This window comes from Eublepharis macularius, chromosome 3 (genome assembly GCF_028583425.1).
Source record: "Eublepharis macularius isolate TG4126 chromosome 3, MPM_Emac_v1.0, whole genome shotgun sequence".
NCBI lineage: Eukaryota > Metazoa > Chordata > Lepidosauria > Squamata > Eublepharidae > Eublepharis > Eublepharis macularius.
Window position 1 is genome coordinate 37,718,400 of NC_072792.1, and position 71,494 is coordinate 37,789,893.

The 71,494-nt window shown below is 45.8% G+C and overlaps 2 protein-coding genes across 2 annotated transcripts; both read left to right on the forward strand.

Moving 5' to 3' along the window:
• The first annotated feature begins 7,623 nt into the window (after nt 1-7,623).
• Nucleotides 7,624-36,479, forward strand: OBI1 (ORC ubiquitin ligase 1). The gene is made up of 6 exons (XM_054973932.1): nt 7,624-7,758; nt 19,209-19,344; nt 21,488-21,579; nt 22,724-22,972; nt 25,479-25,567; nt 34,070-36,479. The coding sequence occupies exons 1-6, from the start codon at nt 7,687-7,689 to the stop codon at nt 35,628-35,630; spliced, it is 2,199 nt and encodes a 732-aa protein (XP_054829907.1). The 5' UTR covers nt 7,624-7,686; the 3' UTR covers nt 35,631-36,479.
• A 22,083-nt stretch (nt 36,480-58,562) lies between these two features.
• POU4F1 (POU class 4 homeobox 1) lies at nt 58,563-60,814 on the forward strand. Its single transcript, XM_054974631.1, has 2 exons — nt 58,563-58,685; nt 59,771-60,814. The coding sequence occupies exons 1-2, from the start codon at nt 58,563-58,565 to the stop codon at nt 60,812-60,814; spliced, it is 1,167 nt and encodes a 388-aa protein (XP_054830606.1).
• Nucleotides 60,815-71,494: the final 10,680 nt, after the last annotated feature.

Consider the following 71,494-nt stretch of genomic DNA (forward strand, 5'->3'; position numbering starts at 1 on the left):
AGTGTCCATGCATCTATGTATCTCTCTGGCAGTGGCACCGGCTTTCACACTTTCTACCTTTAGGGAACCTTTGCATGCTGACTTGTCAGTTGAGGAACTCTTGTTCCTGAAGCATGTTCTAAGGATCCGTTCTCAATTCACATACTATGCCGGGTAGGGCTTTTGAGCCTTGTGTGAACTGACGTGCACCCACGAGCATGCCTAACATAATCTTTTACCTGAATAGCCTACACGTGTACTCCATGAAAGAAATAGCGAGAGGCACGCAAGAACTTAAACACACCTGTAATCGCACACACACACAACAGAGCAATAAACAGTTAACCCTAACACCTAGAGCCTAGTCAATACCTCCAAGCAACCAATGAGGGCAAAGGAAAGCATACAGCTTGTCTAGGCACCACAGGGGAGTCTGGAAGGGTCCAATGAGCTGGAGCAGAAGAGGCAGAGATCAGCTTGCGTCTCAGCAAGATCTGGGCTGATGAACACAGGGGCACTAGTGAAGAGTCCAGGGTGAAACTGCTGCTGCAATTCTTTGAGGAAGTAGGCCTGGGCCTAGGGCTACCAGGTCTCCTGGTGGGAGTGGGGAATCCCCGGCTCCCAGCCTCTGTCCCCCTCCACCACTCACCTGGTTGGTGGAGGGGGGAAGGCCCCTGGGAACAGGAAAGAGAGGCAAGAAACCCCCTGGGCCAACACACAGCGGGCATGCGCCCTGTGGGCATGATGATGTCACTGCTGGGGGAATCAGCAAGGTAAGTGCCAGCTACCCCCTCACTGGGTGGTTAAGGGGACCCGGCGACCCTACGAGTGCCAAGTCACACAGGGGCAATAGCTGGAAAATCAGGAAAAACTACTGCAAGTATTGGCGTTTGGGCGGGCTATATTTATACATGGAAAATGCTTGGATTAAAGGGATTGGGAGGCTTCTCAACCTGGACTAGATTGGCACCAAAAAGTTTGCATGCTATCAGGTAGGGCTTTTTTTCCGGGAAAAGAGGTGGTGGAACTCAGTGGGTTGCCCTCGGAGAAAATGGTCACATGGGTGGTGGCCCCGCCCCGATCTCCAGACAGAGGGGAGTTGAGATTGCCCTCTGCACCACTCCAGCGGCATGGAGGGCAATCTAAACTCCCCTCTGTCTAGAGATCAGGGGGCGGGGCCACCAGCCATGTGACCATTTTCAAGAGGTTCCGGTACTCCATTCCACCACGTTCCCACTGAAAAAAAGCCCTGCTATCAGGTGATTTAAAGTTGTCAGGTGGGGAAAATGTTGGATGTTGCTGTCAGTGTGATTCAAGTGTCTGGAATATCAGACTAGGCAGATGTCTCCAGGGATGACAATGGACCAGTAGGGCCTGACAGCTGTCTTCAGAACCAAAACTGGTAAGTTTTTTCCCAAGTAGAAAAAAATATTAATGATTGAGAAAGTTATGTCTGTAAGGAAATTAACCGGAGAAAGAAGCACTGGAGTTATACTTGATTTTTTTTTCTCCTTCCTTTCTTCCATGGAAATCTAGGCAGCCTATTTAAAGATGCCAAGCCGTCCCCTCCCCAGAACACAAAACCCAGATTTGTTTAAAAGGCCAAAGTTCATGTGTGCAGGGGGATCTGGAATTTGGTCGCCTGATGTGCAATCCTCTACAAAGTTACTCCAGTCTAAGCCCACTAAAATAAATAAGTTTAGATTGGAGTAACTCTGCGTAGGAATTCACAGCCTCAAAAAATAGCTGGGCTGTGGCACTGGAAGGAGGCGGTTGTCTCTCCCCCCTCTATGTTATTCCTCAGGTCCTCAGAAAGGCAGAACTATTCCTGGAGCAGCATATAACACACACTTCCACAGATGAGCAAGGGTGGAGTCCAGTAGCCCCTTTAAGACCAACAAGATTTCTAGGCATCTGGTGAAGGGAAGGTTATACCCTAGAAATCTTGTGAGTTGTTAAGATGCTACTGGACTCAAATCTTGCTCTTCTACTGCAGACCAACATGGCTCCCCACCTGAAACTACTTCCACAGATATTTTATTCAAAGGTTAATTTCTAGAAAGTATAACAATGAGGCTCAGGAGTTGGCAGCTACATCCTTATGCCTGGAAGTCTTACTGTGTTTCTCATTCCAGATGTGCTACAAAATAAGAGGGCCGTGTGTTCTACAGATGCTCAGACGTGTTCTGGACACAATCCAGGCTAAAAGTGGCCTAGTTCATGGGAGCACATACATCTCTTGAGAATTCCATCATCTTGACTTGTGGCTGAACATGAGGACTGAACTCCACTTGGAAGCGCACTACATTTGAGGCGATTATTAGTGCAATCCTAAACAGAATTACTCCAGTCTAAGCCTATTGAAATCAATGGCTTAGACTGGAGTAATTCTACTGAGGATTGCACTGACTGAGTAATTGTGTATCTGGTATGTCAGAACTGTGCAGGTTCATTCAGTCACACAAGCAAAATCATCCATGAAAGTTGTGGTCATCACATAAAGTGTGAACCAATCCCAAGTTAAACACTAGCACAGCCTACTGATTTTGCTGAAAAAATTAAGCATATACTTACATCTTTTTCACTGGGACTTAAAAACTGGTTGACTGGATTGTGTCCGCTGTCTTTTTGTGTTTTGGAGCCATGATCTAACAGAGTGTCAGCTCGTATTAAGCTCTGGCTCTCTCAACGAGGGGCTTTTCTGCATGGTTTTTTCCAGCCAGTTTTGACCCTATAATGCTTCAATTTATCCCGATTTCCACATACATATTTTGCCCTTAGTTTTCATGTTGTTTTTTTACAAAAATTTCCCCGGGTTTTTCTCCAGTTCTTTTGAGACCACTTTTACACTGATCTTTTTCTGGAAGCTGATTTTCGGTCAATGTGTTTCTCGTACATGAAGTTTCTTTGAGTTTTGTTTGTCCTGCCCATTCCCACCCACCACCAACCCACTTTTTGATGATTGGGCATTCATCATCATCGAACCACTCTCCCCCCCCCACACACCTTTCTTTCTACCCCCCTGATTTTGTTCGCTTTTTAAAATTGTGATATTGGCCTACCGATGTAACAATATATGCAGTAGATTGTGTGAATTCCCAGCTTTCATTGTAAAAAAGAAATAAATCTCTAGCCCATTCCATTATATAGAAATTTCTTTTTCCTTATATCTCTTCAAGAGAAGTGCCTAAGGAAGGAATATTCTTTACATGTTTTAAAGGCCTGCTTTTGAGTAACTTCAAGATTAAAATGATGAAATGTGGAGTGTATTTCAATAACATCTGGGACAATAAATATGGCGATGTTATCAATGTTGGTAGCACTATTTTTTTTTAAAAAAATAAGGGATTGTTCTTTTGGCATGCACAGTTAGTACATAAGGCTTTATGTTACATGTTTATAAGAATGGTTGTCCAAAAAAATAGATGATGCTGAGGAATAATCATATGTGTTCTGAAACATGCAGAAGTCCCCATTGGATTTCCGAAACTGCAACCCTGTACATAACACAGGGACTGACCAAGTCTAGATAGGGAAGTGTCCAATAGTACAGTTATAACAGTGCAATCCTATTAGGGATGCCAGACCCCCATTGGAGGGAAGAGGATCCCCCACCCCCTGCTGCCACCTCCTGCCACCACTCACCTGGCTGGGGAGCAGGTATGGGGAGGCTGGGTGAAGCATGTGACGAAATGACACACTCATGTTCTCCAGGTTCCCAATGATGCCACTTCCAGTTTAAATGGGAAATGACAGGGTCTCAGTGGGGCCAATTTTTTAGGAATCAGCCCAAACCATAGTGAAAAATGCAAATTCTTGTCATTTCTGGTTTAAACTGGAAGTGATGTCATTTGGAGCATAGGGAGTATGTGTGCAAAAGAAGAGAAGTGGTGCCTCCCCTCCAGGAGCCCTCCTGCCCACCCACCTCGTTTCAAGGTGGGGGAGCTGGCAACCCTGAATCCCATGCAGAGTCACTCTTCTCAACCCATTAATTTCAATGGACTTATTAGACTGGAGTAACTCTGCATAGGATTGCACTGTAAGTATGCTACGTATACATGTATTGTAAAATGCTTTTGTACATATATCAGTTCAGGACTTCCACAGACAATGTGGAAGGTAACATCCCCTCTGGGCAAAATCATACAGAACAAGAAACAAATGAGTGCACCATCTTACTAAGGGATGTGCCCATAATAATCCACACTGAAAGTTTTCACAACCTTGTCTCAAATAGTTTGGCCTACGTAGGGTTGCCAGCTCCAGGTTGGGAAATTTCTGGAGATTTTGGGGGGTAGAGCCTGGATAAGGTAGAGTTTGTAGATGGGAGGGTCCTCAAGGGGGTATAATGCCATAGAGTCCACTCTCCAAAGCAGCCATTTTCTCCAGGGGAGCTAGTCTCTGTTGACTGGAGATCAGTTGTAATTCCGAGTGATCTCCAGCCACCACCTGGAGGTTGGTTACCCTAATAATTGAACATATATAACCTTTTAGGTATAGAACTAGTTAGTTACATCCTGGATACCAGGGAGTTTATTAGGCAAATAGAGGTTGTCCCTTTAAATACAAATGCAGTAATGTGGACAATGGATGTTTTGTCTTTATATACCGCTATTCCACACAAGGAGGCTCGCATAGTGGTGGAACGAGCCTTAGAAGAAAATGCCCGTATTGGTCCTCCTATTTCATTTGTCTTTACTAGAAATTATATTGGAGAAAAAAAATTCTGCTTACGTCAAGATTTTTTCTATCAGATAAAAGGGGTGGCCATGGGGAGTGCGGCTGCCCCTAGTATTGCAAATTTGTATATAGCCAGATTAGAATTAAGTACCATCTTAAATTGTGCAGTTAACCCCTATTACTCTCATGTGATTTTTTCCCGACAATTTATTGATGACCTGTACTTCATACATAGTGATGTCTCCACAGTAGAAAATTTTGTTCGACAGGTCAGCACGATAGATAGCGATATACATTTCACCTGGAAATACCATAATGATTATATTAATTTTTTGGATGTAGTTATCTTCAGGACCCCAGAAAATACTATAGGTATACGTCCTTTTAGAAAACAAACCTATAGGAACTCCTATTTACATTTTTTGTCCCATCACCCACCCCACCTCCAATATATCTTACTTTATGGCCAATATTGGAGGTTACGCGACAATTCTACCAACTATATAGATTATGTGAAGGAGAGGGATCAGCTGAGTAAGGAGTTTCACGACCACGGGTATCCCAAATACAGTGATTAAACATGCGGTGGAAAGAGCTGCTAGAAAAAGATTGGATTTATTTGAAGCTAAGCACCATAACACCCAGGATAACAGTATTAGATGGGGGGGGGATTATAAACATCTGGCCAGGAGTATTAGAAAAATTATTAATTTACACTGGCGTTTGATTAATCATCTTCTGGGATGTACAAATCCACCTAGAGTAGGTTTCAGGTGTACCCATAACTTAAAGGATATTCTAGTCCATTTGGATTTTAGACAACTGGACAGTCTCCATTGCCATGTGGTAATTTTAAATATGGGAGGTGTAATACATGTGATCTGATGATAAGCGGAAAAGAATTTAAGATACCTAACACTGGAAGAGTGCTCAAGTTTAATCATTTTTCTAATTGCAATACTTCTTGGGTAATATATATAATAGAATGCACATGTCCCAAGATTTATATTGGCAGTACTCAGAGACCGATTAAGGTTTGAATCCAGGAGCATGTACTACATATAAAGAATAAGACCTTGGAGGCACCATTGACTCAGCATTTTTTAGAGATACATAGTGATGCAAGGCAATTTAGATATGTGGTTTTACAGTTCCTCGGGCAGGAAAGATCTAAAGATATGCCTAAAGAACTTCTTAGGAGGGGAGCTTTCTGGACTAATGAATTGGACACTTTAGCACCCCAAGGGTTGAATCAAACTATAGATTTTGATTATTTATGAAGAGGCATGTAGCTTTAATTAGTTATGAAGTCACAGAGTCTTTAAAAAGTTGCTAGTTGAGTAGGTGTCAGTGTGCCCCGGAAAATGGATGCGGGAGCCATTGACAGTGAATGAACAACCACAATATGTAAGTTTTTGTATATTTGTTTATTTTTCTAACTGGAGAGTCTTGTAAATTTCATGTAGAATGAGTATCAGCATTGTTTATGTGCTGCAGGGTATAAATTATTCCGTGAAAAAGTGTAGACAAAACAGGAACCAGCTAGCATCCTGTTGGAACGACCCATAGTCAGTTTGGAATGACCCACTGTCAGTTCGGGTCCGGTGGTGACCATCTACTGATATACTGTGGTCCTGGTGGAAATATTTCTTCTTATTGTTGCGAACATTTGGAAGAGAGATAAAGAAGACTTTGTAAGTAACTTTGTGACATTTTCAATTTACTTGAGAGAGTGCTGCACCTACAAGGACTTATAGGAGAGCTTGGACTTTTATTTCGTTTAATATTAGAGATATTAACAACTGCTGATAATATTTATGGTTAAACTTATGGAATAATTATTCAACTGTTTATTGGATCATTTATTGGTATTTATGAATATTGTAAGCTTAGTATCATAGCAGTTCCATGTAGGATATATGTTTTATATTGAGCACTTTGCACTTTAATATAAATACAATTTTTTTAAAAAATATTAAAAATAAGCTTAATGTGTACACGGGGGAATTTATAGTTCCTTTTTGGTGTGTTCTGATTCCCGTGTAGCCCTCTTTAATAGTTAGACCACCAGGAGGTTGGCAGGCCTAGGTCACACTGAGATGGTAAACTTGAGTCTCACCTGTGTCACTTTAGATCAGAGAGAAAGGACTTTCTTGCTAAGGTTTGTGTTGTGGTTTAAAGCAGGACTAGAAAAGACCCATGTTCAAATCCCAATTTGGCCAGAAAGCTTGCTGGGAACTCTCTGGGAACCCTACCTCACAGGGTGGTTGTTGAAATAAAATGACAGAATAACCACAAGCTCCTTAGAAGAAGTGTGGGATTTTAAAAAAATAGATTTTGGTTGCCAATCTCCAGGTGAGGCCTGCAGAGCTCACGAAATTACAACTGATCTCCAGACAACACATATCAGCTCTCCTCTGAGCTGTGGACTAGATGGCATTATACCCTGCTGAGGTCCCTCCCCTGCCAAGCCCCGCTCTTCCCCGGCTACACCCCCAAATCTCCGGGAATTTCCCAACCCAGAGCTTGCATATACAATATTTCCTGCACTAGGGTCCTTTTCTACCACATTAAGATTTATATCTGGCAGGAGAGGTTTTTTTAAATGGATGAGTATGCATAAACAAGACTAAATAGCTGCATAAGTCTGTTATAGCAAAATTTGAAAAAGGTTTAGTGGTATTTAAAAGAGTTAGAAAAATGGTGCAACGATCGTGTTAGCCTTTAAGGCGCCACTAGAATTCTGTTTGAAGGAAGAGTCATCTCAACGCTGCTCTCTTTTCAATCTTTCGATATGCGAGGACAAACCCAAAAACACCGATAGAGCGGCGCTGCTACTTTCTCAGCTCCTCCTCCTGAAAAGCAGCTTCGGTTCCTGCCAGGAAAATTGGCCTCGCTGGCTCGCCGTACGCGAAGCCTTAACAGCGTGAGAGTTGAAGAGCGAGTCTTCCGCCGCCGCGCCGCCGCCGCGGTAGTTGCAGCCTGTGGATTGGAACTTCCACGCTCGCGGGATTCTAAAACGTCACAATGGCTCAGAACGTTCAGAGTGTTACACTGTCTCTCACGCTGCCCATCACTTGCCACATTTGCCTGGGAAAGGTAACGACACCTGCGCTCGGGAGGCAAGCCCTAAACCACGGCGGGGAGTGGGAGCCTCCGGGCGCCCACGCCACTCCCTCCAAGTGTGGCTGGGGTTCAGAGATCTCTGCCTGGAAAGGGAGGAGAACCAGCTGGTTTGCACGGTGGATTTCCGCACCCCCCCCCCAAAAAGCTGCCACGTGTAGCCTTGACATGCACACGTTCTGCTTCTTTCGTCCCATACAACAGCGGGCGACCGGCTGAAATCTCGTGCTGTGCCTGCTTGCATTTCGAGATTGGAGGGAAAGGGAGGCCCCAAATAAGCTCTGTGCTGTTTGCTCGAGAGTTCCGTTTTTGGAAGGATTTGTTTCCGCTTTTCGGGTTATTGGCAGGCTTGTGCTCTACTAAGGTAGCTAAATATTGCTCTGGAGCTGTAAAATATAGCAAACGGGAAGGACATATACTCCCGTGGGCGAGGGTTAAAAGGAGGGCTTCCCCCGCTTTTATCCCTCTGGCTTGTTTTGAACGATGGGCAATTCATGCTGTTTACGTGGGTCAGTGCTTTCGGCTGTGGTCCAGTGTGATGGGTTTGGGATTTGTGTCTTAGGTGCTGGACGATTCTCTGCTAGTAACTGAGTAGGCCGGATAATATAGATTCCGCCTCTAATCTAAACATATTCAATTTTAATCGGAAGTCTCTCGTTTTCTTCTCTTCCCCACTTCTGAAGAGGAGTTTGATGACACTCAGTAGTTCCTTTTAGGTTTAAGTGTGGGGTAGCTCAGTTCTATGGTGACTTGTGGCCAATTTATGTGACTCCTTTTTCTATGATCAGTCTCCCCCTTCCTTGCTTGTAATGATACTTTTGAGTAACTGAATAAATGTTGCAATTCATTTTGCTACAAATTCATTTTGCAATTCAATTCACTGAATAAATGTTGCCATTTATTGTGCTGCAAATTCTGCCTGTGGGAGACTTGTGCTCCTGAGTACAACAATTCCCTAGTTTGTAGTGCGGTCCCAAACAGAGTTACTCCAGGCTAAGCCTATTGATTTCATTGGACTTAGATTGGAGTAACTCTGCAGAGGATTGCACGGTTAGATTTGCAGCACATCTTGTACCTGTTTGTTTGGAAGCCATTCGCACCAAGTGCAATGGGACTTGCACATGAGGAAGTGTGTGTGTTAGGAATGTGGCTTTACTGTTGTTCTGATGACAAAGTCCACCGGCAAGTTCCACCTCCACGTGACTCAAAGGCTGAGGTCTTTTGGAATGTTATTGACAGCTCACTTCAGTGGAGTTTTGATCTGCCGTTTGCTCGCTTATACAGAACAGCATGTTGGAGCTTTGGTAATCTTGAGGAGGGAAGTCCAAAGTAGCTGTGAATTTGTTGCGGGGGGGGGGGTCCTCCCACCCTTATTCAAAGTAGACTGATTTTGCTAACTGTTGTGAAATAGCTATGGTCTTCTGCGATTATCTAAAAACGAGTTCAGGCACTCATTGAATCCTTTTAAAACAGTTAGATTCGATTTAATGGGGTTTGCTTCCATGATGGTACGGAAAGGCCTGCTTTTCATTTGTGACACCAGTATTATGGAAGTATCTCCCAGTGCAAATAACATCTAACAAGATCTTCAGCTTTTGTTGTGTCAAAGAAAGTCTCTGTTGTACTGCTGTTATGTTCAGAACTTTGTGTTGGGCATGAGCTAACAGTGGACCTTCACCAGTAACTGACCTAAGATCGGATTTTATGTTATTCTGTAAATATATACTTGGCAGGACGAGCCCAGATACTTTTTGTTTTATTTGCTTCATTTATGCCGCACCTTTCTCCCCAGTGGGACACCAAAGCAGCTTATATCATTTTCGTCTCCTCCATTTTATCCTTACAACAGTCCTGTAAAGTAGGATAGGCTGAGAATGTGTGAATGGCCCAGAGTCACCCAGCAAGCTTCTATGGCAGAGTGCAGCGCAAACCTGGGTCTTCTAAGTTGTAATCTGACACAGTAACTGCTACAGCGCACACTTTTCGCATAGGTAGTGTGATAAGTTCCCTTTAGGTAGCAGGGCTTGAGGTATTAGTGAAAAGCAGCCAAGTGTCAACTTTGTATTTTTACTATAAGGAGATGCTCCACAAGTGTGTAGTTGCATGTATGTGTGCAGAGTGAGAGAAATTCTGTACAATAAATCAGTGTGTTTCAATGCAGAGGTGCGTATTGGACTGGAGACTAAAAGAAAATAACAAGTTGCACTATGGATTGTGTCTGTATTTTGCATGCATAGCATCCCCTTAGACTTATATTTACTGGAGACTGGTGCTTATTGGAGGCAGAAGGATGAACCGAGTTCTCTTTAGCATAAAGCATCAATATTCATAAATCCAGCAGAGGACATTGTATTGTGCGGAGACCAGCTACAGGGAAGCAAGAATGTTCATTTCGAACCAATGTTTGTATGCAGGTTATTTACAGGAATTATTTCCTGTTAGAGCAGTCAAAGGATTAAGACGGCAGCAGCGCCAATAGCTTAAATGTTATTTATTTAGAGAATGCATATGCTGCCTTTCCAAAGTTGCCTTTCTGCTTAAGGCAACTCACAAGGTAAAAACAGTGCCAAGGCATAAAAACAGCATAAAACACCACTTCGGTGGGAGATTGCCGGGTCGGAATTCACAGGCAGATTAATGTCTTTTTATTTATTTACATTATTTATAGTCCACCTTTCTCACTGAGATAGAAAGCAGGTTACACAGTGGAAGGCAATCGGATGGGACATCCAAAAAGCAGTGTTAATAGGATTAGGATGCAGAAATTAAAATGGAGAAAACAAAGTGGAACAAAGCCTAAGCATTAACACGGCATCTTAAACAAAGCAGAATTACATAATCAGGTAATAGATACAACAAGAGATAGAGACTATGAAGCTGGAACGCACTTAGGTCTTGGGTAGTTCCCTGTGCAAAGTAAATGCCCCTCCCTTGTCTTATTCTGCATGTTTGTCAGCGTGTGGCATTGAATCTCCTTGATGGAGTCATTTACTCTTTGTCTGTTCTCTACAATGTAATATGATGCGCATGTGTTCCGGAATGCTGGACCTTCTGGCCTCCAGGAAGGAGTACAACACCACAGGAATGTAACAATAAAGGAAGGTGCAAAATACCCAAAACTGACTACTTTCTCACAGGTGTGCTTAGTAGTAAAGTAGATGTGTGTGTAAAGTGCTGTCAAGGTGCAGTCAATTTATGGCAACCCAATAGGGTTTTCAAAGCAAGAGATACTCAGTGTTGGTTTGCCATTGCCTGCCTGTGCATAACAACCTAGATTTCATTAGTGGTTTCCCATCCAAGTATTTATTTTATTTTAAAATTTTACCTTGATGGACATTTAAGTGTCTCTGTTGCTATGGCTTTTTGCTAACATAATCAAGATTGATTACTAACCAGGGCCAGCCCTGCTTAGCTTCTAAGATCTGATGAGATTGGGCTAGCCTACACTATCTAAAGCCAATTTGGTGTAGTAGTTAAGAGCGGCGGGACTGTAATCTGGAGAACCAGGTTTGATTCTCAGCTCCTCCGCTTGAAGCCAGCTGGGTGACCTTGGGTCAGTCACAGCGTTCTCAGGGCTCTCTCAGCCCCACCCACCTTACAGGGTGATTGTTGTGGGGATAATAATAACATACTTTGTAAACTGCTCTGAATGGGTGTTGTCCTGCAGGGTGGTATATAAATTGAATGTTGTTGTTATGGCAATCACAAAAATAGCAAATCCAGACCATCCACAGAGATGAGCGGTGTGTTCTTGTGGTAGGGAGTCTCGGCAGGTACGCAGAAAAATTACTTTATAAATTGACCAAAAAGAAAAGTCTGGGGCCAAAGTTTGCTCCTAATGGGATGGGCTATTGAGAACAGCTGAATCAGTTAAAGGGAGGCAGAGGGGGCAGGAGGGGGGCAAATTAGCCTGCTCAACCCTTCCTGAGAGCTTAAAGTCCTATCACGAGAATCCTTGAGGGGAAGCAATGTCTGTATTGCATTGCTGAGCGTTATGAAGGAGACTGGTATCAGCTTGCTTGTAAGTTTTATATGTGTATTTATTTATTTATTTATTTATGTAATTTATAGTCCACCTTTCTCACTGAGACTCAAGGCGGATTACACAGTATGAGCTTAGTACAATCAGTATCAAGTACATTTCCATTCAGTATATCAAGTACATTTCCCTACAGTGTCAAGGACATTTCCATAAACAATGCCATAGGGTATTGTTTATGGTATGTTTACAAAGACATACCATTAGCAAGGATCCCATGCAGAGTAGAAGAAATGCTGAAACAGAACATAAGCAATTCTAGGACTAACATCTGGCAACATGAAGCAGGGTAGGGCATAGGACTACATATTTAAAGCAGCAGGTAGTATGTAAAGGCACCATGGTGAAGTCTCTGGTCCCTAACTCATTAGTGAAGCATCTGAGACTTCATCCCTACAATACCGCCCTCCTATCTGAGTAAAAATCCTTTTTGAATAATTCTGTTTTGCATCATTTGCGGAAAGCCAGGAGAGCAGGGGCTCTCCTGACTTCCTCAGGCAGGCCGTTCCACAGAGTAGGGGCCGCCATAGAGAGAGCCTGTGTACGGGCTGCTGTTGATTTCACCAATGTGCAGCATGGCACCTGTAGGAGACACTGATCAGATGAGCGAAGCTGCAGTGGAGGGACATAGGGAGGGAGGTGGTCCCATAGGTATGCTGGACCAAGGCCATGAAGAGCTTTGTATGTAATAACCAATACCTTGAACTGAACATGGTAGCTGATAGGTAGCCAATGGAGTGACTGTAGGATGGGAGTGATGTTCAAGCTCCTGCTCGTTCCTTATAATAGTCAAGCCGCACCTTTTTGCAGCAATTGGAATCTCCTAGTTAACTTAGATGGGAGACCTATGTATAGTGCATTACAATAGTCAAGCCATGATGTTACCGTAGCATGGATCCAGGTGGCCAGGTCAGCTGTGTCAAGGTAAGAAGCCATCTTCCAGGCTAGAGTGAAGTTGTAGAAAGCATTTTTTGGTGGCTACCTTGACTTGTTTTTCTAGTAGTAGTGCTGGATCCAGTATAACTTCTAGGCTCTTAACTGAGTCTGCAAGGGTCAGACAAACTCCATCAAAAGTGAGGAGTACAATATACTTCAAGATCTCTGCCTTCCCAACAAGCATCACTTCAGTCTTATCTGGGTTCAATTTCAATTTGTTGTTTTTCAGCCATTTTACTACTTCTGTCAGGCAGCAATCTAAGATTTCTACTGCATCCTGTGGGGATCTGCATAGTAAGATACAGAGTAGAGTGTCATCTGCATATTGATGACATTCAACTTCATAGCTGCAAATGAGTTCTCCTAACGACTTTATTTATTTATTTAGTATTTATTTATTATATTAGATTTTTAGTCCACCCTCCCCACCAGGCGGGCTCAGGGCAGAGTACAACATTCCAGTTTACATAAAATACAATTTAAAACAGATAAAACATTACAATAAAATTAAAACAGCTGTATACAATAAAACTTCTCCTCAAGATGGCAACGGTAAAATACTGCATTTCAGGCATGGCCAGTGAGGGCCCAGCCTAGCCTCTGCCATATGCCTGGTGGAACATCTCTGTTTTACAGGCCCGGTGGAAAGATAGTAAATCTCACCAGGCCCTGGTTTCATCAGACAGAGAGTTCCACCAGTCCGGTGCCAGGACTGAAAAGGCCCTGGTTCTGGTTGAGCCTAGGTGAGCCTCCCGCCAGGGACCACCAAAAGTTGTTTATTTGTAGAATGAAGTGTCCTGTGGGGTACATATAGGGAGAGGCAGTCTCGCAGATATGCTAGGCCCAGTCCGCATAGGGCTTTATAGGTCAACACCAAAACCTTGAACTGGACCCGGTACTCCACTGGTAACCAATGCAGCTGGCATAATATAGGTGTTATATGTTCCCCAGTCGGGACTCTTGCACTCACTCGCACAGCTGCATTTTGAACCTGCTATAGCCTCCGGATCAGGCCCAGGGGAAGCCCTGCGTAGAGTGAGTTGCAGTAGTCTAATCTAGAGGTGACCGTTGCTTGGATCACTGCCGTTAGGTCATGGGTCTATAGGTAGGGGACAAGCTGTAGAGGTTGAATAACATGGAACCCCACAAGATAGCTCCCATTCTGAAGATAGCTGATCTCTTAGGCCAACCCTTTGAGTTCATTCCATGAGAAATGATTTAAACCAGTCTAGGGCACATCCGTTGAGGCCCACTTCTGTTTCACAATGCCTCAACAGGATATGTCAAAGGCTGCAGATAGATTGAAGAGGAGCAATAAGGATGCATGACCTTTGTCCATATTCAAGTGGAGATCATCCACTAATTGTACTAGTGCTGTCTCTGTCCCATGCCCTGGTCTGAATCCTGACTGGAAAGAGTCCAGAGTGCTAGAGCTATCCAAGAAGATCTGGAGTTGGTCAGCTACTGCTCTCTCAATCACTTTGCCCAGAAAGGGCAGATTAGAGACTGGGCGATAATTGGCCACATCAGTTTTGTCTAGGAATGGTTTTTGAATTAGCGAACAGATAGCCCCCTGTTTGAGCTGCCGGGGGAAGGTACCCTGAATTAATGATTGATTTACAATATTCATTAGTGGTTCACTTACTTGATCCTTACTTGGTCCTTACTTGATGTTGATAGCCAGGATGGGCAAGGATCAAGTGCACAAGTAGTGGCTTTCGTAGACATCAAGATCCTGTTAAGATCTGTGATTGAAATTGGTTCAAGGTGGTCCAAATGTAAGCCAGATGGCATATTAAGCATTTCTTCCATCTTGTTTGCATTGCAGCTACCATCTAGATCAGAGCGTATTCGTGCTATTTTATCAGTGAAAAATTTAGCAAAGGCCTCACAGCTAACTGTCTGTTCTTGGGACTGTAAAGGTTCAGATTTAGGGGTTAGGAGGTGTCTGGATATCTTAAACTATTGGCATGGTTGTAAGCTAGCTGATGCAATGGTTGCTGAGGAATAACGTTTCTTCGCCGCTTTCATTTCTGCTTCACAGGTCCTCCAGTGGGTTCTGTAGCATGCTCTATGTGCTTCCGCATGAGTTTTTCGCCAGCATCTTTCTAGACATCTTCCAGCCCTTTTTAAGTCAGCCAGCTCCGTGGTAAACCATGGGGCTGGCTTCTGTCCCAAGGGCCGGAGGGGTCGACAAGGAGCAATGGTGACAGTAGCTTCAAGGAACTTCATGTTCCACACTCCTACAGCAGCTACCATGGGGCCTGTGTCTGGAATGCTAAAATCCCCCAAGGTGTTTCGGAATCTAGAAGGGTCCATGAGCCTTTGTGGCTGAATCATTTTAACTGGACCCCCCCCCCATTTTGTGGGGTGTTGGGGCTATATTCACTTTTGCCTCAATCAGGTTCTCTCTGGCAGTGACATTGGCACAGCTCCTCCCACAGAGTAGTGCACGCATCCCTAGCAGTGTTCGGGTTAACTGTCTAGCTCAGTGATCTCTAACACGGTGCCCGAGGGCACCTCTCCTGGCACCTGCCATGTGTTTTTTTTAAGTGGGTAGGGCCAGATGGACCTGAGGATCATTTTATCTTTTGCCCAACAGGGCTTCTGATTGGCCTTTGGATAGCTCATTGGCTATGCAGATTTTTTATGTTCAATGTGTGGCTGAAGCAAAGATTTGTGTATGCAAGAAAATATTTTAAAACAATATGTTCATTTTGAAAGGCATCCTGTTAGACGGAGCTTCTGCCTGAAATGTTGAATAATTGCTATTAGAGTTACACATAGCCTCCCCGCCGGACATTGTGTAGTTGGGTCCGCGTCCTGTGGCAGCCATTGTGCCCACTCAGCAAAGGGATGCAAGACCTCATAGAGGGTCACACATGTTTGTCATGGGAAGAATAATACATCCCCCACCTCCACCCCAAGAAGTTAATGTTTGTTTATCTTGTTTGTAGAAGTAGTGCAAAGTTTAGAAGTGGAACTATCACGGATTTCTGAGAAATTTAAGAACTTGTTTTTTACTGGGATTGGAACAAATGTTTTTTGGAGTGGGCCCTGCAATGTTGTGAAGGACAGAACTTCTGTTTAGTTCCTTATTGAATCCCAGTGCTTGTCTCTAAGCAGAATTTTAAATGAGAGAGAGAGATCTTATTAGTAATGCCTTTCAGAAACTTATTTCTATAAACTGTGTGCTCCTTCAGGAAAATACATAAACATCTTGTTAAAGACACAAACGCTTAAAGCCCAATTCTCTGTAGTACAACAGCTTTTATTTTCTCTTTTTGTCCTGCAGTATATTGTACTAGACAGTTACCAGTGCTTGGAACATCTCAGCGGGGCAGATAAAGTCTCTTTTCCTTCAGGGAGAACTTTTCTAATTTTATCTACAGCAAGGGGGGAGGAATCAACTGGCCGAGGTTTTGCCCTGTGAATTTTGCAGCCGGTATAAATTAAGCTTAAAAGCTATTGCCTGTAGATCGGCATCCAGAGTTCCTTTGCCTTGGGCTTTGTGCACCATAAATATGGCCCAGAATGTGGGTTTCAGGGACTTCTCAGTTCCCCCCTCAAGAAAGTTTCTAGCCCTTGTGCTGGTTTCATCACTGATAGTGTGCAGACTTCAGAAAGGAAGCTGGTGTTGAGCTGTTACATGAAAACAATCAAGTGTCTGGTGGCACCCTGAAGTCTAGATAACTTAATGTATGATTACTGTAAGCTTCTTTCACTGCCTGGATATTGGAGGATGTTACTAAATCCAAGGGACATTGCTAGAGATGGGTGTTGTTCTTCTTACAGACTTTTTTGATCTGTGGAGGCTAGCTATCTTCACCTGCCTACTCTACTTCTTCCTTGCCTGTGTAGTTTTTGCTACCATTTTTTTTTCTGTCAAGCATTCCCAGTTCTGCAATGTATATTAAAAAGATGGTTGTGTGAAGAATTTTAAAGCTCTGATAAATCAAGATGGGTAGCCGTGTTAGTCTGTCTGTAGCAGTAGAAAAGAGCAAGAGTCCAGTAGCACTGAAGAGACTAACAAAATGTATGGTAGGGTATGAGCTTTCATGTGTCACAGCTCACTTCTTCAGATACCGCTAGAATGTGAGTCCATCTGTCCTTATATCTTGGAGAGTTGAGTGATTGCAGAAGCCCAATGACGATAGCAGGTGTGATTGAATAGGGTGAGGTATGCAGAGGGGTAGTGGGTGTTGAGAAATCAGCATTAGTAATGAGACAGGAAGTCTTTGTCTTGATTCAGTCCAGAAGGATGCATTAGAAAGAGAGACTGCTGAATTGCAACTGATAACGAAGCTCAAGACCATGCATCCACCTGGACTGAATCGAGACAAAGACTTCCTGTCTCATTACCAATGCTGATTTCTCAGCACCCACTACCCCTCTGCATACCTCACCCTATTCAATCACGCCTGCCGTTGTCATTCACCGGCTGTTATCATTGGGGTGCCAAGCTCAAACATTCCTTTAGGTTAAGGGGGGGGGGGTCATCTTTTAAACGTGTTGTGGTCTGCTTCTGACCTGAGGATCATTTTATCTGCCTCGTTTTGCGTGGCTCAGTGCATATTTTATGCTGCTGTTTTAATGGCGTAGGTTTATTTTTTAGTGGCTTTTTAAATGGTTGCGTGTTAATGGTTTTGTTTTATGAATTAGTTATAAGCCCCTCAAGCAGGCCTTTGGAGAGCCGGCACTTTCTAAATAAAATAAGCAAATAGTGGAAATTGCCAGGGCATGTGCAAATGTGCGAGTTCCTTCCTTTTGAGGAAACTGACAAGCCAACCTTAAGAGTGCCACCAGATTCCTGAGCATACCTAAGCTTACAACCCTTAGGAGATGGAAACGCTGCCTCCCCCATAAGGCCCTTGAATGACAGCATCCCTGGCCAATGATACTGCCATCTTGCCTTGATTAAGCTTCAGCTTGTTTGCTTCCATCCACTGACTTTAAGTCAGTATTGCAACACCTCAGCCTTTTGTCTAGATTCAGATGGAAAAGAGCAGTGACAGTCCACTCTGTCTACATATAGATGCCCCCCCCGCCCCAAATTCTGGATCTGATCTCTTCCAGCAGTTTTGTGGTGATGTTAAATAGCACGAAGGGGCAAGGTGGAACCTAGTGGCATCCCCAAAAGCCAAAGGTTGCTGGATGGAATTGTGTAATGACAATGCAATCCTAAACCGAGTTGCACCCATTTAAACCCACTGACTTTAGTCACTGGACTTAGAAAGGTGTCACTCTGTTTAAGGTTGTACTGTGAAGGGTCGTAATTATCTACAAAGGAAGAGAGAAGGATTTGCAACCAGCATTAAACATGGATTATTTTGCTATGAATTTTGAATAGTTGATTAAGCCAAGTAGCTAACAACTGTAACAATGAATTAAAAATCACAAAAGAACCCCCAAGTCCCAAAATGTTCTTGTTCCCATTGTTGGCTATGGAATGATAGTCTTCAAACATTATTTTCAACCACAGTCAATGGGTTGGATCTCATCTACGATTTCCATTGAAGGAAGGATTTCCATCCGCAGAAATTAGACTTCCCACTATAGTCTCGGGAATTGGGGACCCCCAGGAATAGTTTTGGGGAGGATTTGCAAGTTTGCCAAAGTAGGTGGAATCATTGAAAACACTCCCTCTTGCGTGGATGGAAACTCTAGTTGGGATTCAACCCCATGAGTCTTTCCATTACGTAGGCTGGTGTTTGATCCGGTCTGGCATAAACCCTCAGTCATCACGGCTGTAGCCATTATCCCAACCACTTTGTTGTCCCCACCTCCTTGACGAGCCGGGAAGCTGGATCTGCACTGCTACTGGGAGAGGACATCTAGGGGCAATAATGTCAAGCTCCGGAGCCACTTCCCTCTTCCGGAGGTTGACCAGAGCTTCAATGGAACTACTGGCCCCACCAACTGGTTCAATTTTGTTTTCATGCTAATAGCCATTGCTGGATATATTCTCTATGAATATGTTGTGTTTGTGGAAGGAAACCAAACAACCTATCCCCTGGAGATATTTAGGAAAATGAGAATCTCTCCTGTCCTACCAGGCCTGTCAAACAATCCAGCATTTTAATTGTTGTTGTTGTTTTGCCTTTGACTGGGCTTGTGGGTATTTAGTTGTCAACAAAGGTTGTGTTGAATGGATAAAATGGAAGATAGCTAGCTTTGATTTCTAGTTTGAAAGGAGAAATTTTAATATCTTTATCTTAGTTTTTTTTTTAAAGGAGGAAATATCCTAGAGTAACAAGTATAAGCACAGAAGGATGTTTACCTACTTATATAGAGGTTGTGGGGGGAGGGAGGGAATCCTTGAGCTCACAATTATGAGCCCTCCCAGTTCTGACCTTTGACAGCAACAATATTCCCAGTACATTCTTCATGACAAGTCAACAAGTAGTCACAGTTAAGACGGCATTAATTTTTATACTTTCTCCATCGTAAGGTCCGCCACCCGGTCACCTGTGCCAACCACCACGTTTTCTGCTCCGTTTGCATTGAGGTGTGGCTGAAGAACAATAGTCAGTGTCCTGCTTGTCGGATCCCAATCACTCCCGAAAATCCTTGCAAAGAAGTCATAGGTAAGAAAAATTATCTGAGATGTGCAGAACTCTTCTATGGCCTCGCGAGCAGCATGCCGTCTGCGGTGCTGTTTCCTGCCGGTTGCTACTCGTATTTTAACCGGTTCTGGATGAAAGAAAAACAAGGGAATCTTGAGTTTGTCTGAATAGATGTTCTTGGGTGTATTATGCCCCTCTTGTGGGAGAGCCACGGCTGAGGAATAGAGCATCTGTTTCGCATGCAGGAGCTCCCAGGTTCAATTCCCAGCATCTCTAGTTAAAAGAATCAAGTAGGACGGGATGTGAAAGATCTCTACCGGAGCCCTTGGAGAGCCTCTGCCTGTCTGAGTAGACAATATTGGCTTTGATGGACCAGTGGTCTGATTTAATATAAGGCAGCTTCATGTGTTCACATGTTCAAAGTGGAATCATGTCATGATTTGGGTTAACCTACTTGAATCTGGGAAGACTCACACCTAATACTTGTGGGTGCATGCTTCCCATTGTCAACATACCAGGATAGACACAAAGCAGTTCATCACCCCATATGTTTGGGAAGAGAGAGGGAACGTTAAACAACCAATATGGTGAAGTATTGGGTTCAATAATCCCCGAAGTCACGTTACCGCGGTGATCGGAACTGATCCCCTTAGTACCAGAGCGCTCTATGACCCATCAAAGCTGAGTTGGCAGTCAATAAACCATTCAGGCATCCGTCTACCAGGTGCCTTCTCCTTAGCACTTCATTTTCATTATTTGATTTATTACATGTTTATCCTGCCCTTCTTCCAGAGAGCTTTCAGTAGCATCCATGAGTCCCCTTGTCTCACAAAAACCTGAGAGAGGCTGAGAAACTTGTCCAAGTAATCCAGCAAGCATTGTGGCTAAATGGAAACTGAAATTCTGGCCTTCCTGGTTGAAGGCTGACATTCTAGTCAGTATACCACACTAGTATGTTGCGAGTTTATTAATTGTATCTCACTCGTGTCTTGTTTAATAAGGAGGGGGCTATATTTTTCTCATACCCTTTCCCCCCTCTCCTGTCCAGCTGTGTCCTAGTCCTTCCCTGTTCTCCCAGATTACCTGTCTTGATTACCTGTCTAGTGCATTCATTTAATTCTCAAAACTCTTGCCCGCAACAGCTATGATGTTTGAAAACTTGGAAGCCAAACCTTATGCAGGGCAACACATGCCAATATGCATGCTGTTCTAGACACAGAACTATCAGGGAGCCATACACCCAAGTGTTCGTTCTTTTTGGCTAAATGAGTTTTCAGTCTTTCCAGCTTTTAAAATTCTGGAACTGGGCATCTAAACAATGAATGTTGGCCCTTCCAAATGCAAAAGCAGTGTGCCTCATTTGCAGGTAATATGTTTAGTATTTGGGTTTGCATTTTTGCATTCCTGTTGCTTGAAATGTCGTGAAACACTTCTGTACTCTGCAGGGCAGCTTCCCTCCTTCTCTACCCCACCACTACTCCCAAGGGCAGCCTCCCTTTGTGGTGTGAAAGTAGCCTCAGAGGATAGACGCGTCATCCCTGATGTCTTTCTCTCTGCGCCCAGGTTGTAGAGATCTGGCTATTCGTCCGGATGGTTCTGAATCTACAGCTCAGGTTCCTGGTTCAGGCAGGAGCAAGCATGCTCACTTTCTCTCAGATTATGCAATCTTCTCTACAGAAACTGACGTCTGGGAACCGGTGCAGGCTGGTGGAGCATTGCATTATGAAACTTAAAGATGTATGCAAAGAGCAACACTCCAAATGTTACCATGTTTGGGGAAAGTTGAGCCTCAATTGCCTAATCGGTGAAACTCAACCTCGCTTTTATGCATGCCAGGACTGCCGTAGTTTCTGATGATTCCACAGGGCAGTCCCAAGTACCTCCTAGTGATGTAATAAAAAGGTCTGCCTGTGTGGCGTGGCTTCCTTACGTGCTTGCATAGCCTGCAAGTGACGGCTTTCCCAATGGGCTCAGGCAGCCCTTGCTCAAGAGAGAAATGCCTAGCCATTGAGGGGTGTGTGTTTTATACAGTCTTGTGGAACTTCAGTCTCATTGGATGTTATTGGGATAGAAGGGACTGCAGGGCACGGCAACCTTTTTAAAATGCCAGAGTGAAGTTAAAGGAAAGGAATCTTATATTGCAACGTCTGTTGTGTTGTTGCAGGAGGAACCAGTGAAAGTAATCCCGTATTTAGCCCCGTGATCAGAAAACAGCTTCGCAAAACCAGGCTTGAGCTGCTTCACAAAGAATATGAGGTAAGGGGGTGAAGGACAGTGCCAGAATCGTGGTTTATGAAGCTTACGTGTGATTTTCTCTTATGTCGATTTCCTCCAGTCTGTCCTCCTGGTCCTTTGCTCCTTGATGGGGCAAAGAATATCAACAAATGAATGATGGATGATGGGTCAGATTTTTGCTGTCTGAATTGAGTGAAGGAAGCCAGCTCAGGCCATGATTTTTAATATGGGGATGATAACACAAGCCCACCTTGCAGGGGGGCTGTAAGGGATTACTGAGAGGACATCTGCATCACTTTTTTTCACAGCGAATGCATCACTGTTATAATAGCTATTGGGCAGCTATGAAAGAGTGCCGTATGGTGTGTAATCACATATGACCCCTTAAACATACAGAAGAAAACATTTCTGTTTTATTTTTCATCACTTGCCAAAATTTATTCCATATGCTAGTTACAATCTGGATCTTGCAGTCAGAAGAAATTAATGCACGGTTTGGTTTTCTGCCGCAAAGTGCTTACAGTGTTTATATATGCACACAGATATAAGTAATTTTCTGTGTGTATGTTCTGCTTTAATAGACATACTCTCAAAACTGTAACATACATGTCAACCACAGTCCCAAAACAATGCATTAAAATTTTTATTCCTGTTTAATTTCCCAACCTTCCCTTTCTCTCTCCATCAGCATAGCCCTTTCAGTTTAAATTATTTTTTAAAACCCACAGTTATTAGTTGCAAGGAACTTTAATAGAAGATTTTAAAGTCTCATACACTCGACTGCCGTTCACATCTCCCTGACGACAGGCAAGTTTAGTTTGTAAACTTTGGTGGGATGAAAAAGGTCTTGTATTACACAGTATATCTTTCAGTTCCTGACGGAGCTGGAAGCAGCTGCCTTGCCCCTTTTTGGAAATGGGATGCTGGCCAACATGTGCCCTTCATCGGAGCCAGCGGAGTGATTCTTAAATTCAGATATGCACAAGCATTGTCAAAATCGTCCGATAGCTCAGAGCCCAACTATATACTCGGCTTCATACGACAATCATTTTGTTGAACTTTTCTGCAAACGAAATGCTGGTTGCTCGAGTTTTATGAATGGTAACATTCTCTCGTGTGTCTTCCCTTCCCGCATGACCGAGTGTGGCTTTTTCACATTCTGCAGGATGAGATAGAAGCTCTGCAGAAAGAGCTGGAGGAGCTGACCGTTAAAAACCTGAGCTTGGAGTCCCAGCTAAAATCGGTTTTGCATCCGGTGGCTCTGGACATGTCTGACAAAAATCGGGAGAGTCCTCTTCTCTCGGATGATGGGAACACTGCTGTGCCCGAGACTTTGGCAGCGTTGACCCAGAAGCTTCAAGCTGCTAATGAGATGTACGAAAAAGCAAAAGATGACATGGAAAAGTTAGAGGAGGTAATAAATGTTTCCTAACTATGTCCTAAATATCCAACTTCAGAGGGGCTGTGCGATCTTGGGCTGTTTCTTGAATGAATCAAGAAGCAAAACAGAGTTGTGGCTCTGGCTACATATTTGTTTGACCGTATTCAAGTATTATCAGAAAATTCCGTCAGGTCACGACTGTTGTTGTGTCCTTAATGCCAGACATCAGACTAAGGTGGTAGCACAGTTTCCAGTAGGAGCATATTTAGTAAGTCAGGTTCTTTCTCCATGTGGAGCTGCAGTGACAGCTCCTTTCTCCCTGTTTCCGTCTACACTGAGTCCTAGAGTGGGGCTGCAGTCTAAAACAGTGGCTCACATTGAAGGAACGGAAAGAGCACCATCATTCAATGGCAGTCTTCCTCTTGGGATCACATGATGGTAACAGCAGGAGCCAGGGCCTTCCTCAGGCCTGAGTGCCGTATGCCTGTCAAGCAATTCCAAATAGAATATGCCTATTCTTCTCCCAGTCTAAGCTATACAGCCTAACTTACTGTAATTGTCATGTACTCTGGTGGTTTCTCTGTCCAAACACACACACAAGCCGCCATCTTAGTGGTTTCAAATCATCACTGCCATGGAACCTCACTGGGTATCTCTGGACCAATAACACATTCACAGCCAAACTTATTTCACAAGATTGTTGTGAAGATAAAATGGAGGTGAGAATGATGTCAGCTACTTTGGGTCCCCAAAAGAGATTCTATCGGAGTCTTCCAATACTTGGTGCAAATTTATAAATTCAGCTAGAGACGTGGTAAATCTTTCATTGGGCTATAATACTTCAGCTTGCAGCTGATGGGTTATGTATTTGAGTCTTCTCACAGGGCAAGAAGGGACTCCCTGGGTGTAAAACCTAGGGTGTCAGGGCAGAGTCTTTCACCAAGTCTTTTCCCTAACAGACTATTTCTTTTCATGCATGGGATTTGCTCTTTTGTTCTTAATGATAGTAATATTTGCCTCTCATTCTTTATACAGCAGACACAGGACAGGACATGCCTGCATAGATGCATTCTGCATCTATTGTTAAAAGCACAAAATCTGATGCATTCAAATTGAGTAGAGGGAGTGGCAGTAAACACTTAGACCGTGTTAAGTTGTAAAGCATATAATTTAATGCATCTGACAAAGAGAACTGTGCTTCTCGAAAGCTTATGCTACAGTAAAGTTGGTTAGTCTTAAAGGTGCTACTGGAATCTTTCATATAATTTAAGTTGCTCATCAAATGTTAAATACATAAGAACGTCATGGTTGTTGAAAACTGCCAAAAGTTTTAGCTGATTAATCAGTGGGGCAATGTTCAGTGGGTTTGAACAAATCTTATTTGCGTAGCTGAGAGTTGGGAAATACCCATTTCATATTTTAAAATGACTTTGATTCTGTCATGTCAAAAAGTTGATCTTGTCTTTCTGCATGTTAAATTGTACATTCCTCTACGTTGCAAAATCTCAAAAAGGCATCTATTTCTGGTTTCGATAAATACATTAAAATAAATAACTAATTTAACGTAACTTGGTTAAAAGGCCTGTTGATTGATCATACTTTTCAATTGGTTAAACAGCTCTAAGAGGATACTTATTAGTAACAAATGAAAACACTTTAAATCACTTATGGTTAATAGTGAGTGCATTTTTCCTTAAGATCTGAGGGGGTTTTTTTAGTGGTCTTTATCCCATAGAAGAGGTCCCAGTTAGGTCCAAAGCAGCATGAAGGGTGGGCTATTAATCCTGTCTCTAAATGAAGGACCCCTGCGGTCTGTGGCCCTTCCCAGATGGGAATGTGTACACTTGAGAGAGTCTCTTCCCTCAAGATTTCCTGCCTTAACTGAAAAAACATAGACTCTGTTTAAAGATACAGCATGCCGATAAATCGATGCTGATATTGAGGTTTTGATTAATCACTGTGTTCTAGAAGTAATGCCAAAGAGAAATGGAAAATGGGTTGTCATTGTGTATTTAGGACTCTATTGTGTGTTTCTTCTTTTTTTAAAAAAAACCCTGAGTAATCATGCTCGGCTTGGAAGAGTAAGGAAGCTGTTCAACATTCATTTTGCTGATACCTGCACATTGTAATGTTAATGCATTTAAAGTATTTAGCCCTGTGGAGGGGGGTGGGAAACATGGAATTGCCATTAGTACATCCCCTTAATGACTGTTGGAATGAACTAACATGGCTCTGTTTATTTCCCTAGATAGGAGCCTTGCGGCGTATTTGGGGAATATAAATTAAAAATGTCTCTTCTCTATTCAGTTTTTGCAAGCCATTTCCCAGGGTAATTTTTAAGTGGTGTCCCTGCCGGGTTGGGGGTGGGGGGGGAGGAAGAAGGGGATCTAAGTGAACTGTTGCTGCTTTAAATACAGCCCTTTTTCTTAAAAATCTCAAAACAAATAGCTTCTCTCATCAAAATTATCTGTCACTTAAGTGTGTTTGCTGTATGCTTAGTAAAGCTTTTTTTTAAAAAAAAAACAAATGTTTCATGTAGGTGAACAAGAAACTGAGGCTTGAAAACGGTGGCCTTAGGAGGGAGAACTTGCGGCTGAAGGCTGAGGTTGGAAGTCGATCGCCCCAGAAGTATGTAAATATTTTAAAATCTGCCATGTATTATTCAGTGACCGTGTTTTAACTGTTAGAGTTCCTGATAGTGCAGTGATGTTGACTGGGCTGGTTGTCCTCTTGGGATTGCAGCCATTTTTTTTTGTTTAGATGAAAACAGGAGGAGGGGCCCCCTTTGACCTTCCAAAACCACTTTGCAGGGATTATGGACAAAAGCCAGGTGGGGCTGGGAACTATAGTAAGGAGAATTTTGTGAGATTAAGCAAAAAGGCTGGCGGGATCCAACGCTATGGTTTTCATGGGGGTGGGGGCTGTTGGGAACTGTTAATAGGAATCCTTGAAAATTTGACCATCTGTGTTGACTTAGATGTGAAAGACAGTTTGCCTGAATAAGTGTGTGCCTGGGTGTTCATGAATATGAATTTTTAACTCACAACAAAATCACTAAATGCTTAATTTACCCCTATTCATCCCAAGCCCTTTCTTCCACCGTCTTGTTGTCCAGATGATAATTTTGTGTTGATTGGTAGTTGTGGAAAGGGCCCTCAAGTCATAGCTAACTTATGGCAACCCCTGGTGGAGTTTTCATGGCAAGAGACTAATAGAGTTTTCCATTGCCTGCCTCTCAACCCTGGTCTTCGTTGGAGGTCTCCCATTCAATTACTAACCAAAGCTGTCCCTGCTTAGCTTCTGAGATCTAAGGAGATCAGGCTCACCTGGGCTATCCAAGTCAGGGCTTTGTGTTGATTAGCAACACAAAATTATCACCTGGACCTACCTCTACCTAAGAACATGTTTTCAGGTCACATTGAGATCACATGGAGTTTTATTGCTTTGTTTGCAACATGTGACCCCAACAGGTAAATTCTAGCTGATCGGCCATGTACAGCGTCCCAGCCAAAGGGCTACCAAAGGCTGCTATTCAGACTCCTTTTGAGACGCCCCCCCCAACACCAGCCAGAGCTACCTCATACATCATATGTAAACAAATCACCTCACTTGCCCAGTTCCATGGGAATTTGGGGTCGTCATTCCTCCTGTCCACACACAGAGGCCCTGGGCCTAGCTGGTGCCTGTCAAATCCTGTGTGTATTGTTTTCCTTCTTGGTCTGCAAAAGCAGAGTGTCATATATAGCTGACAGGCTGCCTTTGGATCAGTGGGTTGTAAGTTTGGCAACCTTGAAGAAAAATACTTCATACCCAGGCTTACATGACTTATGATTTCCACAATCTGTAGGTCTGTAGGAGGATTGTTCTTGTTTTCTCACTGGTAACAACACACACTTTTTTTTCCTGTAAAGAGCCCTGGATATCACTGAGGGGGTAACATAGTCACAGCATTCTGAAGTCTAATTCCAGACCCCAGGGCAGTACTTATCCACTTCCCAAAAGTTGGTTAAAATAGAAGGCTCCCTTCTCCATTTGTTGTTTTGAAGAAGGATAAAACTTCCAGATCAAGATCTGAGAAATTCTTAATGTTAAACTCTAATGAATTAAATGCAAGTCAAGGCCTTGTGGTGACTTGGGGAGGAAGGCAATTGTTGCTTCTTGTGCTGTGGGCCTTATTCCCCCTTTCCTCGTGTCAGCCTAGGATGTTTGCACAAATAGTGTAACTTTGTGCTAACAGAGATCGCTTCTGTTAGAAGTTTCTATAACTAATTCTGTTTTCCTTCTTATATTTGTATGACAAAGGTCCGGTTCATACATTATGGTGGTTATGTAGGAGAGCCATGGCCTGCCTTGCCTCCATACTACTCCAATAAAATATCAGTGGTGGCAGTGGAAGAGCAGGAGTATGGTTCAGCAGTATAATTAAAATGTGAAGTGATCTCTCCTAGAACTTGAGGGTGTGTGGAGCTGATATGAGAAGATGTTGCATAATATAACTCCACCAATGTGGTTGCCTCAACCCTGTCCCTTCCTAGAAGATGAGCGGTGACTCCATGCAATAGGACAGCCTGGTGAATGGTTTCATTGCTTCTTAGAGCCAGTTTGGTGTAGCGGTTAAGAGTGCAGGACTCTAATCTGGAGTTTGACTCCCCACTCCTCCACTTGAAGCCAGCTGGGTGACCTTGGGCTAGTCACAGTTCTCTGGAGCACTCTCAGCCCCACCCACCTCACAGTCTGTTTTGTTGTGGGGATAATAATAACATACTTTCTAAACCGCTCTGAGTGGGCGTTAAGTTGTCCTGAAGGGCAGTATATAAATCGAATGTTATTATTATATTATTATTATTCTTAGGCAACACGTAGACCCTCATTTTGATCTCCCAAACCCTCCTTTTCCCCATCACCAGTATCTGCCATGCACCCAACAGCCCTCTTTAAAGTGACCAACAAGTTACCCGTGCCCCATGGAAGACTCCATTCTATAGTGAATTCAAAACAGCCATGTGAGAAGAAGCAAGCTGAAGAAAAACGTTTGTATTCTTTGCATATGGCCTGCAATGTCAGAATAGCTGATTCAACTAGGCCACAACTCAGAAGGCACTGATCTGAATTCTAATAAATCTTACCCCTGGAACAGAAGAAACTTTGTTCCAGGGACAGTAAGAAACGTCCTTGCTGATACATTGGTTATTATCTAATACTAGCAAAGTGTAGCATCTTTCTATCTCTATGGTGAAAAAACCTTTGCATTAGAAAACAGATTGAAAACCAGTTCAGTTTTATATGTGAAGGAACTACGACAGCTACATTAGGACTGTAGCTCCTTGGTGCTACTCAACCAGTTAGAATTGCATCCCGGAAATATGTAATATGTACATATTAGCATGATGGATGTGAGAGGGACTCTCCCTCAGCCCTGACAAAGGACCTCCTGAGTGCCCTTGTGGATCTCACTCTGGAAAATGCTGAATTAATTTACTAACTTCAGCAATAAACACTTCTGTTGGTTTTATATCTTGGGCCAATTCCTTAGACTTGTGCTTCGTACAAGAACACCAGGGCTTGTATCCAAGTTCTCACACTGAAAATGGTCTCTTAAAACAGCAGCGTGCAAGTGATTGTGATCATCTCAACTCAGCTATGATGTATGAAAGTCACATCTGGCCCTACTAGATTACGTAGCTTGCTGGAAAATTTCTTCTGTGGATATATGCAGCGGCAGCCCTCTCGATCAGTGTTTCCTTGTGGCTTCTAAAACTTCGTTGGTTCTTTAAGGCTTCGGAAGATGTATTTTACCTTTGGGCAGGAGATACTTAAGAAGCTCCACACTTGAGCGTGGCGTACTTTCTCTTGGTAAGCAAATGAGATGCTGCCACTAATTCATGTTGCATTAAATAAACATATTACACATTTCTTCCATTGAAAATTGTGCTCAATATGCAAAAATGTAGTGCTGTTCACTTTGTGCCATTCACTCTTTAAATTACAACTTGGAGCCTTTCGGCTTACTATATTATCTCTTGTGCAGTGCTTCTAATGTGCAAAAGTACATTCGTCCTTGCCAATAGGTAGTTATTCCTTTTTTTAATGAATGGGGTGTTTGAGGCTGAAGGGGGAAATGGTTTGCGCAGAGCATCACAGACAATCAGCCGCCAAGTTAGTTTGAGACGAACTTTTGGTTTCGTCCCAACATACTTTAGTCATTGGAAAGCAGGAGATTTCTTTGTTTCCATCAAACCTTTTCTTTAAAAGACTGATTTTTGCCTGTGGTATCATATTCTGCGCTCTTCTTTCTGTGAAAACAGTGAATTTCCAAAGATCTCTTCAGCTTCCACTTGGTCTTTTCTAACCGTATCCTGCATCCAAGGGACTCCGATTTTCTTGTTCTGAAGAATGTGTCAGTCAGTTGCGAGAGGTGTTGAGCTTGCTATAATCCACTCTTTAAAGGGGGCTGGGGGAGGAGAGGGGATAGCTTGACTTGAGGAGTGCTCTCCTGTCCCTGGTGACAACCCATTATAGATGTCATGGTGTTAAAATGGCTGGGGGTGGCCTGTGTTTCTGTGAGAGCAGAAACATCAGGTGAAGCAAGGAATTCCCCTGTGCCGCTGCCTGTCATCATGTGTTGATTTTTGGCACTAGTTAGGACAAGCAGTTGACACCTTCACCTGCCCTCTGGGGAAGGTCAAACTTCAGGGGGGAAACTGCATACGCAGAGTGTAAGGGGATGCACACTGTACTGTATTCTTAATAGTGGAAGCTGGGAATGGCCCGTCAGCAGGTAGAAGTTGCAGTTCCTCTGCTTGAGGAATTCCCGGAGGCATCTGACTGGTCACTGACAGCAAACGAGGTGCAAGATGGAGCTTTTGACGGTTGCTTGAGGCAGCTCTCATCTTCCTTTGCTTCGGTTATATTCTAAATGACACATGATGAAATGGAGAGCTGATGTGGCGTAGTGGTCAGAGTGTCAGCCCAGGGTGTGGGAGACCCGTGTTCCAATCTCAACTCGGCCATGGAAGCTGGCTGGGTGACCTTGGGCCAGTCACTCTAGGCCCAGTTTGCTTCGTAAGATGGCGGTTGTGAAGGCGAACTATGTTATAATCTGCTTCGGGTCCCTATTGCAGAGAAAAGCATGGCATAAATCATTTGTTTTAAATTTTTTATTGAACAGAGAACATTATACAAAAGAGTCTAAGGTGTGTGTGTGAGAGTGTGAAAAGATAACTTGTGGGAGTTTCTAACTGTGTTCCACATATCTGTAGATGTCGCCTGGAATTCTTCACCAGTTTGGGGAGTGATAGTCGAAAGAAACAGATAGAGAAGGAAAAGCGGCTGTTTGCGGGGGGGGGGGCTACAATTTCTCCCTGTGGTCTATGCTGGCAGCAGACCAATCGCTCCCTTAGCCTCTCTCCTATTTAAAAGTTCTGAGCTTCAGGTGACAAGCTGAGCCTTGATAAGGCCTCAAGGGAGAGGTGGGGGGGGGGGGAACTGGCTGCACAGAGAGAAGTTGGGGCTGGCATTCACCCACCCACAAAGGTCCAATTCATCTTTACAACACTGTTTCCCTCTCTCCCTCCCCCCCTCTCCCTCCCTCTTCCTCTCCCCTGCTTGGAAATGGCAATATGTGTGTATGATTGTGTGTGTCTGCTGTTTGATGGGCAATATGCGTGTGCATGTATGGGGTGGGAGACAGTCCACCAATAAACGATGCTTGTGTTTCACTTGCACTTCCATAGCTGCTACTGGGAGTTCTTCCACTACCAGCCAGCAAATTCGTGTGTGTGAGGGAATTCCTGTAGCCAACCTGTTTCACTCTCTTTTTGTGCTCAAATGCTGCCCTATTGTTGGGAAGCAAACTTGTCTCCCAAGATGTAGCCTCAAGGTGCAAAAATGTCATTTTTTCAGACATCCCTCATGTTGAGTGTGCATTACCTTTGTGCTATTCCTATGACAGAAGGGGAAACGTAAAGACTCTGGAGATACTTCATGCCCCCTGTCTTAAAGCTGACAGACTAAATGCCCCTTTTCTACACTCTTCTATTAACTGTTCTGTCCTGAACTACACCAAGACTAAATTGCCCTTGTGAGTGAATTGGTTTGAGGTCTGATATATATATAAAAGGAACAGAACATAAAAGCAAGTTTTAGAAGTCTTTGGGAGCTCTGTCCAAATACTGCTCTTCTCAATCTGGTGAATTTTTGACGTTGTTGACGGAGTTCCAGGGAAACAAGCCACTGTGCAAGAAAAGTGAGATTTTAGGGTGGTTGTGTTGTTTTTTCCACAGCGGGAATCCTGCGAGAGCTGAGTAAAAGTTATCCATCAGAGAGGGAATATGATCGCAAGGTTCCAAATGAGTCTTTCTTTAAAAAAAAAAAAGCCTCTAAAGGATGGTGACAATTACTGAATTTCATATTGGCATTTTTATATTTGACAAGGTGACATTGGGGATGAAATGTATATTGTAAAACGCTGCCGTGCTGTAAGAAAATGATTGAATGTAAATATTTCAAGATGTGGACTGCTGTTCAAATGTTATCATAAATCTCTGCCATTGTTTTAGGGGATAATTCTTCATGCATATTTGAGTTGAAGCGGATAGGCCCGGCCCCTGGAAGGGTAATCTTCTGCTTGTTATGGCCTTAGTGCTTGCTAATGGTTTAATTTTCAGCGGTAGCCATTTTTTTTAAAGTCGTGTCACCTCTTTTTACAATAGATGTGGGATTTTTAGCCTAACGAGAGTATAATGGCCATACTTTGCACAGTCTCGGAGCGTGTTGTTCATCTAAAAAGTAGGGGCAGGAACCATCCCACTGCAAGCAGAGCAACCACTTGTGGAGGATCTGATATAAGCCTCAGCAGAGCTTGAGAAGCTTAACCTCAGGCCAAGAAGAAGGACTCGGTGATGAAGCTAGCGTGGTGCCTATGTGTACGCACCTTGGGTTGGATCAAGCCAGCTTTTTCACTTATTCTCACCCAGCTACTGCTACCATCCCCCGTGGGTTGTCCATGCAGGTCCCATGATCCCCAGGACAGCCTGTTTGGATGGTCAGAGGGGAACACTCCTTCCTTTTGCACCAGCAGGAAAACTGATGGATCCCACCCCCTTAAAGCAGCTGACACTGAACTGTACACCTGCCTTTAGTCTTGTAACCTCAAGCCTCTGCAGGTTGATTGAATGCACAGAGATGAGGAGTGGGCAGGAATGCTCTGTCCCCACCCTCCTCCATCTTTGTGTGATCTCTGGCTTGTGAGCACAGTGCCTATAATCAGAGGAAGTATCTGCTTGTATGCTCCCTCCCTATGATTCAAACTACCCGAGCTGCCTGACAAGTGTTCTTCACACATTGGGTCTCACATGGTTCCCTGGGAGGGGTAATCTTACAGAGAACAGCCATTCAATGAGATTCTCCATCTCACTCTTTCAAAAAGCCACTCCGCTTGGGTTTTCCTCCAGGAGCTGGGGGGGGGAGCATAATAGGAGGTGGGGGGAAAGCCAAGGCTTTTTGCAAGAGACAGAAAATACCTTCCATTGCGATTCTCCCTTCATTGTGATCATCTATCCAGCTGCTCCTTCTCTCCTCCTTTCCATCTCCCCTCCCATCTCCTCTTTCCTCTTTTTTTTTTTTTAGATGTTAAGTTCATTGCAGGATCGATGAATCACTGGTTTGAAAGCACCAAGGGGAAGTTCCCTTTTTATTCTTTTTGCAGAGAGCCCATGCAACTGAAATTGACTAACCTTCATCAATTTCACCTGCTAGCTAAGAAGGGCATGTCAATTTCATCCCCTAGCTAGGAGGTGAAATTGATAAACATCAGTCAATTTCACTTGCACAGAGCTCTTTGCAAAAAGAATAAGAAGGGAACTTCCTCTTGGTGCTTTCAAACCAGCGATTCATCGAGCAGCTGATCTTTGTAAGACTACACTTCCCAGGGAACATTACTGGACCCAACATGTGCCCGTGTGTATCGTATAGTTTCCCTCTGTGATTGGCAGTATTCAGAAAGCAGTGTCCCTGATCATGGGAAGGAAGCATTCATGCAGACACTTCCTTTGTGTGTTCATGCTGTACAGGTGACCTGGTGATCACAAGAGGGTGGGGGGCAAGGCCAGTGCACTCATGCTCCCTCCCTCTCCCCATACGTTGAGTCAACTCATGGAGGTATCATGGGTAGAGGGATTGTATGCATGGAAGAGAGGTGAGAGGGCTTTGTGGAATCCCCTCCAGTCCATTGTCATGAAAGCCCACTGCTATAACTGGTAGTGTTCAATAGTCTGTTTAGCATATTATCAAAAAGTAGGTGGAAGACTGTCAAATGGCAGGTGCTTGTATGAAAACATGTTCTAAACCTCGTTGGAAGTATCTGACTCGGTTCAGATGATGCGAAGAAATTCCAGTTTGTTTATGATGAGCATAAATCTGGTTTTGTCTTTGGCATGCATACGTCTCTCCCCCCTTCAACTCCAGCCTTCAGTGAACGACTTGTTTGGGTTGATCTAATGCCAGTTTCTTAGGGCATATGAATACAGACGCTTTTAAAAACTGGAATTTGTTTCTTTCTCAGTAGGCAGGCTTTCTAAACTAGGATTAAATTAGTTTGTTCATGAGCGAGTGCAGACAGCAGCCATTCTGCTTATTCCCAATGTCTAAACACCCTTGTTTTTTCTTGGCTTTTTGCTTTCATTCTGTTAAAAATGTCTGGCTGTGCCCCTTTTATTAATGAAAAGTTGCAGGTTCCATAAATCTACTCTCTTACCTTCCCAGCGTGGTATACTGGTTAGGAGTGTCTGACTAGGATCTGGGAGACACATGTTTCACTCTGCCATAGAAGCTTCCTGGGTGATAATGGGCAGAAGTTCTGTCTCTCAGCCCAGACTGCTTCACAGGATAAAATGGAGGAAAGGAAAATGAGGTTGTATGCCACTTTGGGTCCCCATTGGTGAGAAATGCTGAGTATAAATATCTAAGCAAGTAAATAATCCCCTCCTTTCCAACTTTCCTAATAGCCCATACTGTAAATTAGTGTGTCTTCTCAAATTTTTTGCCTAAACCTTGAGACTAAATATAATTTTTTTTAAAACCTTCATATCTCAGCATTCTTTAACTTTTCTTTTTTGTATTGTTTTCTTCCAGGTTTGGACGATTCACTGTAGCAGCACTTCAGTCCAAGCTTGATCAATGCGAGCGTGAAACAAACCGCCTTAAAAAGGCACTGGAAAGGAGTGACAAATATATAGAAGAGTTGGAGTCACAGGTGTCACACCAAAAGAGGGAATATGAACCCATGAAGGAAGAAACTCTCGAAAGTGACGCTGCTGTTCCCATGGAAGAGAAGGAAGGCGGAAGCACGGCGAATAAGAATGCACTACCGGATAGCCTGGAAGAGTGCCCGGATCAGAACTGTTTGTGCGCTAGTCACTGCCCTGATGATGATCAACCAGGTAGTGGCTTGTTGGGTGGCAGCAATGATGTCTGCTTAAATTCAGCCAGCCAGGGTTGTTCGGATGAGTCTGTTGCCCAGTGCTCTGGAGGAAGTGATATTTTCACTGGTTCCCAGGAGGGTCTCTTGGATATAGCTGGTGCCGATATGGAGACCTGTTCAGAGCAAACGTGGGATAAAATTGAGGACTGTGTGCAGTATAAAGAGGAGCTTTACGAACTTCCTGATCCATGCACGCCATTATCTCTCAGTTGCCTCCAGTTGAACACTCCCAGCAGCAAGGATGACCCACCTGCAAAAGAAGAGAGTCCAAGGAAGCAGTCTACTTTTCTAAGGAAGCTAGAATTTGAAGATTTTGGTGATGCATCAGACGATGGTAACAAAGACTCTCCAGAGCATAGTGCAAGCAGTTGTGAGAGTGGCGACAACAAAGGGGCTTGTTTCACCTCTGACAAGCCAGTATTTTGGAACCGATGCCAGACCCACTATGACGAGAACTTGGACTTTGAAAGTTCCGAGCCCGCCACGGCCACTAGTGATTCTGGAGAGTCTTCAGCGAAATCCAGCGAAAAAGCACACAACACGAACATGCCCAAAAAACTTCATCCTGTCCGCTCCTCGGAAATGAACCGCACCAGGACATCCAGCGAAGCTTCCATGGATGCCGCTTACCTGGACAAGATCTCAGAACTGGACTCCATGATGTCGGAATCGGACAATAGCAAAAGCCCTTATTATATTTCCAAATCGTCTTTGGACCTGGAGAACTCTTGCAAGGCAACACAGTGCCCTGACCTTTTGAATGAGAAAGATAAAACTATGAAGGAAAGGAATGAACAGAATTCTCTGAAGTGTCCTCTGTCCGATGATCATTCAGCAGAGGGGAATGAATGGAAATCTGCTACTTTTTCAATCCTGTCCCCATCTGCCTTAGACATAATGGAGCCTTTCCCGCTCTTTGGTGGACGGACTTCAGAAACAAGTGAAATAAAACCTCAGAGTTTTTTATTCCAAAGAGAGCTTTCCCCCAGTTTTTTGTTTAACAACTCTGGAGGGTCATTCGAAGAACAAAAGCTTGGGTCCTCTCTCTTTAAAGTGGCACCCGAGCTGCACAACCTCCATAACCAGCTGCAGTCTCCTTGGTCCTCGTCCTTCATACCTGACAGGAAAGCCAAAAGTCTTCATACATCAACAAAAAGGAAAATTCAGAGTAGCTTATCTAGTGCAAGTCCATCAAAAACTACCAAGAACTGATTCTTTATTACTTAAAATGGTTGCGTGCCAATGTAAATGTGTTTAGGGTATTTTTGTTTTCCCAAGTGTTTCTTCTCATTTGTAGATCCCCCATGATCTCAGCTTGTCCACTTCTTACATCCTGAGTGATGGAGTCTGAATGTTCCCCTTTCTGAGTGCTAAGCTCTTCTCTGTGAACCCTTCAGAATGTGTCTCTTGATAGATGTCTTCAGTTTAGATGCTTAGGGATTGGTGTGTGGTGCTTTGTTTTTAGTGTTGGGTTATATGAAGTCGTCCGTCCTTTTTGAGGAGCTGTTAAATAGTCAGTTGCTGAACGCAAAGGATCTTTAGAATGGCTTCTCGTTGATGCAACTCTTTATATAGGTGAGAAGCCAGTGGGGACAGCTTCTTCATTGGGGTTTTCACTTCCTGTGCAAAGATGTGGTGGCAGCTGTTGCGGAGCCCTGCTTCTCTCTGAACTTGACTTTCAGAATAAGACGTTTGCCTGTTCATATCTGCATGACACCCTACGTCTCTGCCGTATCTGTACCTTCAGTGTATAGCTATTAGGGTCTTTTTTTTTTCCCCTGCTGGCAAATTTTCACTTGGAAAAAAGGTATTTTTGCTTAAGACTGAGAGAACCCAGTTTCTTTTAAATTAAACACTGCTTTTAAGTTTCCCTTCCCCAAAACCCTGCTGTTGTAAAAAAAACGGTGTCCTTTGTGCCTGTGTAGTTCATAAAAATGGGTTGGTATGCTAATGGCTTGTTTACAGAATGTGCACTTGAACATTTTACATAAATACTGTACTGTTTTACATTAATACTGCATGCTTTTCTATGTGGAATGAATAAAAAAAATGTCACAAGGACTGTAATCCTTGATGTTGCTTCAAATATTGAATTAGCATAGGAGGGATTGAGGGGGGAGACTTCTGTAATTAGAAAGCCTACTTGAATTTCATTAAGCTATTCTCTGTAATAGAAATGCTTACCATGGCTGTCAAAATAGGAAAGTAGCATAGCTGATATCCTGGGTGTGCCTCCTTTCTGTCCTTCAAGGAGCTTGGAGTAATGTGTGAAGGCCTACCACATTTTATCCCTGTAGGGGATAGAATAGGGTGAGACTTTCCCCAAAAGACCCCATGAAGTCCAAGGTTCACATTCTGGTATGACAGTCCCACATCTTCCTGCTCATGTGCAGTTGGGAAAAAATGTGTTTCATATATGAGCGAGGAACTTGTGGAATTCACTGCCAGTGGGCATAGTGACAACCACCAGTGTGCATGGCCTTAAAAGGGGGTTTGACAGATTCATGGAGAAGATATCTTATCAATGGCAATTGGCCATGGTGACTAAAGGGAATCTCCATGATCAGAGACACTGAATTTCTGGATACTGGTGCTGGAGTAACCTCAGGGGAAGACCTTGGCCTCTGTGTCATTTGTTGGCCCTAAAGGGCAATTGATTGGCTACTGTGTGAAACAGGGATGGGCCAATGATCTGATCTAACAGAACTCTTCTTATGCTCTTATGCTGTTCATGCAGTATTGGCACATTCTTGTTTACTAGATATGGGCACAAACTGAAATACGAACCAAAGTTCATCATGAACCGGTTTGTTTTTTGGTTCACGAACAAGTGGTTCGTTGGAGCTCTTTTCTGACAAACTGCGATGAACCGCTATGATTTTTACAACAGTTTGTTTGATTCGTTTTTTGGTTTGCCACTGCAGACAGCCTGGTACCAATCAATCTGTTACCTAGGCAACTGAGGGGATGGCCTTTCTGCTGACCTTCTGCAGTCCCGAAAGTGACGTATGCACGAACCAAACAAACCAGTTCATGAACTGGGCAAGTACATAGCAGTTTGTGGTTCATGAAACACAACGAACCACAGTGAACCACTATTTTCTTGGTTTGTGCCCATCTCTATTGTTTACCCATTCTCTACAACCCTTTATGATTAGAACTTGCTGAGTGTCACGCAATGCCAACATAGTAGCGCCAACATGATTCATGTGATATGGGCCTAAGCTTTGTAGCTGAATGTGAAACTTAAAACCCCAGACTCTCCACTACCCTATGCTATTTCTGAAAGGCTGCCTGGACCAGAATCATAAGGTGACCTCACTTTTAATTCAAGACTTACTAAAGACCGTTGATCAACTGTTCTTCCCACCTACAAAAAAGAACCCTCTTAATTCCTTGTGTCCCTATGTACATACTTCTGGTCCTCATTGGAGGTAGTTGTCAATGGAGTGACGTTTGTTTGTTTAAAATGTTTATTTTCTGCCTGAACTATTAAGTGGTGCAGGTAGCTTCCCTCAAAGCATTATAATACAAACATAAAAACACAGCGGTGATTTAATATCTCTTTATTAAGACCAACCAAGTTTTCCCTAGGTATATGGAATTTTGCAGATCCTTCTTCAGTATCCAGACAAGGAGAGGGAGGCAGGAAGATAGGTATTCTCCATCATGCCCTGATTTCAATCAGTATTGTAATCTTGAAATTGAAACTAGGGAATGTTGCAGACTTTACTAGGTTAGAAAATACTGGATACAGCACAGATTTCAAGATGCATCCGAGGAAATTAGAATAGTAAAGCCAAAAAAAGGGAAGAGGCCCCCTTAAAAATGCACAAAAGTATGTTAATCCTTCCCCAGTAGTAACTGGAACACGTGGCTCCCTTGCAAGCCAGAAAGCAGAAGAATAACTTGGTTGTCCTTAAGGCATTTATTTTTTAGGTGACCCAAATGCCAATTTGGGTACCATTAACTGGTATTTGGAGGGTAAGTATTTAGATAGTTATATCCTGCTTTTCTCCTCACCTCCATTTGTCCTCACAGCAACCCTGTGAGGTAGACTAGGCTGAGTGTGACTGGCCCAAGGTCATCCATTGAGTTTCCATGGCAGAATGGGAATTCAGATCTGTGTCTCTGAGACCCTAGTCTAACACTCTCACCTCTGCACACAATCCACCACCACCACCACCAATAAAGGAATGAGTATCAATGAAATTACCAGTACTAAAAAGCACAGAAATCAACAGTAGCGGTTAAAAGCAAAGATCTGTGGAGGGAAGGGACAACTCACAAGGTTCCAAAAGCCTTCTGGCCTGAACAAGTTCTGTTGAGAAGCCTGAGAGAGGAGACCAAGTGGAGTTCAGGAGGCGATGCAGAGGCTTGATGCAGTTACAGGGAAGATCTTTTGTGATCAACTGTGTGAAGAATGTAAAACCACAATACAGTGAAGGCCGTTTACATCTTTTTTTTTTAAATTACCAATTTCTTTCTCCTCTATCTTTTTATATCTCTGACCAGCTTCCCCTCCTGAAGGCATCTCTCTGCTAAATTCATTGCCTAATATTTGCCTGATCAGCAAAAGTTTGCCATCTATCCTGCCATTTAGTTATTTTACTAGAACAGCATTTCTGTTGTGGGAGAGAAGGCAGTGATTTCTGCTGATTCCCTTCCACTGCAGACCCCCCCCCTCCTAAACCTCTGTGCTGTTCCTGGAGGCACAAAGCGCCCCCCCCCCCGAACAAAAATTCAGGGGGCCGCAGGGTGGGCGGGAAAGTCCCATCCTGAAAACTCCACAGAGGGCTAGATACACGCTGTTGTCCAAAAATTGCCTCTGAACATGTGGTTGGAGACATGAACGTGGATTCAACAGAGTCAGACCAGTGCCTTCCAAGGTCAGTCCTGCCCCCTCTGATTGGCAGAGTCTGGGTCTTGCGCATCATTTTCAACCTGATCCTTTTAACTAGAGATGCTGGGGATTGAACCGAGGACTTTCTGCATGCAAAGCAGATGCTGAACCACTGAGCCACAGCCCTTCCCAGTAACAGAGTGTCTTTCACAGTGTTTGGTTTCTGATGATCACAGTTATTTCTACAGCAGAGAATGAGCTGCTTTCTGTTTTTGCCCTTATAACTAGGGTTACCTCTCAACTAGACAAACACTAGCTGATCAATCTCCTGTAAAGTCAAATTTACAGACCTAGGAATAGCAACCATTACCAGTTGATTTACCTACTGATCCATACAACTGATCTTGAGTGTAATTCCGACTGAGATGTAAGATTCACAGTTGAAATTATGCTCAAGCTCAGTAGACAGTAGACAGGCATAGCTTTGTACTGTTGATTGTTTAAAGATGGTAATCCTGATTATACTGTTTGCAATCGGTGCGGCTCTTCCCTTATCCGGCTTTTAAATAGGGCAGTCCAAATGCTTCTGAGTCTTAATAATCCACTGGCGATATGGACTAGTTAACAACTTCATGAAGATGGGTGGGAGCCCTAGTTGCTTTGTAGATCCCAAAGTTGTCTCATCTGGGCTAGAACTCTTTCTGGAGATTCATATTAGCTCTAGCCTGGAAGATGCCCCCCTACCTTGACACGGCCAATCTGGCCACTTGGATCCATGCTACTGCAACATTGGAACTAGACTTCTGTAATACCCTCTGGACTCAAAGTCAGCTCAGAGACTCCACTTGATGCATAACACCACAGTTCAATTATTATTGGGAGCTAGGCAGAGCATGCATATTCTGCAGTCCCATTCTGCAGTCGCACCGTTGGCTACCTATCACCAAGCCCGATTCAAGGTATTGACTGTTACATACACAACCCTTCATGGCCTTGGTCCCTCCTATCTGCGGGACCACCTCTTTCCCTATGCTCTGTAATGGCAGCTTTGCTCGTCTGGACAGGGCCTTCTGAAGGGGCCAACTTGCAAATGGGCAAAATCAAAAACTGCCCATACACATGCATTCTCTGTGGTGGCCCCTAACCAATGGGATGGCCTGTCTGATGGGGTTAGGGGGGCTCCTATTCTCCCGGTTTCCTGCAGATTATGCAAAACCAAATTATTTTTACGCAGATGAGAGGGCTGTACTGTAAATAAATGGTTCGGAGAGATACTTGGTTTAAGGCACAGGGGCTGTGGACTCTACTACTGCATACCTACTGAGTAGCTTCTAAGTCATTTAATATGCCATGTTTAATTGCTTATGCTTTGTTTCAGCAATCATTCAGTTTCTGTATAAATTTTCTGTTTGCATTCAGATTTCTACTGTCCATACAGTATTGCATTATTATTGAATGTCTGAGCCATTGATCGTATTGACCCATACTGTGAAATCCTTGTTAAGTCTCAATGAAAAAGGCTGGCTATAAATAACATAAATATGTCACGGCAGTGAACCCCGATTTTGGTAAAATGTATATTTCTTGACTCATAGATCATTTGAGTCACGAGAAGCATAGTGAATATCTCTTGTTACAACGGCTCTGGAAGGTAGGTCTGCATTATCCCCATCTGGCAGATAAGGAGCTGAAGCTAAGAAATAGAGAAGTGTGACGCAAACAAAGGACTTCCTGATGTGCAGATAAATTTCTGGTTACATTGTTCCAGCTTTTTTGTAGTAATTTCTAGTATTTTATTTAAACCAATATTTTGGAAGGATACTTGCTTTTTATTACAAAATTTCTGCACTTCATGAAGTATTTTTCCATGGAGTGTATAACAATTGTAAAATAAAATGTTTGTTGTCTGGTATGAAAAACATTGTCATAACCCTTACTACGTGTTAGAACTTGGAATGGTTTGTGGCTCAGTGGGAAAATGCTTGCTTTGCATGCAGAAGGTTCAATCCCTGGAATTTCCAGTTAAAAGAATCTGAAGTAACGGACCTAGGGGCAGACATGTATTTGCCTGAGGAGCTGGAAACTTGCTTCCAGGAAGAGGAAATCACTATACTATGTAGAAGCATGGTCTGATTTGGAGACAGTTTTGTATATTCTGTTCTAGAGATTGTTATCTAGCTCATTGTGGGGCACTATGAACCAAAAATCCAGTGGCACCTTAAAAACTAACAACATTTATTTCAATATGAGCTTTTGTGAGGCACTGCTCACTTTCTCAGATTTGTATGGAAATTGAACTGAGAATGTTTCGATATGGGGAAGGTTGGTGGGGGAGAGACGTTAAGGCAGAGGGTTAATTCCATCATGAGTGTTTCAAGTGTAGATTCACTATATGGGAGAAAGGAGATGGGAGAGGTACGAATTCCATCAGAGAACTCCAGTATGCCATTCTCAACGGAAACTTTTTATTTACACGAATGAATGAATGAATGAATGAATGAATGAATGAATGAATGAATGAATGAATGAATGAATGAATGAATGAATGAACATTTATTTGCAGTCAAAGACCAATACCATAGCAATACATCCTTAGTAGGTAACAAAATTATTAAGTCCAGCATAAAAGATATAGAGAGACATAAAATATATACTTGACTTTTAAGGTATTTAAAACACGTTAAAATATCTATAGTCCCACAGAAATAAAAATAAGCATAATAGCTAATATATTAATATTAAAACAGTTAAAAGTAGTAAAAGGAGCAGAACAATCTATGTATGACCATGCTTCTTCTTATGGAATTTAACCAAATGGAGGCAGAATTTGGCTATTTGCCTGGAGACAGACGGATTTCCATCAATTAGGAGTTTGTCCAGGCAGGCCTTGTCTTCCTCTGCCATTGGTCTGTCTAAGAGTGGGGAAATAAACTTATCCCTATAAACTTGATGGAAAGGCCAATGAAAGAACATATGAACAAGTGGGTGGTAAACATACCTTTATAGATAAGCATGGACGTCTCTCGGGTGCTCAAAGTTTACATGAATGGAAATGGAAGTATTAGCATATCCTCTTCATATTCAAATCTCCCCCTTTCATAACCTACTCAAGGGCATAGTGTACACTTCATGTGTGTCTTTTTCTGTGCATGTTGTTAAATGTTCAATGTGACATTTGCACACAAACCAGTGCGTATCAAAACAGTTGCTCCAGATGTAGGTTATAAGGGCTATCCAAACAAGGCTTCTGTTCTTGCTTTGGGATAAAAATTGCAGTGCTCTGTTTTGAATCTCAATGTACTCCAAACTGGCACAATTATCCAAATGTGGAGATGTAACGGTTTGTATGAGATCTCAACTGAAGGTCCATCTTGGGAGCTGTACAACAGTTGACTTCCCTCTATATCAGCTGTTCTTCTGGATTAAAATACAACCAACAAACCAGCTCAGCTGCTACTCTTCATGCCTTTCTTGGGTTTAGAAGGAGGAAATGGCCATCCCATGTTTCAGGTTCTGGGGGAAAGCTGTAGTACAAGTTAGATCCAGCCAGCTTTTTCACAGAATTTTGCCCTACTACGGAGCCCACCTCACAAGGCTTTTGAACATTCAAGTTCCGTGAATCCTGGCCCAGTATTTCTCGCTAGTCCCTTTTCACTCACAGAAAAGTTGATTGGATCTAGTCCAACGTGACTAGAATGGGCAAAGCAATCAAGTTTAAATGAGTAACATGCAATTAACTTGCTGCAGAACTGTTTCTTTCCCTTCCATGGCTTTGAGTGCAAATGTAGCAGTGATGGTTGATAATGTAACAACCAGCAATGGTTGTTAAATGTTTTTCCTTATGGAACCCACACTGCAATATGGTAATCCATTCTCACTACAAACTAAGTAAATACCACTATAATGAGTGACTGGTCATCCCATGTAATTTCATTCTATTTATTGACCAATTTATTAGATGTTATTTTTATAGTACATTCAAACATTTCTAAAATAAGGTATTAGAAATAATCATAAAACAAAGTAACATAAACTGGAGGTCTGCGAGGAATCAGTTAGTAGAAAGTAGTTGTCTTGATATGTTGAGGGCCATGAGCAATGGGAATTTCTCCCTGGCCCCAGTCTCAGGCTGCTGAGGTCCACTTTTCTGCTGAACTGGTCCTGAATGTCAATATCACAGCAATGCAGTTGCCCCATGGTGCCGGCAGGTGAGGCTAGGTCAACCAAAAACTGCTTGATGAGCCCCAAAATTGACCTCCACAATGCAGGGACGGGCACTTTATATCTCCTCCCCCCACCCATGTGATATGGTACACATCCACCGGTCTTATTTTCATTCTCCATTCTTCAAGCTCTTAAAAGCTTGACCCTGTTTGCAGCTTAAGCAGTCTTTTAAGGGGTGAGAGTGGATGAGATTAATTACATTCCAGGAAGTGCCTTCCCCCCCCCTCCTTATTAATCCCCCTTTCTGGACTGTTCTGCCTGCAAAGTAATTGGAATTCCCAGAGGCCCTGATGTGGATAGGCCAGGAGAGCCTGAGCTTGTCAGATCTCAGAAGCTAAGCAGGATTGGCCTTGGTTAGTAATTGGATGGGAGACCTCCAACACAGACCAAGGTTGCAGAGGCAGGCAATGGCAAACCACCTCTGTAAGTCTCTTGCCATGAAAACCCCACCAGGGGTCGCCATAAATCAACTCTGACTTGAGGGCCGGATTTCATTTTCAAAAGCTGGAGAGGTGGTGGGGGAGAAAAATATAGGTTGTGGGATGTCTGCCCCACAATACACATCCCCATCCATGACTTTGTTTTTTGTCTTCTTTTCCAGTGGTTCAAACAGGCCAGTCTCTCCCCCAACCCTGCCCCACAATCTCATTTTTCTTTTCCAAATTGGCATATCATAACCTTCGGTGTTTCACACCTCCACATAGCTGATGAGCACATTCAAACTCATCAGACCATGTTGTGGTGTTATTAAAAAAAAATTGCTCAGTAATATTTTTTCTGTGTTCCTCGGGAATCCCCCCAACAATGTTAGAAATCCCAAACTTGACCATGGGTAGGTAGATCCTTCCGCTGCCATTATGATAAGTTTTTGTCAGTAAAGTTTCCTATTAAAGAAGACACAGTAGGGACCCATGCCATAACATGGTGGAGGAAAATGACTTTCTCTCCTCGGGATACTGTAAGTTCTTGGAGGCTTGAGTTGGCCTATTTCCTTCTGTTTTATGTCCCTTGACTCACTCTCAAGAGCTCTTGCTGTGCTGAGGACAACGAACATGATTAGCCCTTGCTGGGTGTTGAGAGAGAGTCTTCTTTTGATTAATTTAATTTGCAAAATGATGATTCTGATTATCCAGGGAGCCTCCAAGCTACTCAGAAATGACTCACTTGCCTGCAGGCCGCCTTGGGGGGGGGTGCATTCATAACTGGCACAATCAACCCACTTTATTATTGGTTATCATCGATCTTATATACTAATAGCCAAGAGGCCCCTGTCTGTGGACATTTAAATCGGCGGATTGGGGCCACTTGAGAACACAACACAGGTTTCTGCAACCTTGGGGGGGACCCCCCCCCAGGGTTGCAGAAAAGTCTAAAAACATACAAAAACAAAATTAGAAGTTTTAAATCACATACCTGCACATGTTAGAAAAAGAGGGAAGAAAATGGAAAGAGTCCTTTGGAAGTGAGGGGACAGGGAAGGATTTTTGAGAAGAGGGAGAAGAAACCGAACAATCTTGGGGAAGGGGGAAGGGCCAGGAAAGGATCTTTTGGAAAGGCAAAGCATATTCAGGGTGGAATGGGATTTTCCCTTCCTTCGACTGCCTAAACCCGGTGCCGCCGCCACCGCCGCCAAAGACACTCACAGGATCACTGTCAGAGTCAGTTTGACTCTCTTCTCCCCATTTTCATCCCAATACAATCACATTTGTTTGTGAGTCCCCACTTGTATATGTAATTCTAAACATAGCCAAATCTGTGGACCCTTAAATCCAAATATTGGAGCCATGGACAGGCAAGACAGATCTTTCTATGAACCTAAGAAAATCCACAGGTTTGCAGAAAAATCTGAAATCTTTTTTTGAAATCCTGGGGAGGGAGTTAAAACTTACCAAACTAATACAAGCGGCATTGTAGCTTTAAGGAAAAAATGCCCTTTGTGGCTGTTGCTAGGCAACCACCACCACAACAGTTTTGCTAGTTGAGGCCTTCCTTTCTGTCAGTAAAAGGCAGTGGGGAATAACCTTTCCAGGGTTATTGTGGCCTTTGAGAGAGGACTCGTTAAGGCTGGGCCCAGCAGCAACCACCAGGCGACTTGGTACCATGTGACTTGCATGACTCACTAGGCATAGCTGCTGGCTATTGTTCTACAACTACCACCCCACAGTGTAGTGCAGTGGTTAGAATTTCAGGCTAGGATCTGGGAGAACCAGGTTCGAGTCCCCACTTTGCCATGGAAGCTTACTGGGTGACCTTGGGCCAGTCACATGTTCTCCACCTGACCTCCCTCACATAGTAGTTGTGAGGATAAGAATGGAGAAGAGAATGATGTAAGCTGCTCTCCGTTGTGATTGTGCTTACTCTAAATAGAAAATGCTATGCTAGGCAAACCCAGTAAGTTGTTTAACTTATGCCATTTAAGTCAACTGAAATAATTCATTCTGCTTGTAGTAGGCGTGGAAATGGATTGAAACCCAGAGGTTTTATCTAATCATTTCTTAAGTCTAGATTTCCTAGCTTTAAAAAAATCTTCTGGTATCTACTGTTAGTAGAAGTGTTGTCTGTTCACAGGAGATCATGAAAAGTTACAGGACTTTATTGCTGCACTAATTTGGCAACAGAGTACCCCTTCCCCCTAAACAAATAAGAGTACTGTAAAAGCAATGCAGAAATCCACAGCATTTCACACTTAAGTTCTTGTGCAGAAAAAATGTGATGTGGGCTAGGCCAGATTGTCACACAAGATACTTTGCAAAATATTTCTGAACTTTGTAATCTGAATGTGTGTTGGTGTTCTTTGTTCTGTTTTGTTTTTTGCCTATGTAAAACTATCTTCCCCCTCCATATGCAATTGTTTAGAATATTTTGTCACCATTAGCCTGAACATGAAAATGAATTAAATAGATCCCCTGCAAATGCTGCCTGTACTATAGACAGGGAGAAATAGTGAGTTGGATCTGGGTTTTTTGCTTAGTTACTCCCAATTGTCCTCCACTACACCCCCTGTCTCGCATGGCTTTTCCACCTTTATGCTGTCCCGTGAACCTCAGCATAGCCTTTTAGGGTGATCAGAAGGACCCCCTCCTACCCATTTTGCCAGCAAATAAATTGGTTGGATCCACCCCAATGCTGGACCGTTTCCTCCCCGTGTTAGCAGCTGAGGAGAGGGGGCAGCTGTAAGGATCTGCCCAGCAACCTTCAAAAGACTCCACTATTTGTTAATAAGAGCTTTCTTGAAAATTTTCTAGTTCGTGATCTTACTGGGTTCATTGTCAGGAATGAGGCATGTCTCTATATCAAGCTCCTATATCATCATTTACAGACTAATAGTACCCCCTTTCTAGAGGCTGACTAAATCTCCTGGGAACTAACTGTACGGGAGAGGTCATAGGGTTCAAGGTTAAGTGGGCTCCTTTCCCAGCAGCTAGGAGCAAGCATAGTCTAAGAGAGATAAGTAAAGAATTCACACCCTGGGAAACGCAGCTGCAACAGACAGTCATAACATCATAACCTACACACACACACACACCAGGTATGGGTATGGCCAATGCTGCCAGCATCTTGGCAGAGGCTGTGTAAGTGGATGCCAGTTCTGGAGGTGGGCAAAGGCTGAGACTGGCTTAGGACAACTCTGCACTGTGGACCAGTGTTGCAGGTGGGATCGGATGCGGCAGCATCTTGCTGAGCACTTTGCAACAACTTGCCATGTAATTATTACCGTCCCCATGTTCCAGGTTGGGGGCTGTGAAATGGTGTTTTGTGACAAGTCAGTAATAGTAACTTCCCTGCCCACTTCTCTCCATGAGCTAGCACAGGGGCGATCTACCATTCTACCCCAGCTCCGCACACTCAAACTATTTGGGCTGCAGGGATGGCACGGTGACCCGTTGCCCCTCCCTGTTACCACACTTCAGTAAGCAAGACCAAATAGGCATGGTGTGTTTCCAGAGATCAGACTTAGAGTGTTTAAAGTATATGGGAATTTACTAAATGAAACAAATAATTACACATGTTCAAGCATTTCAGACTGAGCAAGGGAACAAAGAAAGGAGAAAGCATGCATTCTCCTTTTCCATACCCTACACTCAGTTTTTATCCTAATGATGTTCAAATAGGCTAACTTTACCAGAACGTGCAGTAGTTTAAAGTTTCTCATTACCTTAGATCTTCTAGTTAGGACTTCTCTCTATTGTCCCTTGCTGCGTGGATAAAATGGAGCGCTTAGGTAAAGTTTAATCCAACATGGCTTGTGCCCATTCATAGGGTTGCCCCAAAACAGAAGAAAACTTCTTCCTGGTGTCCTGAGAATTTATCATCTATCTCAGAGCATTCATCACACCTGGATGTCATTTGTGTCTCCCTGCCCCAAAAGCAAGAGTTACTTTCTAGCCATTTGGATCTGAGCAGTCTCTGTCCCATTTGGGTGAGGCCTGGCCACAGAGTAGGAGGTCGTAAGCCACCACCTTGTTTCAACCAGGCTGATTAGTACAGCCAATAGCTTTAGTGCTTGGAGCTTGTTGGCGTCTTTCTTCAACCCTTTCTGTCTGCCAGCTATCTGTCTACATCTGAACTCCTGTACTTGGACAGAAAGCAGTCACAATAACTGAAATCTTGGGTTGAATTCTTGGGTGGAGGGCATTTCTCCACAATTGACAAGAATGTGCATGTGCAAATTTATTCCTGACAGTATGGCTACCTTTCCTTTCATTTTTCAAGGGGCTAGTGTATGCCAGAAATACTGTTTAAAAACAAAGACCGAAGCACAATTTTATTAGCCTAAATGTTTGAGGTGCAGGGGTTTGGAAAGGGGAGAGAAACTTACAGTTCTCATAAGACAGAACAAGGATGTGTATATATGAATTATCCTATCTCCGGACAGCTCAGCAGCCATTACTGAACATCAAGGGACACTGCCATGTGGGACACAGAGATATGTAGCTAGTAAGTCTCATGTCAAAACGTTAAATATTTTTGGGGGGAGGGTTACTTTTAAATCACATACCTTTTAACAATTGCCAGAAGTGTCAGTAGATGCGGTGGTGGAGAGAGAGGCCCCTGTGGCCCTGCTGTGTGTAATTGATGGTGCATGGCAGCTCTTTTTCACTATCAAACATGTTCGAGCTGTTCAAACACAATGTGTTAAATGTTTAGTTCTGATGATTGCTACTAGCGAGCAGGCCACAAGCCAGCCAGCGGGCGGGTATCCCTATTCCAAGCTACTCTATTTGTAGTATAAATACTCCCAATGTATATGCTGAGAAACAGATAGATGTAAGAATTACAAGGAATAATGGGGGGAAATGAACAAAGGTGAATCAGGACTTCTCATGTCTTTCTCCAGTAAGAGAGCCAACTTGTATTTGTTAGGAAAATTGGCTAGATGTATTGTCGAAGGCTTTCACGGCCGGAGAACGATGGTTGTTGTGGGTTTTCCGGGCTGTATTGCCGTGGTCTTGGCAGTGTAGTTCCTGACGTTTCGCCAGCAGCTGTGGCTGGCATCTTCAGAGGTGTAGCACCAAAAGACAGAGATCTCTCAGTGTCACAGTGTCACAGTGACACTGAGAGATCTCTGTCTTTTGGTGCTACACCTCTGAAGATGCCAGCCACAGCTGCTGGCGAAACGTCAGGAACTACACTGCCAAGACCACGGCAATACAGCCCGGAAAACCCACAACAACCAAAATTGGCTAGGTTTTAATTGTCCTTGTTACTTAAATGTTTTGTTAAATTGTCCTTTAGAAATGAAAGACATGATGTTAAGAGATTTAAATTACAATTGAATCTTATAATTTTATCATTGTGTTATTATGTTTTGTTCACTTTGCCACCGGTATTGCATTGTTTACTATCAGTTTTTTTAAAAAAATGAATAAAAAATAGTCAGCTCTGAATGTTAAGTCGGATAGAAACAGGCAGAAAGTGAATTCTGTCACTCAAAAGCTTCACCTTCTTTGGAGTGTAATCTCAGATAAGCCTGGTGGAAGAGTTTATGCAGATGGCCACAAATGTTATCAGACACTAGCAAATGATGGCGTCCTTTCCCACAAAATAATATAAATGAATAAGAAATCTATTTATTTAGACTTAAAACATCATCACCTAGCAAGCTTCCATAGCACAGTGGGTATTTGAACCTGGGCCTCCCAGATCCTACTTTGATGCTCCACCACTGAAACCCTCGGGTTCGTTGTCTCATCTGACTGAATATCGTATCGTAGCGTATCGTATCGTATCGTATCGTATACATTCAATACCACTCTTCAGGACAACTTAATGCCCACTCAGAGTGGTTTACAAAGTATATCACGGTTATTCTTGCAACAAAACACCCTGTGAGGTGGGGGGGGGGGGCTGAGAGAGCTCTGAGAGAGCTGTGACTGACCCAAGGTCACCCAGCTAGCTTCAACTGCAGGAGTGGGGAATCAAACCCGGCTCTCCAGATTTGAGTCCTGCCGCTCTTGATTATTACACTAACCTGGCTCTCATATGACTTTGTGCTCCCCTCACAACAGAGAGCAAAGTTTATTTATTTACTTGTTTAATTTATACCCAACAGCGACCCAAAGCCACTTACACTGGTCTCCTCTATTTTATCCTCATAATAACCCTGCGAGGTAGCTTAGGCTGAGTGTGTGTGACAGGCCCAAGCAACCTTCCATGGCAGAGTGGGGATTCACACCTGAGTCTCCCAGATCCTAGTCTGACACTCTAACCGCTGCGCCACACTGGGTCTTTTCAGCCCTCCCCTCTTTGAACCACACCGTATGTTGTAGCAGAATGAAAGTTTCAAGGACATTTCTAGAGATGTGATCTAAGCCTCTATAGTCGCCCATCACAAAGTTTTGGGCTGTTTCCCCCACTCCCATAGGGTAGTTTATATCACAGGGCCCAGCATTGCAAAACTGTAAAGATTTTGAAGCACAAATTTCAGTATAAACTATGTGCACAGGTACAAGAAAAAAAGAAACAAGATGGATCAGGGAGTGAACCTGAAGGTGTGAATGCAGCAGCAACGGAGTTGGTGGGGAAGGTCCCTTTCACACGTGTGTGTTTTTCTTCCCCTGCATCTGGGCTGTTCCCACTATTCCAGATTCACTTGCAGCAACTAGTCTTGCGCGGTTTTTTTTAAAATTATTATTACTGCTAACAAAACCTGGCGATTAAGCCAGGAAACTAACAAAGAGTTTTCCTTTCACCTTAACCTTGCCCACAATCCTTTAACAAATTAATTAATCCTAATGAATTAACACTTCATTTATTTAAACGTGCTACAGTTCATGAATTAAATTTTCATGCCGTGATTAAAGGCTGTTAAAATATGCATGATTTCGTTAAAATTTTATAATAAATCAGCGCAATGTGTTACACGACAAGGCAACTATTTCCCAGCCTCGTCTCTTCCCCCGGAGTGTGCGCCGATTTGCACGGAGAGGAGAGAGAAATTGCGGGGAGGGGGTCGCCGCCGGACTGGAATGCCGCTTGTTCGTTGGTTCGTTTGCTGAGCCGGAGCCTTTCGGACGGAGGCTTACATTTTAACTCCTAATCGATCTCCACCCCTTCCGGTAAGGGAAGGCGACTGAATGTTCCTAAATGATGGGGATGGGTGGGAACTATCTCCGAGGGAAAGACGCAAGGTCAGCCCGCCCAATGAAACTGAACAAAGTTAGCACGGCTGAATTTCTCGCCCTGCCTCTGGGTGAGATCGCAAGACACGGGAGCTGGGGTTCTGACGTGCGTGTTGCAGAAGGCAGCGCACCTGAAAGCTGTTTCCCCTCGACCGTCGAGTAATAACTTGCGTGCCTGAAGGGTCCGTCCTAGGCATTTCATACTCTCGCCGGCACTGCCTTTCTCCAGTGGGATCAGTTCTCACGTGCCCCCGCCGCTCTCCAAGTGCCCAGTAATGAAGGGCAGAGGAGACCGGCGGCACAGACCTGCCTGTGGTGTGACCAGCCCTTGGTGACTCAAGACTGCTGGATAACCCCCTGCCGACGCCTGGCAGTGTCACCTTTGGTGCGCCTCCCGATTCGCCCCCCCCCTCCCCGTTCACCTCCTCCAGGGGGACTCGGGAAGCCGCCGGGGGATTTCAATCCTCCGCCAGGCTTTTTCATATTTAATAGGACAACATTCTCCACTTGGGCGGCCTCGGCGCGGCTTCATTAGCGGGGCCTGGCTGTTGTCAGGCGAAGTCTTCATTAGGACACGGAAACACTTTTTGCGCATTCAACCACACGCATCGCTTTTAAGGTAGACCGGGCCGCCTGCCTTGGCTCCTCTCGACCCTGGTTTGGAAGGAAGATCTCTTGGCTGTCGGCAAACGCTTCTGGATCGGCTACCTGCTGGAGCTCCCTCAAAAATACCGCTAGCTTCACACGTTCACGGTACACCTATTTCCTCCCCACCCGGGAACTCAGGAACTGCACGTGTGAATTAACTCCCCTGGGGAAGCACCGCTGCCGAAGTGAGTCGAAGGGTCCCTCTGTGGCTTTATTTCTCTTTGTACGTTTTATCTCACCCCTCCTCCAAGAAGCTCAGCTGCGGCTTTAGCCTCACAACAACCCTGCGAGGTTAGTCAGGCTATGAACAGTGACTGGTTCAAGGCCTCCCAGCCAACTTGGGGATTTGAACCTCCCAGAGGCTAGTCCAGCACTCTAACCACTACACCACACTGGCATTTGAGCAGTGGTCGCTCAGCTTTTTAGGGTCCCCTCCAAGTGATAAACGTTGGTGTGTGAAGGACCCGGGTCGAGGAAATTGGGGCAGTATCTGAACAGCGCGATCGACCCTGCTCGATTCCAACCAAGGGCACAGCCGTAACCTTTGAAAGGCCATTAAACAGCCTAGCAAATGTCTTCAGAAAGAGGTGCAAAATTGCTCAGATCGGGTATTGCCCTGTTTCTGAAGGTGATAAAGGGCCTTAGACTATAACCCTGTTGTACCCCAAAGTGGGTTGCACTGACATGCAAGTTTTGTTCATACTACTGGGACTTGCTTCCAAGTAGACGCTAGACTTGGGCTAGAAGGTTTCAGTACTAATCATGCATACTCGAACCGCAAGTTCCCTTGAAATCAGTGGGGCGTCCCTGAGTATTATTAACGCCGTGGGTAAAATAGGTGCGTTCACTTTTCTAGAAATGTCAGAGATCCATGGGTGGAGATTTCTCTGCCCACTGCTCTGTATTTTCCCAGATTGAAGAGGTATGATGCCTGGTGAGGATTAAGCCTCCCATAGTTTAGGGCACCACTTAAGGGGGGGGGCTTTAAAAACGGAAATCAGCTGTAGTGGGTTTCATATAATAATTTTTTTAAAAAAACTTTTTTAAAAACAGTGGGGAATACCAAAGATTCTCTCCAGGCAAGAGGTTCTGTGGTGTAAATGAATCCTCCTGCTTCTGAAATGTTGTAGGAGAACAAAAGTAGCGGATCCAGAAGAGTTAGCCCTGTTAATCTGTAGCTGCAAAATAGTAACAAGTCCAGTAGCACCTTTAAGACTAACCAACTTTATTGAGGCATAAGCTTTCGAGAACCACAGCTCTCTTCGTCAGAGACAAGTATGCGGAAACAAGTTTGCTTCGGTCACTGCATTAGGTCTATTACGATGACCATGGACGACTTTCTGCGTCTCCAATGAGCTTCGGTTGTCCAAACCTGAGTATTTATGGCCACCACCATCCATCTATATAACCGGGCCCTTGGCAAAGGCCTAGTTCAGGCGGCCACGTTCCCAGAGGGAAAACTGTGTGCATGGACGTGAGCTGTGAGGTGGGGGGTGGGGGGTGGGATGTGTGTTTCGGAAGCCACTACGCAGCAGAGAAGAGAAGGGGGTCAGGTGGACTTGAGTAACCAAATTCGTGTGTCCCCCTCCTCCAAGCGGAGAGACAGCGAACTGGAATCTGGAAAAACACATTAAAGGTCCACCTTGGAAACAAGGGCAGCGCTGCCCTTGGTTTCAGTGAGGAACGGTCAATCTGGTTCCCAGTTCCACAGTCGCTTCTTCTCCAATCCGTCTACAAATATTAATGGCACTTCAACAGCTCTGCAACCCCAGGTAAGTTTTAGGCCATTTTAGATCGTACATCCCGAGATGTATATCCCCACAAAGGGACATACCCTATTCACCTGTCCAAATACTAGTTTAAACGCTAAGCGCCTCGATGTTAACTGAAGCATACAGGGCGATTGCTGCACCCCCCCCCCCCCAAATAAACTTTGGGCCATCCAATCTTGTCCTCCCTAATCACTCCCGGAACACTCCCCTTAATTCTAATCCAAAATACACAGTTTGAGTCCCTGCGATTTACAATTAGGAACAGAACTGGAACGTCATGTAGCTGTGCCAGGTATGTAAAAGACACCACCGCCCGCTCCCGCTCCCAAATTTTGGGCACTATTTTACGCTTGAAAGAAGGAAGTCATCATCTAATGAAGAGAGCTGTGGTTCTCGAAAGCTTATGCTACAGTAAAGTTGGTTAGTCTTAAAGGTGCTACTGGACTCAATTTTGCCATTACAGACTAACCCAGCTAACTCCTCTGGATCATCAAGGTATAAACTTAAGAACAGGTAACTCTTGATTTGCTACGTCCTACTCGCAATCAGAGTAGTTCAAGAGCCCCATTCTTGTATCATAAATGTAAAGGTTGGAGGGGCTGTAATCTATGTGACTGGATATGAACCAGGGGGTGGTACGCACCGAAGGCAACAACTGTGAGCCTTTCGAGGAAGAACTTCTTTTTGTAGAAGATTCTTTTTATTGCAGCTGACCAGAGATTGAGACCCTCAATAACAATCTTTCCCAAATATTTTCGTGTCTGTCCATCCTTGTCCATTCTTCTCACCGAGCATCAGTTGATTCTGAAAATATTGTACAACTCTTGGGCGGGCGGGAGGGGGGCGGGATGTTTCAAAAGAATTTGGAATAGGCGTCCCTGTCTTGTTCCCAAAGCAAAATAAGTTAACACCATCCGGCTTACCTGACCCGCTACCGCAAGACTATAAAAGAGTTCTGTGTAAACTGAAACGTTTCTGAAAATATATCTGAAGAAGGGAGCTTTGATACTGGAAAGCTTATACCTTGAAAATCTTGTTGGTCTCTGTGGTGCTGCCGGACTCAAATCTTGCCGTGTAAATGAGAAGTTAACCTAAACTTACCCCCAAAGGGAATGGCTGTAGTAGTGGAACATGCCACGTGATCCATTTTGTATCTTGCCTTTCCATACAACTGGCATCCATGACCTTTGAGCCGCGGTGATCTGACGTCATCCGGGAGCTGTCCAGCAGTAAGACTTCCTGAAAAAGCTCTAATCTAAAGCCTTTGAGCTCGCCTTTACAGGCAGCCTTATACACAGCGTGTCCTAAATATATTTTAGACGACTTATCTAACCCTGTCGCCCTTCCGCTAGGGAATTCAGGGAAGCTGACACGGTTCTCTCCTCTCTTCCATTTTATCTTCATAACAGCACTGTGTGGCTGGTAGGCTAAGCGGAGAGAGTGAGAAAGCCTGGTCCAGGTGATCTTGGAAGCTAATTGGGGAATATGAACCCATGTTCACACGCTCCTAGTCGGCCCAGTCGCCGCTATGCCACACTGGCTTTTCTCTCTGACATTTCTGACACTGAGTGACTGTAAGTCTCCCAGAAAGCATTCCTGTTTGGGGGAAAATGAATCGGGTCTATGAAGTCTCCACTCCCGCCTCTTGTCAATTTTACGCAGAACTCTAAGTAACATGTGATGCTCTCCAACGGAGTAATAATGATTTCCACGTAACAGTAACATTTAGGATTGAATGCAGTGTGTTGTATGACGCACCCTCGCCCCCACATACACACTAAAAAGAAAGAAAGCAACCCCAAGCAGAACCTGTGTTTGTAGCTAACAAAATTAAGGAGAGTTAGTAAATAAACAGGGCGATGGAGTGAGCTTATTTCTTCTGATTTTGCAAACGTGCTTTTAAATCAGCCTCTGCTTTGTGTATTTGCATGTTTTCCCAGGAAAGAAGGTCCAAAATCTGTCCGCCCCTTTTTATGCGAGAAGACTCGCTTTGGGACATGATAGTTCAATGCATTTGCATCTTCAATAGCCCCCCCCCCCGAGCTTCACACTCAATGCTGGGAAACGATGGTCAGCCTTGAGGAATCAAGTCAGAAGCTGAGCCTACAGGCAGGAGACCGAATCACAGTTGGAAAGCAAACAGGCTGAGAGCGTTTCGGTCCCATTGTAAAGGAACGTTCGAGGGAAGACAAGACGTTCTAGGTGTGTGTTCAACTTCAAAGCCTCTCTGCTACACTGAAATCTCTCTTCGGGCTTGTGATGGACTCCACGGAGTAAGACAGGGCCGCTTTGCCGTGGTAAGTGTATGCAGCAAGCGAGATCCCCACCTCCCCGGATCTCTCTAAGGACATACCCCGGCACTCCTCTTGAATGACAAGCGGCCAGATCCTTTCCCTGGGACTTGGTGTGCTCCAAACAATCGATCAGAGAAGACATTTGTAAAACGACGGATCTAAACACAAGACAGCTCAAGGCAGAAGCAACCAGGAGTCTTTAATAAGAAACAATAATTAGCAATCATATAGAATTAACAAGATAAATAATGCCTGTTCCCCTCACCCCACCCCTCGCCCACTTCAGATCAGAATGTTTTCGTTCCCAGGACATGCTCCACAGAGATACATTTGAATTCAAGAACCCCACGGGAGGCGTTCAAGGATAGAGACAGAAATTAATGAGTGCCAGAGCCGCTCCGGCTGCGGGAGAAAGGGGGAAAGGCAGGAAACGGAATAATGTGGATTTTCCTGGCACTGTGTGTATATACCTGAAACGCGCGGCTGTCCCATGGCTCCTAGAAGATGTCTGAAGGCGGGGTTCTCGGGGGCCCTCTTCAGCAGCCCCTTCAACTTCACCTCCTCCCACAATGATTTTAGATATTATTGAGTTAATTACCCAAGGCTAGTATTTCAGACCTCTGCAGAAGGCGAGGAAGCGAGAGAAGCAGAGCAGTACTCGGCCTGAAGGTCGTTCGACCCATTCTCCTGGGATTCTCTTCCAGCCAGGCCTCAGTCAAATACCAAAACGAACAGCTAAGAAGTCGACCCAGGATAACAGTCTGTCTGTCTGTCCCTCCATAATATGCATTGGAATTTAGATTTGTTGAGAAAACAGTAAATCCTTAAGGACAACAGTTACAGAGACTGGGACTTCACTGTAGCCACCGGGACTAGCCCGACAGCCTCATCTCTCAGTTTTCCTCCCATAATATGGGGATAATAGGGGTCTCCGTCACAGGTTTGTTGTCAGAATACATAAAACAATCACCTTTGGCCTGACAGTAGCTGAAATAGAGGAGGAAGGGAGGGATGGAGGACCAGAAGGGAGATCCTAAACAGACGTGTTTAGGAGTGCTTTCCATCCATTCTCTTGCCTTTCTAGGTAAGCGTGCTCCGCGAGATCCGGTGGCACATGCCCATTAGATGCACAGCTTTTTAAGGTCAACCCTCACCCCATCCAGACAGCTCTAGTTAGCAGCTGGGCCTTTGTAATCGTGCCCAAACGCGCCTTTCTCGAATGTCCTGGCCGAGCACAGTTTAGGATAAAGCCTGCGTTTCCCCATCTGCTGACGATGCCAAGTTTATTATAAGAGGAGGGACGTCAAGGTCTCCCGTTTGCCTTTGCAGAGCACGGGGCGCCTGCTTGGGTAAATTAAGATGAGCATATTGGGGGTTGGCTGAGCCGAGAGTTAAAGCAAACGTACAAACTTCTTCCAGGTGTTTCCGTGTGGTGGGGGAGATATACCGGGATCAGTAGGGGGCTCGACTTGCTACACACACACACACATTACGGTTTAAGGCAGGACAAAAATGGAAAACGTACAGCCCCGTTCCATAATCTAGCTAATTCGAAGATGATTTTGTTAAACCCGCGTTTCTTTAGAAGGAAATCCCATTGTTTTCTGTGGCATTTCTCTCCCCAAAAGAGGGGTGGGGGTGCAGCTCAGGCCTAAATACTGGAAAGCAAATCCCATTGGTTTCAATGGACTGGAGTGCCTGTGCTACGGACCGCAGGGGACATCGCGCCGCTGAAAATCCCACTACTTCCGCTGAGTTCTTCTGAGATCTCTAGCGGCAGATCTGCGGGAACGGGGGGAAGACGGTGGTTCTAGTGAGGATGAGGAGGCTAATCTTTCAATAATGATGACGTCACTAATAGTAATAATATACGAATAACACTGTACTAATATACGAATAACACTTTAATAAGGCGTTATAGCAAGATAGCAACGACAATAATCTTAACAATAGCACCAAAAAGACTACAACGCGGAGGTAAGAACAACCCGAAGCAAAACCGCAGTCGCACTAACCCGTGGCTTCTCCGCTGCACACCCGCACTCGCCCGAGCGGCTTGGCACCTCTTCTGAGGCGTCGCTGGCGGCGGAGGCTTTGCGCGGCCACCATACACGCCCCCGGGGGCGCCGCGCGTCCGGATTCCCCCCGCACCCATCAGCACATCTGCCGGCGTGCCAGTGGCGCACGTGTCGGAGCTCCAGGTGTCCCCGCAGCTGCCTTGGCCTTTGTCCCTGAGCCGCGCAGCCGCCGGTTCTGCTTCGACGTGAGCAGGAAGCTGCAGCCGTGCGGGGCGGGGGAAGGGGAGGGGAGGGGAGGGGGGAGGAGGAGGAGGAGGGAGCGCCGAAGGAGGAGGAGGGGAGAGCGGCGGCCCGTCTGTCAAAAGCGGAGCGGCGAGTTCTCGCGAGAGGGAGAGCCGGTCGGGAGCCACGGGATGTGGGGCTCAGGTGTAAGCCGAGCGCATCTCCTGCCAGCCCTGGGATAGAGCAGGCAGATAAGTCAGGCGGCCAGGCTTGGAGGGAGGCTCGCCGTGCGCGCTCCCGGGGAGCTCCAAGCCCAGCCGCCTCGGATGTGCCGCGGCTGCTGCGTCCTCGTCGCGCTCCGGTGCTAGGAGAGCCCTTCGCGCCCCTGCGGCGCCTTTGGTGGATTTCTTTTGCTTCTGCTTCTTTTCCTCCCCCTCCCTCTTTTTAAATTTTTCCCCCCCAAGAAATCTGCTTCGTTTTGTTACCCGCCAAGCCTTCAAGATGATGTCCATGAACAGCAAGCAGCCCCACTTCGCCATGCACCCCACCCTCCCCGAGCACAAGTACCCGTCGCTGCACTCCAGCTCCGAAGCCATCCGGAGAGCCTGCCTCCCAACTCCGCCGGTAAGGGACCCGCTGCCAGCCGGGCTTCTTCCCCCGCCCTCCCGCCTCCCCCCCCCCCCACCTCGCTCTCCCTGCTGCATGGGGTGTCTCCGTCTCGCATCCAGCCGCGCCGGCTTCTCGGTTTGCTTTTCCGCCTCCCGCCCTCTTCTGCAGCACCCCGAGCCGCTTGCGGCGGAACGGGGCTCGCCGGCTTCTCGTCCGCCCTCCACAGCTGCCCGTTCGCTTCCCCTGGTCCGGCGTATAACTTGAACCTCCCCGAAGGAATGTGTTCGCGCAGCCCCGGCCGAGAGCGCCAGCGCCAGTTCTCTGCCTCCCTCCCCTCGGCTCGGGCACTTTCTTCCGCCCCGGAGCCTCCATCGCCGCCCCTCGGAATGCCGCCCCCCTTTCCGCTCTCGCAATTGAAAAAAAAACTTCTTCGCGTTGCTCCTGTCTAACGCTCCGCTCTCCTCCGGCCCCCCTTGCCCCCCGTCCTCCTTCCTCCGATCTTTCGGTTTCTCTGGTTCCTCTGGCCGCCTGTCAATTTCGCCTTCGTCCTCCTGCTCAACTTCTTCTCCCCTTTTCGCTCTCGTTCTGTCTCTTCCTTTCATCCACACCGCCTCTCCTCCGTTCTCCGCCGCTCTTCACCCTCACCGCTTGCCATGTTGTCCCTGCTTCGGCCATTCCTTCCTTCTCGCTTCCCCTTCTTCCTCTCCTGTTTGTTTCTTTCCTTCGATTTTTGTCTACCCCCTGCTCTGTTGGGGGGGGGGGGTTGGCTTCCAATTCTCCCCATCTTCCTTCTGCAATATCTGTTACTTTCCCTTTCATTCCATCACTCCCTTTTATCTTCACTCTCCACTTTCCCCGTCTTCCCTTCTGTTTCACTTTCTTTTTGTCTTTAATCCCTCCATTTTTCTTACTCTCGACTCTTCAATGGCCTCTTTTTTCCCTCCCCCTCCACCCTTTTCTTTCTTTCTTTCTTTCTTTCTTTCTTTCTTTCTTTCTTTCTTTCTTTCTTTCTTTCTTTCTTTCTTTCTTTCTTTCTTTCTTTCTTTCTTTCTTTCTTTCTTTCCCCGTCCCCCCTCGGCCCCTTCTTGTGTCGCTTGCAGCTGCAGAGCAACATCTTCGCCAGCCTGGACGAGACGCTGCTGGCGCGGGCCGAGGCGCTGGCGGCGGTGGACATCGCCGTGTCGCAAGGCAAGAGCCACCCCTTCAAGCCGGACGCCACCTACCACACCATGAACAGCGTGCCCTGCACCTCCACCTCCACCGTGCCGCTGGGCCACCACCATCACCACCACCACCACCACCACCACCAGGCGCTGGAGCCGGGCGACCTGCTGGAGCACATCTCCTCGCCCTCGCTGGCGCTCATGACCGGCGGCGGGGGGCACGAGGGCGCGGGCGGCGGGGGCGCGGGCGGCGGCGGAGGAGGAGGCGGCGGCGGCGGCGGCGGCGGCGGCGGGGGGCTGATCTCCACCTCGGCGCACCCGCACTCGCACATGCACGGCCTGGGCCACCTGGCGCACCCGGCCGCCGCCGCCGCCATGAACATGCCCTCGGGGCTGCCGCACCCGGGGCTGGTGGCGGCGCACCACGGCGGCGCGGCCGGGCAGGCGGCGGCGGCGGCGGCGGCGGCGGTGGGCGCGGCCGGGCTGGCCTCCATCTGCGACTCGGACACGGACCCGCGCGAGCTGGAGGCCTTCGCCGAGCGCTTCAAGCAGCGGCGCATCAAGCTGGGCGTGACGCAGGCCGACGTGGGCTCGGCGCTGGCCAACCTCAAGATCCCGGGCGTGGGCTCGCTCAGCCAGAGCACCATCTGCCGCTTCGAGTCGCTCACGCTCTCGCACAACAACATGATCGCGCTCAAGCCCATCCTGCAGGCCTGGCTGGAGGAGGCCGAGGGCGCCCAGCGCGAGAAAATGAACAAGCCCGAGCTCTTCAACGGCGGCGAGAAGAAGCGCAAGCGGACTTCCATCGCCGCGCCCGAGAAGCGCTCCCTCGAGGCCTACTTCGCCGTCCAGCCGCGGCCCTCCTCCGAGAAGATCGCCGCCATCGCCGAGAAATTGGACCTCAAAAAGAACGTGGTGCGGGTTTGGTTTTGCAACCAGAGACAGAAGCAGAAGCGCATGAAATTCTCCGCCACCTACTGAAAGAAGGCGAGACGCGCGCCCGGAGACGGACTCAACAGGACGCAGCCCGCCCCCCGCCCAAACAACCTGCGCCCGACCCAGACAGGAGCCCCGGCAGGGGAGGGGGCAGACTCTGGCTTTGGGAAGGGAGGGGCGGGCGGGGCGCAGCGGGGCGGCCGACGGACTTGTCTTTGGGACTAGAGACTCTTCGAGGGGAGGAAAGGACCGCTTTGGGGACCAAGGACGGTGGAGGGCAACGGACGGAACCGATAAAGAGTCGCCTCCGACAAACCGGGAGGCAACGCGCACAGGGGTCTTCCCAACGTGTGCGTGCGCCTCAAACATAAGGCGGAGCGGGCAGGGGTGGGGGGTTCACTTCTCGAGCCTGATCCCTTCGGAAAGAGAGGGCGACTTTCAGCAGCGAGACACAAACACACACACACGCACTCACACCCAGAAGTACTGCAGAGGAACACAGGAGCCCTCCCAGACGCATTTCTTCCAAGAGCATCCAGAGGGGAGGGGCGCAGCAAGTCAGCCTGGGGCGGGGGGTTTGCTGGTCGAGGGTTGGTTTCTCTTGGGGACTCCCCCCTTCTTGCATTGAGTTGATTTGTTTCCGGTTTGCTTCCTCCCGAATCTTTCTTTTGAACTGCTTTTCATGCCAGGCTTGTGAATGGGACTTTCTCTGTGTTGAGGCAGGTGGGGTGGGGGTGGAAGAGACAGGAAAGTTATGATTTGGCTAGGTCGTCCTGGAGGAAAACACTTGTCCAAAGAGCGTTTCTATTGCAGAAGCTACAATCCCTCCTCCTTTCGAAAACATGACCCGCCCCAAAGATTTAGGATGGGGCGGGGTCTTATTGGAAAATGAACAATATCTTTTTTAAAAGTTATCCCTTTCTCTATCCTCTTAATTTTATTTCCCCCTTTGATCTGCGTTGAAATCTACGGAGAAATGCAGACTGATCGGTAGTTTTGTTTGTAAAAGCCAGAGATTCTTCTGGGGCAGAGATTCTTCTGGTTCTGGTCACCATAACGTCCTCTCAATTCCGCCGGCCGGGTTAGGATGGTGTAGCCATGTCCAAGAAGGCTTTTTTCCAAGGGAAGAAAATATCTTTCAAGATGTTGCAAGAAGCATCTTGCAAGAACGACCCACTCCCCAATGGGCTGGAAAGTCTGGGAGGGGGTCTTTGAAAGAAAAAGGAGAGAAATAGTTTCTGCTAAATAATAAACGCCGAACAGACAAAGTGTTGTGGGCCAAGAAATTTGCACTGATACGATTTCCCGCACCGGAAAGGGAAGCGTTTTGTTTCGGAGCGCTGGTGAAGAGGCGCTATTGACGCCTCTGTTTAGAAATTGAAAATAATTAATCACTGGATGGAGAATGGTAGCGATGTACAATGAAGGACGGGCGGCCGGGGGGAGAAATAAGAGAGAGAAAGAGGAAGTTCTAGATCGTCTACAGGAAACGCTTTAATCTCCAAAACAATTTCTTTTTTAAAAGAATAAAATACCTTTTTTAAAAAAAAGAAAGGAAAGAATTTGGGAGCGGGTGGCTGAGGGGAGGGTCTGAGATTATGCATGCGCGCCCTGAAAAGGCATAGAAAGATTCAGTGATCAGGTCTCGGGGGCATTTTATTTATTTATTTATTTACTTATTTATTTATTTATTTATTTATTTACTTATTTATGTATTGGTTTATAACGCGTGTCGAAGGAATCTGTTTTTCCCGGCGTATCTTTGTTTGCAGAGCAAACGTTCTATGCATTCGAAACTGAGCACTAAAGAAAAAAAACTTAGACTAGTTCCCAGCAAATTTAGGAGGGAGGGTTGGTTTTTTTTGTGAATGATGGATGTGATTTCGCACAGTCGACTGCCTGTTTTTTCACCGAAAACACACACGCACACACAAACGTTCTTGTCACGTTACTTGTATTTAGATTTTTAATGCCAAGCAAGCAAACAAGGGGGGAAATGAGGAAGATGTTTGTAAATATTTTCTTTAATGCACAGAGGGGGCGAAACATGGCTACAAGATAACCACGTGTCACTGAATTAGCTACCTGTTCATGTCTGTTTGCTGAGCTTTCTCCTTGGTTGGGTCTTCTTGATTTTTTTTTCTTTTTAAAATTTCCATCAGAAGTATTTCTGTACGCCAAACTATACAACAGGGAGATATGTCCTAGCACACCTACAAATAAAACAAACCTGGAAAACAAAACAGAAAGTATTATTAATAATTATTATTTCTCTTTATTATGAGGCTCATTCTTTCCTCTTTTTTAATTTCTGAAACACGGCTGCTAAAAGTAAAATCCAGGCATCGAGCCGTTAGACAGAAACCAAGACAAAGAGTCTACCAAAAATTTTTAACAAATCGAGAGTTGTATTTTTCTGCTAAATTCAGAAATCCTTACTATAAGATAGATCTTATGTGAAAATGGATGCTCTGAATAAAATGAACTATATATTAGCTGCTTGTGTTTCTTGACGTTTATTCAGTGTAAGTGCAGAGAATCGGAGTATGCTTTAAGAAAAAAAAATGACAAGTTATTTCTGAAAAGTTTGCTGACAGGATTTCGCACCTGCCAAAACTCTGTAAGCAACAAAGCCTGAATAGATTTCTAATATATAAGACAAAAATACGCTTTATTTTTTTTATTTTGGGTTAACACATCTGAAAAAGAGGTGGCTTCTTGCGTTGTGATTGGAGTGGCACCACAGGACTGTTCAAACGCTCCATGGCCCCGATCCAGCTCGAGGTAGTCACGAGAGGCGGCTAATTTCTATGCATGTCCACTCGGAAGCAAGACCCGTTGACATCCATCGGGGTTACTTCCAGGTAGATGAGATTGGCGCGCAAAGCTCATCCGAATTGCAGTCAGAGAGATTTACTTCCGAGTATTTAGGATTCGGCTGCAAGTCGTGGTTAATTTGAGCTGCCTCGGGCCTTTTTCTATAAATGCTGGCATTTTAACCAGTGCTAATGTTGAAAAAGCAAAAAGATAGTTCAGAGCTGGGATCATTTACTCCGCGCTTCTCTCTCTTAGCCAAATCCGTTTGAGTCTGGCCCTAGACTTGGGACCCAAGATACTTAACATGGTATTCAGTATGTTTTAAAAGCTGTTGGCTTGTGCGAAGAGGAAGGAAACCCTAAAGATATTTTCCCCCTCCAAAAGTAGATTTCTTCCACCGAAACAAGACTTGCTTCTTTTGTTATGAACTCGAACTGTCACCTGAATTTTTAAATAAATGCATTTGTAAAAGAAAATATTTTACACATCTATCGAATATCTTTTTTTTTTTTTTTTGGAAAATCAGGAATGACCAAATAAAGAGAGTATCAAGTAATGTTTTTATTTTTTTCATTCGAATGTTGCAGGCCCCAGCTTGACGAAATCACAAGCAATGTTTGGGTTGCAAACCTAAGAAAAGGACTGGGTAGTGGTGACCGTTCCTGTCCGTTGCACAGATAAATACTGAAATCAGAACGAATGCTAATAAAGGGGTTGTTATGGCAGGAGGACTGGCAACGTCTGTAAAGGTTTCCAGGTGTTAAGAAGGATGGGGAACTGTGCAAACCCGCCACCGACCTTTGGATGTAGAAGGTTTATGCGTGACGATTCTAGCAATAATAAAACGGAAACGAAATCTTAGTATGGGGGAGCGGAAAATGTACCATGTGCAAATGAGGAGACATGAGTCTGCCAAAGTGAAGCGCCTTGGTCCCATCGATTCGGATGGCAGAAACCGGACTGAAATCCAGGGGGGGGGGGGGCTTGCAGAGTGGCTTTGTTCTCAGCCGCGCTTCAGTCCTTTTAAAAAATAACAATATAAAGTTGGAATGGGGTGCGGGTGTGAGTGTAGATTATCCTTTGCAGGAGGTCAAACCCAATTTTGGCTGCCCTTTACGGGTTTCCTAGGCAATTGGGGGGGGGGGTGTCCAAGCTCTGGATCCCCTACCTGCACCTGCTCCCTCTGCTCCCACTTTCTCAGCCTTCTTCATCCCCCCCAGCCCCGACTCCTGGAATGCCTGTTTCACACTTGTTCCGAAATTGCTTTCCACTTAGATTAGACCGCCATAAACGAGTCATAGACACCCAACTGCCGGGCTGGTATCGATTTCTCCCTCCGCACCCTCTCCCGCGCTCCTCAGCCTAATTCGGAGCTAGTTCTACAAGTCCCCTCCCCGAAGGACTAGGGAAGCGTCCTCCCCAGCCGAGGATTTACGGCGCGGATTCCGTTCCCCAAGGCCGCCCCTCCCCCGAAGGTAATGGTCTTCGTTGATCGCATCAAAATGACACCGCCGTGGCCCCTGTGATTCTGGCCGCCCCCCAGACGATTCCGAGTCCCTCTGGTTATTTATGCCCGAGTCCCCCTTCTCAATCACCCGCGCATTCTCAATGTTGTTTCCGTGCTGCTTTTTAAACAGAGATTCAGACCGACCATCCTAACTTATTTCCCCTCAAGCAGCCACCCAAATGCGCCTGCCCCTGGGAACCTGTTCCCACCTGCGAGATCAGCCCCCGACGATCATTAATTAATCTGTGATTGAAAGGTTGATAAAATATTAGTGCTTTCCCTGCTCCCCCCTCCCTGCTCTATCCACCGCCCAGTCTCGAACTCGGGCTGCGCCGGGCGCCGAGCCAGGCGGGGAGGCGGTCTGCAGCCAATCGGGGCCTCCCCAGGACTTGCTGCAAACACAATTACACGGCCGCCCTCTGCATAATTCATGGGCTGAGATTTGGAAAAAATTAATAAAATGAATTATAACAAGAGGCTAATTAAAAACTTTAGTAATTGTTGTGGAGGCGGCATGAGGGGAGGCGCAAGGCCCTTGGCCGCCCCTGCTCGTGTGGAAGACCCGGGGGCTGGGGGTAGAAAGAGCTGCGGAGGTCTGCGGTGGGGAGAGCGTTTGCGCCCCCCCCCGGGTGCCTTTTCGGGGATGTTGAGGGCAAGTTCCCGGAGAAAGCGGCCAGATCCAGAAGTCGCCGCTTGGCTCGATCCTTCCAGGGCCCGCGTCTCCGCCCGGCGCGTTCGCCTTTTAGCCTCTGCGGAGACGATCCCGCCTGCTCCTTTGGAGCCGGGGCAAGGAATGTCCCAGGCGAGCTTCGTCCAGCGCAGAGCAGAGGGCGCAAACAGGGCGAGCGCGCAGAAGCATCCATCCAGTCCGGGGGGAAGGCAGGCGCGCCACCCCTCTCTCTGTCCTCCCCCCCCCCCCAGGTCTTTCCTGACTAGATCCAGCGGGTCTCCCTATCTCGAGTTCACCCCAAAAAGCCCACCAGGGCAGGCAGCTTCCTTTTCTCCCTGCCCCCCTGGAAACTTGCCTCCGTTGCTTCAATGGGCTACAAAGGCTCTCGGTAGGGATCAGTGGCGATCCTGCGGGTAGTTTTGCTTCTTTTCTGAACTTAACAGAACCAGCCCTCGCCCCTCCCAACCATCCCAGATTGTTTAACAAAACTCGCCTTTGCTTTTTGTGGATATGAAGGGGTGGGGGGCTCCAGCCTTGAAGTAAGCCGGCATTGAGTTTTCGTCCCCCCCAGTTTGTGTTGACTGGCAGGTGAGGCGCCCGAGAAGCCCCCGCCTCCCTTGAAGCCTGCCAAAGCCAGTCTCTGGCTTTCCGAAGATGGACACCGGGGGAAAGGAATCTATTGAAGCCGATTTCTTTGAGGGAGGGAGGGAGGGAGGAGGGAGGGAGAGCCATAATCCATACGTTTCCTGGCACCCCGGGCCTTAATAGCTTCATGCCGTCCATTGTGTCAATAGGCATTTATTGACATTTAAAGGGAGAGCCACGCTGGGTCGTTTCCAAGGACCGCGCCTGTCCAAGGGAAATCTGCGTAGGCAAAAAGAGGAGGCTGCGTTCGGCTCAGAGCCCAGCACCGAGAACCAGGCGTTCAGCACCCCGCCCCACCGCCGTGTCCATGCCGGGAAGGGACCGGAGGTGTCCTTGGGGTCCTCAACACGTGGGTTTCAACCTGCGACTCCAGCCTGTTTCCTAAGCACACCTGTGAGTCGGGTTTTTGTGCTCTCGAAAGGCCACTCTGCACATGCTCCGAGGCACTCTTGGATTAAACCGGGCCCTCGCGTTGTGGAGCTAAATCCTCCACCCTGGTTGAAATTAAGCCCAGCCGGGTCTGTTCGTTCTGAGATCGGGCTGTTGAAAGGTTCAAGCTGCAATTCTCTCTCTGTGTGTCATATCCCCTGCCCATCCCCAGTTAACAAACGTCGCCAGCACCGCATTTCCACCCCAGCGCAGTTTCTCTCGAAACGGGCACGATCCGGCCGAAGCGAAGCAATTTTAAGACCCACTGCTCGTTATGGCAAAGATGTCAAGAGTTGTTGAATTCTCCCACTGAAATCCATTATAAGTCAATGAGATGGATCTTTCTTTTGAAGAGCCTGGGGAACGGATCTTACCCTCTGTTTTATTGTTTGGGCTGGCTTTATGCTGCTTCCCCTTAGCCCTCTTGGCTATTTCATAAATTCATGGGACGTGCAAAGGTTTCCCTTTGGCTGGATCTTCATAAAGGATCTGAAAATAAGCTCCCTTGTTGCTTTTTTGCCACGGAGGTTTTCGGTCTGCCACTGAACGCAACGACCCAGCTCGGTTCTTGTCTTCTCTGGCAAATGGAAATACCCAAGGCCTCAACCCCCGCGGGCAAATTGCATTTTAGGCTGAGATCCTAAATCCTGGGGGATTCAATTCCGAGGGACTCCGTGGGGCTTCCTGCCAAAGAAATGCACTTAAGCTTGAGGCCCGAGCCCTTGGCATTGCTACCACCCTTCAAATAAGATATTGTATTTCCTAGCTGCCCTCTTAAGCGATTGGGCCAAGGCGCATCGAAGTCCAGGAGAGTTCCAAGGTGTGTTTCAGGGCTGCCATCTAGAAGAATAAACAAGAGAGTGCCTCTGAGCCTATGCAAAGAACACACACAGCCAAAAAACCTCCATATGTTATTTGGTGTCAGGACGCAGATTTGAGCATCTGGGGCGGGTTGTGTAGACGGGGAAGACCTTTGATGCCTTCCAGTTCAATGACGGTTCACGCGTGGACGCTTGAGGAACTTCAGGTGGTGGTTTGCACGTGTGAACGAATCTTGCAGTTCAGACTCCGCATTGTAGCAAACTGGGCCGAAGCGCGCAGGTTTCTGTGGGAATCAGGCTGAAATTAATCATGGGTCTTTCTATTGCTCCGTGAGACAGGATAGGAAGAGAAGGATAAACAGACAAAAGGCAACTCATTTTTTTTCAGGGGAGTCGATTCACACATTTCGTGGCCACTCTTCTAGGCAAGGACGACCGAGGGACAAGCGTTCCCTAGTGAAGTACAGACAGCCGTGTGGACAGGCCGGTCGTTTTAAAACCTTTTCACTTTAAGGGCGAATCACACACGCATTCCTTCCAGTCCTGCCAAGGCCAACTTTCTCAGCAGAGACGAAGCCAGGAGAAACCAAATGACTTCCAAGTACATGGGAATAAACACGAGCGATAAAAATGCAACAACAACACAAAAAAGCCGCAGCACACGAGGTGACACAAAGCGGGGGGTGGGGGGCGTGTGGAGAGGAAGAGAAACATCCTTTGAGGGAGCCGTGGAGGCTCTTTTCCTAGTCAGGCCTCTTCCTTAATGCTGGTCACTAATTTCCGATCAGTAGCGCACCAAGAGGGAAAAGGGGACGCCTGCACTAGCCCAACCCAGACGCTGGTGGGACAGCCACGCGTGGTATGGACAGTTATTAGCCTGTTATTTTCAAGGTGGGGGTGAGAAGCTTGAGTGCCATCTTGCTCAGAGACTTAGTGAGGGCAGCTGGCCAGGCAGAGTAAGCACCATTTTACTACTTGTCACTGGCCCGCTGGTGGAGGCGGTCAAAAATTACTGGACACAGGGAAGACAGGACAGCGGCAAGTCTCTTTCTTTCTTTCTTTCTTTCTTTCTTTCTTTCTTTCTTTCTTTCTTTCTTTCTTTCTTTCTTTCTTTCTTTCTTTCTTTCTTTCTTTCTTTCTTTCTTTCTTTCTTTCTTTCTTTCTTGCCTGCCTGCCTGCCTGCCTGCCTGCCTGCCTGCCTGCCTGCCTGCCTGCCTGCCTGCCTGCCTGCCTGCCTGCCTGCCTGCCTGCCTGCCTGCCTGCCTGCCTGCCTGCCTGCCTTAGGAGCAGTCTGTCGGAGCAGGGAGCAATTCGGGGATTTCTGCAAGTTGGCCAGAGTCAAAGGTCTACAACTTTTCTGAATGGGGGAGGAGGGGACCTGGTGGTCTACGGCGGGGGGAGGCTTCCTTCGCTCCAACACCGAAGCCCAATGGATTCGTTAAACGAACCAGACCCCTCCCCCAGATTAGAAGGGCTGCTTTGGTTTCCCTTCCGCAAACTTCTCTTAAACCCCCGGATCAGAACGCCCCGAAGCCTCGACTGCACCCAGCGGCGGCGAGCCACTCACGCCAGACTTTTCCTCCCGCTCTCGCTCGCTCCCTTCCTCCTGTTTTTGCTTTTTCCCTCCTCGCAGAAGTGTTGACAATAAACATTTAATGAAGGCAGAGACTCGGGTGTCTCTAGACGGTGCCGGAATACTTTAAACAGACCATTAGCATGGAGTTCCCTGACTTCAAACACGCCGCACGCCAGACCCGAACATTCGAAAAATACAAAGCATGAAACAGAACCTGTTTATACACACAGTTGCAGCTGTTTGCGCCGCTCCTGACATCCTTCTCCTCCCCCCCCCACCCCGCTGCCCGCCCCGATCCTTTCTGCTGTGTTTAGTAACAGAAACTTAACTCATTTCAGATTACTCGTGGTTAAGAGAGAGAAAGAGAGCGCGCGCGAGAGGGGGGGAAATGTTAAATACAGTTAATGCAATATTAATCGCCCTTTGGTGATATAAAAAGCAATATTTTCAGGCGGCTATTGAGCTTTTTCGAGAAGCCGGAGCCGAGGAAAACAGCCGCAGCTGACGAGGGCAAGAGGGAGAGGCAAAGAGGTCTGTATTTATGGCTTTTGTTGACTTTTTTTGGCTGCCAAGGAAAGCAAGAAGAGCCCCCCAAGGCGGGGGAGGGCACGTCCAGTCGCTCCCGGGTAGGGAGCAGCAGCTGCGCCGTCGGTGGGGCTCGGCAGCCAGACCATGGGCGCAAATCCGAATAGCTAATAATGATTTATGTTAATTCCACCCCAGTTCGGTGGCTTTATTAAGGCAGGCCGGGGGCTGGAGGCAGAGGAAGGAGGAAGGAAGTGCGAGCGGGCTGGTGAACGGCTGGGGACAGGAGCGGAGCGCTGGAGACCCAAGGACGTGGACTCGAATTCGGGACCGCCAGTTCCGAATCCGTAGTTGAGCGCTAGAGCGCGGATTTATTTATTTTGTTAAGGTCGTCTTAACACAGGGGAGAGATTGATTGGAATGGAAAGTTTGGGACGCTGGGGGTCCAAAGCGACGGGCTGGATCGGACCCACGCCCCGATCCGCACCTGCTTCCTTTCGGAGGGACGTCTGTCGACTTAAACAGAATGTCCTTTCTAGGAAGGCTTGCTATCAGCCGGATCTGGAACCCAGCCCCGAGGGCATGTCAGGGCTGACCGAGAGAGCCCGGCCCTACGACAGGCTGGCCAGGCTGTGAGAACTACTGGTCAGAGCCGAGGTGGCTTGCGAAGGAAGTCAGCCGCTCGATGCCTTCCTTGGCAGGGACTTTCACTGCAATCCACCGGGCGGAGCGCGAGAAGAGGGGGCGGGGGAGGGGCGTGGGCCGTGCCGAGAACAACGTCACGGGGGAGCTGCCCGCCGAAGCCGATGACGCGCCGCTCGCTTGCTCTGGGCAGGAGCTGCCGAGTTCCACCGAGTTCGGATGGAGCCGCGCCCGGGTCAACCCCCTTCCCCCTTCTAGCTAGACATGAGTCGATTTCCCTGGCGCTCGTTGCTTTCAGCGGGTTTAGTAGCCCAAAGCCTGCAATGGAGAGTTTTGAGCTGTGTGGTTGCAGAAGGCGGAACAAGTACCCAACTTGAGCCGTACCGGATGAGTCCAAAGTGCCTTCTGCTCCAGCGTCCTAAGAGTGCCCACGAACATGCCGAGCAACAGGGCGCAAAGGCAAGGACGCTTCTTGAGTCGCTGGTCCTCCCGGGCACCTGGCATTCGGAGGTACAGTGCCTCTGACTATGGATGTAGTCCAGAGGAGTTAGCTGTGTTAGTCTGTAGTTGCAAAATAGTAAAGAGTCCAATAGCACCTTTAAGACCAACCAACGCTATTGTAGCAGAAACTCTCCAGAACGACAGCTCTCTTCGTCATCTGACGAAGAGAGCTGTGGTTCTTGAAAGCTTCTGCTACAATAAAGTTGGTTAGTCTTAAAGGTGCTACTGGACCCTTTACTACTTTTCTGACTATGGAAGTTCTGTTAACTATCAGGACCAATAGCCCTAGAGCTTCTGCGATGTTGCCTAACCTTTCGGTTGCTGGCCGAGCAAACCGAGGACAGAATATGACTATGGCATGTGATGTGTCATGGAGAAAATGCACTTTCCTAGATGTTTTAATACTGTCCAATAGCCGAGCTATTAGGAATCGAGTTGCCAACTTCTTTTTCCCTACCAGGGCTCCTATGCCTTTGACAAGGGCAGGAATACTATCTTGCACAAACGTCTCTCACACACATACGTACTTAAAAGAAGGCACAGGAGCCTGGCCAAAGAAAAAGAGCTGGCAACCATAACTGGACCGGAATCA

Coding starts and splice junctions, on each gene's coding strand:
- POU4F1 (XM_054974631.1), top strand. CDS start 58,563: ATGATGTCCATGAACAGCAAGCAGCCCCACTTCGCCATGCACCCCACC. Junction 58,686..59,770: donor CCTGCCTCCCAACTCCGCCG/GTAAGGGACCCG, acceptor TGTCGCTTGCAG/CTGCAGAGCAACATCTTCGC.
- OBI1 (XM_054973932.1), top strand. CDS start 7,687: ATGGCTCAGAACGTTCAGAGTGTTACACTGTCTCTCACGCTGCCCATC. Junction 19,345..21,487: donor TCCTTGCAAAGAAGTCATAG/GTAAGAAAAATT, acceptor GTGTTGTTGCAG/GAGGAACCAGTGAAAGTAAT. Junction 22,973..25,478: donor ACATGGAAAAGTTAGAGGAG/GTAATAAATGTT, acceptor TGTTTCATGTAG/GTGAACAAGAAACTGAGGCT.